The sequence below is a fragment of the Acromyrmex echinatior genome, chromosome 9 (assembly GCF_024713525.1).
Source record: "Acromyrmex echinatior isolate Ae372 chromosome 9, ASM2471352v2, whole genome shotgun sequence".
NCBI lineage: Eukaryota > Metazoa > Arthropoda > Insecta > Hymenoptera > Formicidae > Acromyrmex > Acromyrmex echinatior.
The window spans coordinates 12,625,651-12,697,739 of record NC_141860.1 but is presented as its reverse complement, the minus strand read 5'-3'; the positions used below and the strand labels follow the sequence as shown (position 1 = coordinate 12,697,739).

Genomic DNA, 72,089 nt, shown 5'->3' with positions numbered 1-72,089 from the left:
TGGATAGAAATTAATTATTACTGCTGCAATTATTTGATAAATTAATATGTTAACTATAAATTCTAGTAAATTCAAAGAGATATCTATAAAATTTTCTAGTCCAGTACACACAGGCATCCCTGTACTTACGACAGGGTTATGTTCCGAGATTTTAATCGTACATCAAATATGTATAACACTAAATATTTTTTTTTTTTTTAGTATATGTAATATTTTTATTACTAATCATAAAAATTGCTCACAGTTTTATGAATTGTAAAATAGATAATTGATGCAGAGTGATTAATTGACAATTTTTCAACCCTCTAGAGTTGATGACGGGTCTTGAAACCAATTATAAATATCTTTATCAAAAATGTAAAACAATTCAATTTTCTTTATAGTATATCAGCAAATTTAAATTATTCTTATTTAAATATTTAGAAGAGACCGGAATCAGTTGAATATAGGAGTAAATAAAATAATCGAGGCTACATTAAAAATAAAACACGCGAGACATGCGTAAACGTGTCTCAACACGCAGCAGCGACTGTCACTAAGTCTGCTGTAACATCTTGTTGCGAATACATCTATGATAGAAGTTATGTCACAATTTTAAAAATCGTAACCTAAGTAAATATTTTTATTCTTAAAGTTTTTGTTTTATTATCATATGATTATCTGAGATATTTAATTTCTACTTAGATAATAAGTGTAATTCCTACTTAATAAAATCCAACAGGTTTTTTTTGTTTATGTATTTCTGTTATCGTATATTATTAATGTTTTTTAAAAAATGAACGGGGATAGTAGACTAATCACAGCATGGAACTGTATGACATTTAGTGACGACTCTTATAATACTTATTCAAAATTTTATTCCTTTAAAGAGATTTTTTTCAGTGATAAATATTATAAGTTTAGTTTCCCTCATGTCCAATCTCGAAAACTAGGCTTATTCGACGTGTTTTTGCACGAAATGAACAAATTTTGCAAAAAAAAGTATTGTTTGCCCTGCGAAGCGAATGTTTGTGTTTGAAATATATTTTTATAATAGTTTTATTAATATGTACCCAAAGATGTAGCTTAAAATATATTAATCATTATTTTAATAATCTTAGTCGAATTATCCCGGTCGAATTATCCAGGGCTCCCCTACTTAGTATTTATTTCTTTTTATACAAATTATGTTACTTTGATTACCTAAAATTAATTAGTATTTTTTAATTAATATAAATTAAACGGCTCTTATAGATTTAGCGTCAATAACTGTGTTGCAATTATTAGCGTCAGCTCGCCAAGAGGGTTAATATATAAAGCATCAAACCTATTATATCTGGATATTAAAATCTATCAAAAAGATTTCTATGAAATTCTCGTGTTTACGTTTTGCCTTGTGAGATAGTAACTCACAATTTTGTGAATTGTAAAATTCAATAGATGATTTAATACAAAATGACTGATTTGATGACTGATTTGCATTGATATAGAAAACAGTAAATCTGTTTATTTGAATATTAAGACAAGCAGCTGTATTTGCAGCACCATCTAACAATTCTATATTAAAAATTCCCACAAAAAGTCGCTGGTCTAGTTAATAGCTCCTAATTCTGCGGCGCCGTAATTCTGGACGTGTTCTGTTTAGGACCGGAATTAAATCCCTCGCTTTCTCGCGGCCGTTGAGATTCGTTGATGCGTACGCTCGGAAGAAGCTCAGGTAGAGGGTAGACTTTTGTTGAAGTTTTGCCATTCAAAATGCCGTGGAGATACGTGGAGGAGGTTAAACGGTAGAGTGCATATACTTGGAATAATAGCGATGCCGCCAGATGCGCTGCGCCTGACTCCCTGACTCCATCTTGAATTATCTCGTGCTCGATCCCTATGGAGCTTCCCCCTTCGTGAACGTGTATATATGTATATGCGTGTGTATGTCGCGCGCGAAACAGGGTTGGGGCGCGAGCTGTTCTTACAGTCGGTGAATTACGCCAGGAATCCGTCATAACCAATGTAATATAGCGGAGATTGGATCTCTCGATGGCATATCACGCTCCCCCTCGGAAGAGTCCTTGAGTTGATGTTATCTTTGCAGATTACACCAGGTGTATTTTTATGATGCTTCGCAGGAAACAACATAAAGGCACTCATGAGGGTGCTTTGATTAGCCTTGTAATTAATCGTGCGCGTTATGAATTCTTTTTATCGATCCAAGTTTTTAATTATTGAGAAGGAAAGATTCTTTTGACATTATTTCTAACGGAATAATATCTTTGATAAAATTAGAAGACGGACAATTTTGTTAGAACATTGTTTCAATATATTTTTTTTTAAGTTACTCCGAATTATTAACTGGTATTATTATCTTCCAATGATTACAAGATAAAAATAAATTGGAAATTACTTGAAGTGAAAAAGTTACATTTGTTTATAAATCTTTTATCATAAACGCGAATATTTACGTGTTTTTTTACGCGTTTTCGTAATCTTTTTTTAAACATTGACGTACTCCAAAAACTCCATGAATACGTAATAGCAAAAAATTTCTACACAAACGTATTTTTGGTTCAAGCTATATGTATATGTTTGCACCCTCGACTTGGACGCCATTGAGAGGTAAGCCCAATGCGGCCGAATGTTCGTCCGACCATGCATCGTTTTAGCTTTGATGCAATATGTTAGGATAAAACATAATCTACGTAACTGTCTCGGGAATACGAAGTCTAACAATAGCCATGTTGCTTCTCTATTTCTTGAAGGGAGGAAAGTTTTGCGAGACAAATGAGAGATTCGCTTTGTCAAGAAGGCAAACGTGTTTACTGCTACTAGAATTAGCATTTTTCTGCTGTAACTAAAAAAACAGTAATTAAAAATTTTCTGTCAATATTATTGCACAAAAACTGATGTATAACAGTATCTCGAAAAAAATATTTTTTATGACGATTTTTTTGGTGAATAAATCTGACTTTGATATATCTTGACTTTGATATATTTTCAGAACAATGACTTTAAGTAACTTGCAGAACATTTTAATTGTCACTTACTTTGCCCACTAAAAATATATAAAATAGAGTATGCGAACAAATATTAAATCTGGATAATTTAAAGTTATTGAATAAACTCTACATTATTTTTATGTTTATCATACGTGGAAAATAAATGTATAGGCGGGCAAGAGACAGAATTAATAAATTAAGTTATTAAAACCAGAAAGAGAGAGAGAGAGAGAGAGAGAGAGAGAGAAAACGATTGTGTTATAATGAGAGTTTTTATAAGATTCAAATAAAATCTTTAAATATTACTGCAGTTACAGTCAATAGCTACAGTGAGTTTGAAATATACTTACACGTGCGACACAAATTAAATTTAATAAATTTTTTACAGTTTTTAAAAATGTTTATTAGCATCATTAAATTGTTTATTAATTTAATTTCTATCTAATTATTACTAAGTTTTCTATTATTACTCAGTTTTAGTTCGGTATTATCTCAGTAGTTAGATTTCAATTTTATCAAAAATTGGCGCTTATATAGTTTATAGAGCTGTACATAATATACAGCAATGCAGGATATATATATATATATATATATATATATATAAAATTCATTATCGCGCGACGTGAAATTATTAAACACAATCTAGCTTAGACCAAATAAAATATTGTCCTACTTAATTACATATTTCCATATCAACGAGTCAGAATTTTCTGATTAAATTTATTCGAATTCTAATTGAGATAACTGAAATTCTGATTGATATAATATTTCTGATAAAATATACTAGAATTCTTATTTACCAGAATAATTATAATTCAATCAGAATTCTAATTATCCCAACTAGAATTTTAGTATATTTAACCAGAAAATTCTGATTTGCCCATTTTCCACAAGAATGACTATTTAATCCAATTAGACCATTTTTCTCAATGCATATAATATATGGATATACATAACAAGTCCATATCCAACTTAGTGTGTTGAAAAAATGAAAGAAATCTACAGTTAGATAAAGAAATAAACTAGAAGTTTTCTAATGTTTCGTTCTATCTTTTATATCTCTATACATTTTCATCAGTCGAAAAATAATGACATAATTATGGACTATTTACATTTTGTTTTGACTCTTTTTTTATTACTGTGTAATTTCCTAAGTTTCAGGTAATGAAATATTAGGTGCCGAAATGTGTTAAACTGTACCCAAGCCGAACTCTGTTTTTTCTTATCCTTTCTTGTAGTTCCTTTGCCATGGATGCCGCCATGGCGTTTATAGGAATTTCTAAAAATTTTTATCACAACTGCAAGATGAAAAGAACTGATAGATTTATTTCGTTCTTACGTCGAAAAAAAAAGATATTATTAAATCTTAGTTCATCCTTATATTATAATTATTTTGATCGCTTTATACAATTTATTTTTGTGTAGAATATATGTTTTAATGCTAGCAAGAACTAGAATTAAATAATTTAATTAAAATTTATTTGATTCGTGACACTAGAAGGACATTAGAGTGTTTTATTTATTATCTTCAAGCAACAATTCAATTCTCACATAAAATAATTTGTTATAAATAATCTTTAGAGAAAATACATATAAGAGAGAAGAAAGTTTTTCGGTGGAAGCAAGTCTCTATTTTGTCTAAAGTAACATTCAAATGGGAGTGTACAAATACAAGTATTAGTTCTATAAATTGCACTTTTCTCAGAAAAAGGAAAAATCTTTTAAAAATAAAAATAAAAAAGTAAATATTATCAGATAGACGGATTAAAGAATAGAGGCTTATGAGAGACATTTTTATGTGACGAAGAGTGACACATGAAAATGAACAAAAGATGGATTAATTTTTACTTTAAAAAGTTTAGACTTAAGATATTTTACATTCTTTTGAATAATACATCTACTTTCACAAATCGCTCCTAATATTATGGTCATGTAAACAAATTAAGAATCTATGCTTTTATATGTCTTTTTTTTAGTAATATGGTAGAAAATATAATGGATATACATTTAGATATAATCAAATTTTATTTAATTTTATTTTAAATGTAAAATAACAAATAAGTTAATAAAATACCACTAAAAATATACAAAATTTTTAATTCCGTTTTTTATCAGGATTATTGAATACAAAATTCTATTAATAAGATCTCTTTTCTTCAATCCATTTTAATTAATCATCAGAATTCTAAAAGTCAAATATTATGCTGTATTATTTTACTGTTCGGTACTATTAAATTTTAATTTTATACAACGTTCTAATTCTACATATACTTTTGATGATACATTCTTTTTTATTGATATCTAATAAACCTATACTACATGACGCAGCGTGAAAGATATGAAATTAGACAATTATAGTTTGCGTGATCGAGCAAATCGTCAGTTTGTCTATGGGAGACGTGAAGGAGTGATTAGAACAATGACAGAGCACCTACCTGTTGCTGTCTCCATTTAGATACCATCATGTACATCAGCAACGTTAGGATGGCAATATTATGGGAACTAACAAGCATATGGTCGGGTCAATATCGCATAAACGCGAGCTCGCATCAGTGATGCCCTCGCGTTTTACCTGATCGTTGGGGGAGTAAAGCGCCCTTTGACGATGAAATCAAACGAAAATCCGCCATATGCACGAGCTCGCGCTTATGAGAATACTTGAGTTGCTGATTAAAGGTAATTTGACATGGGAAGTTTGCATGAAAAGCGCTTTGCGCGATGTATCGGCAGTTCACAAAAATTTCTCAACGGGTATACACTTTATAGTAATTTGTTAAATTTATTTTAACTTTCTATTTTTCCATAAAATTACGAAAATAGAAATATTATTCTTACAACAATTATTCTTACAGTTTAGAATCAAATATTTTTTTTCTAGTCAGACATTGGTAGATTTTCACCAAGGTTTGGTATAACAATACGTCGTAATAGTGACCCGTCGACTTTTAATCCCTTCCGGCTCTCCGGTGACCATGAAGTTCTCCATTATGGAAGACAGTGAAATGACGGAAAAAAACGAGAGCGTGAAGACGTTGACGTCCGTTAGTCGGCCGGAAGTTCAGTGTTATGAAAATCAGACGTCGTGTCAGTTGGTCTGGCATACGTAACGGACTTTTCACTGTTTTCTTCTCCTGTTCTCAAAGTGGGCGGTACAGAGTGTAGAGCGACAAGTAGTTACACCGGCTAGTAAATCAGAAATCAGAGACGGCGCACCTTGAGAAAGAAGATGAAGGAGCTTCTTGAGGAATACCTTATAAGACGCGCATCCATCCTGGGCGGAGACATCCGGTCTCTTGTTACGCATTCATCTATGCGCGAGAGACTGCTTGAGATTGTCGTTATATCAGAAGAAAAAGAGAGAGACATAGAAAGACAGAAAAAGAAAGAAAGAAAATGCAAGACATTCGGTGGGAACCATTCCTGAAACCAACTTGCAAAGGAGGATTTTATGATGCAACGTACTTTTGATGGAAGGATCTTTATAGTTTGATTCCTTGTGAAAAGATTAAGTTTCGGTTGAAGTACATTTAATATAACAATCGTAAAAAAATCTTGATATTTTTAACATAATTATATAAAATAATTTATATGACATAATTTTTATTCATAATTATACATTTCAATTTTTATCATAATATTGTTAAAAACATGGATGGATATTTCTTTAGCCATATTATATATTCATTCCTTTATGTATTCATCCCCTTGTTTACATCGATGTCATTTAATTTTTTAGCAAAATAATTTCTAGCAAAAAATTAATACGAAATAATTTTTACTACCTTTAAAATAAAAACTCTTGAATCTTACATATTCATGATTATACACGTAAGTGAAATTAAGTTGGGTAACATTTCTTTATTGGAATGATTTACTTTGAGATTCCTGCATTGCAATGGCCGACCATTTCAACGAGACCACTCCCACGTCGGACGCTTAAGAAAAATGTCTTCTTACGGATCATGTGGGCACCGTGCAGCATGTAAAAAGCATCCCCGTCAATTCTCGTAGTCGTCCACACTGACTGTGAAGCGCAGCTTTCAATGGCTGCTCTGAAAAAGCGCGGCGGCCCCGACCAAGTGACGTAACTCGAACCCGCTGTCAGCACTGACAGTGTGCTGACAGTCGATTCTTTGTCAGCATTGTCGATCTCATCTACTCTTACACTTATTTTTATCTCTTTCTTTTACTCGAGATAAAAATAAATTTTTTAAAAGCTGATCTTTTTATAATTGTTTGGATGATTGTAATCAGTGAAAGTTAAAAATATTCTCTTGTCCCCCATAAAAATTTTCTGTTATTTTAATCATTTTAAATAAACATCGATTAATACATTTTCTACTTTCATTTTAAATGTAAAAAAATGATATAAAGATGTAAGTTTAATAAAAATATATAAACGAGTTATTTTATTGTTCTATTCGATGAAATATACATTGGACATTTTATCAATTGAGATATCTCATTTTTACATTCAAATTAGATTACACAATGACTTTGATATGCATTAAGTGCGCATTACTTCTGTCATTGAAAAATATTATTAATATACAAGATTATATCTATCATCCTACATTATAATTTCTTTTTCAAAATATTGTATTTATTTTATTATTTTTTTTTGTAATTCTTTGTGTAGTTCTTTCTTTTCTGTCTCATTTACTCTTCTCCATGGGGCCACAATCTTCTAACAAACTCTCGTCATCCCTTTCACAAGTTGAACGTCTTTTTTCGCCGATTCTTCTTACCCTATTAACAAGTGCCCCCGTCGTTCTCATTTTCTTCTTCTTTGCTTCTCGAATTTCGACTGACGGCTTTTTCGTCTTCCTCTTTTCATTCGTATCCTCGCCAAGGCGATTCGCCTTTTGACGAAGTGCTTCTTTAGTTTGGAAACGTCATTCAATACTCCCACACAAACAAAGAGCTTCCGGAAGCGCCGTGAGATTTAACTATCTCACTGCAGGTAGTTGATGCTGGTTGTGCCAGCATTTACCCACTTCACGTCAGAAAATACACGAAGAAAACGCATTTCTTCGTTTAAAAGAGACAAAAACAAAGCGTTATTTTATTATACATGTATAATTTGATACTCAATCAGACATTCTGTTAAAAAGATGTTAATATTGCTGAAAAGCAGTAAATAAATTTATTGCAAAAAATATCACCTCGGTCGGGAGGATATAAAAAAATATTTAGTTAATAGGCGCTTGCGATGTCAAAGAGAAAGCGAGTGCTAGGGCAAAATATTTGAAAAAAATATATAGAGGTACTAATGATTGTGAAACCTTCGCCAAGTTATACATCTGACGGACAGTCGTAAAAGTCGGCGCCATAAGAATCATAAGATACTGTGAGAACTTCAGCACGTCGTAAAACATAGCGGAAAAATGATTCATATAACTAATATAACTTAGGTCACGTTACACATTTATTCAAGCTCACGCGCAGACGCGCACGCATTAAAAAAATATAATTTTATAATTAATTATAATTTGAATTATAAAATATTTATATAATTAATTCAGAATGAAAAAATTTTTACGAATTAAATTAAAAATTATTTGGCAAAAGTGAATGGATAGTAAGATCTTTTGCATCTATTCTGTATAGATAAATTACTTAGTTATCGTAAGTGTCATTAACGAGAAGCAGATAATTGTTAACCAGTAGTAGGTTTTATTAATCGGTCGCTATCAATCAATCCTCCAATTTTGTCGACGGAATGACGCGAGATAAACGAAAGATAGGAAGAATCCACGCGGTGAGATGTGATTCATACGAAGTATAGTACGCGGCGTTCTAAGGCAAGGGATGGCGTGACGAAGAGAGAAATTCAGGGGAGAATGTATGAAAAGGAGGGAAAAAACGGAGCGCACGTGTTTCTTGTATAGGAGCGTTCACACGAGGACCATCGTCCTCGTCGGTTAATCTAATCATTCGAATATAAGGTACATCATGTATACAGGGTGTTTCTTGCTACCTAGATTCTTTATAAACTATTTGTAATATAATTTTTGCTATAAACATAATCGCTGATTATTTAATTTAACTAATCCTATTGTTACAGCAACAAAAAATTATTAGTCTTTAAAAAGTTTTAGTATTAATTATAATAAAATAATATATGAAAAGACATATATGACGATTAACCTCTGCCGCGTAAATGTTTTGAAATACCTATTTAGCGTAAATGGGAATCGTTAATGTCCAGCATATTTTCAAGATATTCATAATTAAAAAAATTGTGTGTGAACAAAAATTACCCTCGGTTTCTACGGTAAGAGATAAGATAATTTATAAATATCTTTTCCCTTAGCGCTAAATGTCCTTAACATTAATTATTTCAATATAATTCTTAATTTATTACTTTGCAACAAGAAATCTGGAACAGCCTGTATATTAAGGTGTTCAGCATCGTTCCTTTACCAATTCCTTATCCCATGACGCCGCCCTCGGTTACGACGCCTGATCTCTATTCGCTCCCGCGGCATACGACATTTCGCAGCCGTGTCAATGCGACCCCCGTTGAGAATTCCATTATCGCGGTTACGATTTATGCCCGTCCCGACTCGCGAATGACGTGCGGCGCACTCCTCGTTGAGATGAAAGCGAGCATCATCATCCTGGTTCCCCTTTGTGCCTCGCCGATGGCGCGTGGAATGTATGTCGCAGGGCGTGGGTGGTTTCCATAAGCGACGCTATTTTCGCGCCATGCGACCTTACGCGGTTGGACATCGTCTGATTTATAGTGATCGAAAAAATGACGGGTTGGGAATCGCGCGATGTGTCCCGAATGTGATATTATACATCAATTTTTACACCACATTAATTAAGAATCACAAAATACAATTGAATGCATCGCGGATGCGTCCTAATTGTATTTTATGATTTTTAATTAAAAATTTCTGCGACTACATGTATTTTCCTTGAAAAATATATTTTAAAGCGAGAATACAGGTAAAACTTGGTAAAAATTCATTGTAGAAAAATTATCATTTGTCTTATTTTTTCAATTGTTACGTACACCTTATTAAAAATATCGAGAAATCTGAAGTAAATTTATATGCTATGAAAAATTAATACATAAAAAGAATATTGAAAAAAATCCACCTTTAAATATAAACATATCATATAATAGATAATGTCAACATGTGTGACGATTAAATTATTGAACTTATTATTAAGTAACCTATAAAAAATCAAATTCCGGTAAAATGAATTAATTTTTACATATAATAGTTTATAGTAAAGTCCACAAAAGATGTCATAGATACATAAGAATTAATAATAAATAGTTTTTGAGTTATAATAATGTTAATAATAAAGTTATAGTATGTAGAATTTGTATTCACATATACAAAGCACCTTTGATACACCCTAACTTAAAAACTATCCATTATTGAATCTTGTGTCTATGACATCTTTTGTTCATCACATTATAAGCTATTATATGTGAAAATTAATTCATTTCATCAAGACCCAATTTTCCATATAATTACCCTTTCCAAATTAACTATTTGTATACAAATATGTTGTTTCTTATCCACTTACCTCTTTAAATTTGCTATGTATGATGTGAACTTGATGACGCGAGAGATAGAGGAGATGTAGTAGCGAGAGAGATGTAGTGCCAGGTATTAATGGAGCCGTTAAGGATCGAAGAGGAAGGGGATGTATGCCCGCCAGAGATCAGATCACCACGCCTTCCGCGACATCCACCTACGACACCCGCATGCGCGATGTGCCCTGCGATGTGCCTTGTGGTGGTGTCGTTCGTCGTTCGTGCCACAATGGTATAACACGTGACGTATACTTAACTGTACGCGATACATGTGACCTGTTCGACGGGGGCGTATCCTCGCATACCCCACGTGTGAATTTCTGCCGGCGCACTTCGTGCAACAATGTGCTTGGGATTCTATATCATTACGCTTAATAAATATATATGCGCATAAATATATGTGTTCTGAAAATAGCGCGCGATTCTGAACCGTGGTTAAATTTTGGTAATGTCACTAATTATACAGTGCAAATTTTGATCAGTTTTTTTTATTTCTCAGCAAGTAATAGATATTTATTGTAGGACTTTTTATACTTTGTACTGAAAAAGGATGTTTTCCAAAAAATGCCATCACCCGTCAATTTTTAGAAACTCCGTTTTGAATTTCTTATGTAACGCACGATGATATACATATTATGAATTTAAATATTTGTTACAATATAAATATTAAATTGCTTGTCAATTTAATGTGTGATATTACTATTCAGTAATTTACTTGCATTTCTAAGACCCAACTCACGATTAACTCTTAATCGAGGTTCAACTTGTTTCTCATCTCTTTTCATAAAATCTCAATTCTAGAATTGGAAACCACATTCGTTTATTTATCGATACACATTGGGTTTTCTTTCTTCAAGAGTTTCACAAAATCGGAGCAATATGGAGAACAGAGAGGACGATGCAAAAAGAAATGTCGCGCATCAATATCTTACGCCGTCATTGTCTATCATTTCGCTTACGAGGAACAATGTATGGGTAATTATTAATTTATCGTACTGTCATGTATCGAAAACCGTGAAGAGTCGACCGGCACGGAAAAAATACGAGGGAAGCGCCGTGCCTTTAGCGTCGCTGAGTACGAAGTTGCGGTGGAAATTGTAGAGCGCGTCATGCAACCCGCTTGCACGAAACGCATTCACCCTCGTCTCCATACACGTGGCTCACATGAACGTTCATGAGAACTCGCGATGCCGTGCAATCGTCATATGGAGCTCATTAGTCAACTAGCCGATGACGCGCGATACCATCCACGCTTGAGTGCCTCGTACAGTCGACACACATGAATGCATCAACGAAGTTCGAGCGAATTATCAGCGCGCATCCTCTAATTTTAAATTAACATAGAAATAAAAAAATTATTCGGTTTTCAGATAAGAGACTTAAACGCCGCTTCCAAAAATTATACTTTATACCAGAAAAAATTTAGTACCTTCAGAAAAAATGTTTAATTGAGGAATTTTTTGACAACAACCAAATATTTTGTTTGTACAATAAAGAATTTGAATAGTTGCTTTTGCGAAATACATTTTTCTACTTTGTAAATAATAAAAGTATTTGTTTATACCAACTGAACAATTTAATTTGCATAAAAAATTACACTTTTATTTAATACATTTTAATAAAAAGTTTTTGTTCGGTATATTTTAAATTTTTATTGTGTTACAGCAAAATCTTGATTCATATATGTAACAAAATGCTTCTCCAAGTAATAGAGTATCTGTAAAATTATTTTATAATATATCTTTCCATGTTCAGATTTGAAACATGCAACTTTATCGTGTCTACATAAATCATAAATGAGAGAGAAATTCACGACGTATTCTACTTTGCATAAATCATAAGTAAGAAAGAAACTCATGACATATTTTATTTTGTAATTTGATAAATGTTTAGCGCGGAATCGCTGTATTAGTTTCAACAGCGGTATGTCAGAATATTGTAAAACATATCTTACAATATCTGCTACTTTTGCTGCATTGATTAACAAAAAAATTTTGATCAAGTAACTCTAACTTGCAGAATAAGTGTTATAATTTTTATTACATTAAATTTAAATGCATAAATAAAAATATCTTATCACGTCGAATTTTTGGATGGAACACATTTTTGAGGATTCCAATTTCATACTTCTAAAAAGTCTAATGTGACAGAATATCTTTATTTACGGATTTGGATTCAGTATATCAAATATAAGAAATATTTTGATTAGTTATTTGATTAAAGCTTTTTCTCTCTCTGTCTGTTGACCAGTGTAATGTACTCAAAGAATTAAATTTAGCGGATCTATGATTGAAACGAGAGAATTCGCGATCGCGAGAAAAAAACAATAGTGGCAAACTGTCGCTCTGGAATTAATAGAAGCAAGAGTAGCCGACGCAAATTCCACAATAGCACGCAGCGGGTGTTCGCGATATAAATATTTGTCTCGCGAGAGAGCACGAGAGGGTGCCAGGGCAAGTGCGAGTTGTCGTGCGAGGGATGGAGTATCTCGAGAAATAATAATGTGCACGTGTGTGAGTGCGTATGCGTGAATACGCGAGGTCGGGGAGTTCTTCAGTCGGAGTTGGAGAAAGCCCTCTCCGGTACTCGAAAGACAAAAACACCTTGGCCAACAACGGCCCGCATGTCTTCGCCTTTCTAGAGAGTTTTGTGGGAAAGTTTGTCGGACTTCTCCCTGCCTTTCAATCGATTCTTCGCGGAAATGTTTATTAGAAAATGAAAATTTCTGTAATTTTTATATGTATATAAATAACCGTAATATTACAATAATAATATCATTCAAAAACTGTGTTTCGCAGAATTTTTATTAATTAAAAAAACTTGTTTAATGATTTTCAAATAATTACTTATTTCATTTCAATTTTATATACGACCTTTTATCTCTTGCATTATTATTATATTATTTATTAATTCTATATTTTTAATTTTAATATTCTATTTTATTATTCATTTACTATATTTATCATTTCTTTATTATTATAATTTCCAGACATTGATAAAAAAAGTTTTCAATTTCATCAAATATATTATAACATAGAATAATTAACGTTAAAACTAAGTGAAACAAAAATATTCTTGAGTAATTAGCAATGGATAATGATTGATTCGTTCATAAATGCGAGTAATGTCCGACATAAAGATTTTCATTTTGCCTAGCGGATCCTTTCTGAACGAAAAGCGGTCCACCCCCTTCTTGCTGACGATCGTACGTCTATATTCACAACGACGCATAATGGTGGCTCCTCGGGATGGCAAGGACAAATCACTTAAGATCCGACGCTGCCGAGCGACGTTGGTATGGCGTTGCTCGATAGCTCGCGATGTGACAAATTACTCCTCCATTATAAGTCCACCGATGATGTGCAGTGTCGGTGATAAAATATGGAAGGCGTTCACCCGTCGAGACTTAATTAGCAAAAGAGTGTCCAGGCATCTTAATTAACAAAAGAGTGTCTAGGTGTCTTAACAGAACTTAATGAGATGGAGGCTCGCTTATTTGCGCGATTTTAATTGCCAAACATCAAATAATTATGATAAATCGAACGCATTGAAGCGTTTGCATATGCAAATCGAAAGAAAACTAAATTTCGGAGTCTCCACTTTTAATTACTCGCTCGTACAATACTTTATATAGTTGTTGAGAATTGGCTGAGTTTATTTATTGTGGCCATTTGTGATAGTCTTTGCTGTTTGATAGCGAGCTGTAAGCTTGATATATTATAGTTCAGATTTCTTCACTGAAAAACGGATAGAAATAAATAGATAGCACAAAAAATAACATAGTATTAGAGAGTTTCCAGGGTCGCTGATTCCGAATTCGGATACAAAATTTAAAAATAAAAAATGGCTGAACCAATATAGCGGACGGAAATGCAAAAAATTCTCCGTTTTCGATGTAATGTAGTTTTACATTATTTTCGAGGTAAATGATTCTAAACCGGACACAAAATTTGTAAATTGTGTTAAAAAATGGCTAAACTAATATGACGGATGCAAATGCAAATTGAAATCATCTTTTGGTAAAAATGTAGTTTTAGACGATATTCAGGCTCGCTGATTCCGAAGTTGACTACTGCAAAATTAAAAATGTTTGAACCAATATGGCGGACAAAAAAGCTAAAAGTGCGTCGATTTTCAGATATATTTAATACGATGGATAGTATCTTATCTATCAGTTTTTAAAGTGTAATTACATGGCCATGAAACAATGTAACATCATGTGGATCCTTTGATCATTAAACACAGAATTGTTAAAAGTTTTCATTAGATCTTCAATATAAATTTGAGAAAAACGTCACATAGGCCTAGAATAATAAAGTTTAACGCAGATTTTTCTGTATAACATAATAGAAATCTGTTCGACGCCAATGTTAGTGTCACTATTAGTGACCTGAAAAACCGTCATCGAAATTCACTCATCTTTATATCACGCAGCAGCCGTTAGATCGAATCTCAAGCCAGACCGGAGATCCGTATAGATCCGGATAGAGAGATGCGACGACATTTCCACTTCGTTTTGTGGGCGTGCATCCCAAGGAGTCCACAGGAGCAGGACATAGGATCGGCTGTTGAAGAGGGGCGGAGAAGCGGATAGGCTTTGAATGGACGCAGCATTCAATGTTTTATCGAGGATCTACGTTGGCTGAATACCTCCGTCGACTACCTTTGTACCAGATCGCGTTGCGAGATCCTTCTTCGTTTGTGGAATAAGAGAGTGGGAAGAGTAACGAATCGCAAAGAACGAAGAATATACCAGGTTCTCTCTTTTTATCTCATCGTTGAGTGGATATTTTTTCGTTGTGACGGAGGTAACTGCGCACAGGTGGTACAGCTTCTTGGTACCCTTACGCACCACTAATTTCTTACTCGTTATCCTCCGTAGGTGGTCATTCAGCTTTTTGAGGGGCATTTCCTCCGCATTTGCTTAGCTCATTGATAAAATCTTTTTAATTTTTTGTAAAATTTAAGATTTTACGAAATCCATTTTTATTGACTTATTTTCAAGTTTCTTTATTTTAGAATAAAATCTAAAATGAATTTACTCTTATGTGCAAAATCTTTTGTATTGTAGATATTTGAATTACGGAATATTTGAAATTCCGAATCATTTAAAATTAAATAAATAAATTTTTATTTCTTTCAATAAAAGATTAAAAAAATTTCATTCTATGCGTACATCATATTCCATTCTATTTTTTAAACTTTTCGATTTATTTTGATACATAATATCTTTATGTTTTCAAGTCACACGTAAAACCTATAATCTTCTATCTTTCACACATCCTTTAATATTCTATTGTTAGAATTACAGGCAGCTTCACTGTTTCAACTGCAATGCAATTTAAAATATCTTCTATCGCGAGCAAATATAGGCGAGACTTATAGGCGATAGTTTAAAGCGAAAGTGTATTAGAGTCACGTGTACCCCTGCGGGGTAAATGCGTGTCGTGCGTTTGCGTTTGCATTTTTACGGCGCTCATCCCGTTCCGGGGTTACACCCCCTCGAGCACGCACTCCTAAATAGCGCTGGGTTATCGCGTCACGTCCGATCACGTCCTGACTGTCAATGCGAGGGCAAAGGGGATTAGTGTTTCAATTATTTGCACAATAAGAAGCGTGATCAGGCGGCGTGCGTGAACCAGCGCTATATCGAGTGGCGGAGTCGCGTGACCATGTTTATTCGCCGTCGAAACCCGGCGATTGTTCCTTTGAACGCCATTCCTCTTTCAAATCGAGCACACCGCATCGGTAATCCGACCGTGTAACGGTAAGACATTCTCCTAACTTATCGGCTCCCACCTGTGTCAGGTGACGGTTACCTGGTTCCATCTATATGTTTAAACAGCATCAAGATAGCGATTTATTAGAAAAACATCATGTAAAAATCTTTTAAAATATATTTTTAAATAAAATATTATTTTATAAAAGATTTAAAAGGCTACAGAAAATTTATATATATTTTAAAAATACCTTACGTTGTTATTATCTTTGTACTTTGCAATTTTAAGCAACTTTCTCTCTATAAACATTTCCTTTTTACAAACATCAGAAAATAATAACAAAATAATGAGAAAAGATATATGTATATAAGCTGAATTTATTAAAGATTTTATGTATATACGATCTTAACTCAAGAATTATTCGAAGTGAAATACCAGACTGATCGGATATCGATTATTCTAACAATGGAAATATTCGATAAAATTTTGTTTTACGTATAAATTACACATACACATAAAAAAGTTTTAAACCGGAGATTAAACAATGATATTCTTATATATTTTGACGCCCTAAAACCGAATCCGATGTTCAAATTATAGATGAAGCAATTTGGATATTAGATTTCGAAGCGTCAAAGTACATAAGAATATTATAATTTAATCTTCGGTCAAACATTAAATTTTATTTCGCGTGTCTGTTATCATTATAGGCAAATTACGATTTATTTATCAAGGCAATTGCTACTACATGCATGATACAATTTGTATATATCTCACAAATATGAATCCATTGAATAGTTCGATTTCGAGATGTCTTCTTTTCAACATTTTGTCCGATGAATTTATTATCATTATTAAGTTCGGCCTTGAAAATACTAACAAGAAAATTTCAAACAATGCTATTGTACATTTAATATATAATAATATTATAGAGAAACAAGAAGAATCTTTATCTTTTACATAAATAAATATAATTATTTACGAAAATAGAAACATATGTTTCTCTTAATATATAATTAAATAGTAATAGATAATTAATTGCAAATACAATTTTGAGAGAGAGAAAGCAACCTTTTCACAAAATCCAGAATATTTTTCGAAAATAGAAAACAAGGAAATATATTAATTATAATTCCAGTCGTAGACGCATCATTATTCGGAATAGATTGTTATTAGCGATTGCCGAGTTATCAAGACACGGATGAACGGTGGAGAAAATTGTCTGGCTTTCAAGGACGTTCATTACTCCCTAAATTACACGAGTACCTCACGAGCACCTCCTGTCTGGCGCCACGATAATGAATAACTGGTCAATGTCGCCGCACGCGAATATTTTCATTCTCTTCGATCGCCGTGAGCAAAGTTGAATAAATACAATATAATGAAATTAAGATCGGCTTAGAAATGTTCATATGGCATATAAATGATGCAGAGAATCGCATTTTGCTATCAAACTTACGATTCAATCTTTAACTAAGGCCTTGCATCGATGGATACTAAAAAATCCGGATGTAAAACTGTGAATTTTTATTAAATTAATTTAATTGTTATAATCATATAATAAAATTAAGTTTTTTAAGCAAAAATCAAGATAAATTAATAAAGTTTTCGATCGCAAGAACGCTCGGGTCATAATAATCAGAATATTTTTCATGGCAATGTCTTTATTACAAAGTTGCTGTTAAAAAATGGCGATGGCTTGCACACAGCATTACATATAATATTTTTATAGTAAACATTATTTAGGATGCATGTCTTATACAAGAGTTCTTAGAGATACCGTCTGTAACATACTTAAATATTTTAGAAATGTACATACGAAAGAGTAAAGTAGAATATAATCGAGACCTTTATAGTCTATAAACGTGAGCAATATATGTATCCGCAAGATGTATCCGTATACAGGCTGCCGGGAAATTAATGTTGATGCTTTCATTTATATTTCTTTCCTTTCGTCGATAAACTTGAAACTTTCTTTCTCGCAATTGCTCGTTCATCAAAGAGCCAAAGACGATTTCGGAACACCCCATATATGTTTCTTCCGAATTTCAGGAAACGCTTACTCGCGCTTAAGGATATGTGCTCAATATTGCATGGCAAGAGGAACTATCTCCAAGGACTGAGGTAATGAGAGAACCAGCTAATTGTAATCGTTAAATAATATAATTGATACTACGGAGAAAAGAACGAGTTTTCTCGTTGATTGAGATACTTCCTTTGTCAGCCTTAAAATCTAGGGAACTTATAGAACTAGGATACGCGCGGAGACGCTGCCGTGACAAGTCGGTCTGTCCATCGCAGCTGCGGGGCCCGCTAGCTACTTCAAAGAATCGTCGACCATTCTCGAACAAAGGCCCTGGCAGTTGCAACTTTTTCATCTACCTCTTCATCACAGAAGCATAACCGCGATAAAAACGCACGAAAGGGACTCTCAGTCAATGATTTTGGGGGCTGTTAACGTTAGAACATTCGGATGCGATTGATTTATCCATTAACAAACTCGACACATCCCATAATAGAATATTTTATTTAAATGCTATTTATTTTATTTTTCACATTTTTAATTAATGTCTCGAAGTACAAACCAATTATTTTATCATCTAAAATCACTCCTTAAATTTTATTTCATCCGTTGCTAGGCATCCTGTACATATTAATAAATATTTTTTAAGCCTGTTTTACAATAGGATCGTAAGCTGTAAGTAAAAAATTAATCAATCATCAGTCGATTATTTTTTTTATATTCAACTATGATTAGCCAATTTCTTATGGCTTATGACTCTATTATAGAACGGGCTTTAGACGTTAAAAGCAATAAGAGAAAATTCCGATTGTTCTAGTGTTAACTGCGATATAATAAACAGTAAAAAATTCTGTTAAATTCCCTTTGGCGATTAAATTAATCTCTGATCAATGCAGATCTCTTGATACTATGAGAGAGATAACATTTCTTTACTATATAAAAAAAGATTTACTCTCGTATGTCACACGAAATCGCATCGTATTGATCGATCGATGATCTCTGATGTTTATTATTCTAAAAAGTAGAAGGAAAAATTACCGGCATGTGGAAAGATCACGAATTATTTCTGTATTGCATTGCAAGTCCTTTTATGGAACGTGCGTGTTAAAACACACTTTCAGCCAAAGTATTTGTTGCGGTCAAAATATTTGGGCCTTCACAGTGAGCCTTCACAGCGAATGCGATTCGAGATTTTTTTTACCGGAGATCAAAGATCAGAGATCAGAGATCGAGGGTCTGTCGCGGGTACATCCTCAACGAGTGCACAAAGGTGGGTACGATTCTCGTTATACGAGATATTCAGTTGCAAAGACACGTATCAATATGCGCACGTGGGAATCATTGTCAGTGTCAACTAATCAATCTCCGAGTGCGTAATATCGCATCGGGATCGGACATGTCTTTAATTTTATGTTTCATCAGGCACAGGATTCTCATTTTATCTTGTAGCCATGATCATGAAATGACGTCCAGACAACATAAAGTCTAAAATCGATATTTAAGATGTCTTTAAAATATTTTTAAAACGTTTCTCACAAAGATGTCTTTAAGACGTCTTTTAGATATTCCGATTTTGGACTTTATGTTATCTGGGCGGTTTCTAATTTGTTATCATATTTTCAGGTAAATGTAAATTCCACGTCGAACGTTATATAAAAGCATGCAAAAATTTATTAACTTTTTGTGACACTGTTAATGACTTCCTTTACAGAAACAACAGCTTTGCAACTCTGTTGTATGTGTGTGTGTGTGTGTGTGTGTGTGTGTGTTTTTTGTAAAATTTTTTAAATACAATTAATTTATATATTTAGGTTCAGTGGGGAAACAAAAATAAGAACCAATCATATTAAAGAATTTTACAACAGCTTTTGCAAAGTTGCTTTTTCTATTGAACGTAACTAATATTACATTAAAATTGAAAATCGTCCAAGTCGATGCGTGTCATGCACACAAACACGAGCTTCTTATGCACTGAAATATATTTTTAGTAGCCCGCGAGTAGCTGCATTCTCACTTCAAATGCTTGCGAGTAGCTATTAGTGGGTAAAAAAAACGTTCGACAACCACTTCAATTGGCTACTACGATCGTCAAAGGCCATCGAGCGGCACTGCACACAAAAGTTTGTACTTTCGCCGTCCAAAGAGTAACTTTCATCTGTCAGCGTTTCGCAATGACTGAGCATCGAGATTTGACTTTTTCGTGCGTCGGTCCCGGTCGACCTTTCGGTTCTCGGGTCGATGGCGCGCGCAGGTTGTCTTGGTCGAGTTCTTCCTTAGATCCTAAATCGTCGTCCTTAAAATTATTTGTTGAGGCAGTTGAGTTGGCAAGAGCAAAAGTATCAGTCGTGTTTGTCTCGACGACGTTGCCGAAGTCACCTCAAAGAAATCCGCAATTCGCCGACTCGCCGTCGCTGCGGAATCAAGTCTTTCTGAAGAAGGAAACAATAATAGTTTTCATAACCCATCATTAGCTGACATTGAATGGCCTAGACCAGATCATTGTCTAACAGACAACTGTAGTAAAAATATCGCGTGGGTTGTGGCAGATCGAATTATTTTTGATTTTTCAAACATAGCATGAATTATAGGTGAAGAAATGAGTTCAGCAACGTTGCGTGATCTCCCTTGGTATCTCGCAACGATTTCGTCGATTCGTCTTTCTTCCTTTCACTTTTTTCCGTTATCACGGCGTTCACAATGCGAGGAACTTCATCAGGGCGTCGTAGATGAGTTGGGGATTGATGGTACCATCAGCGGTATATCTGACACCACGCAGCGAACCATCGTCGTGACTGACGACGCCATACTCGCCTACGATAAAGCCGTCCGGCGTTCTCTCCTCAACCCTGTACTTCCTATAATTTCTGCCCTCCACTACGTAACCGACCTTGTGACCATCTTCCGTTGCACCTGGGGTTTCCTCCGTGACAACCAATTGCGGCCCGTGAACATTGCCGTTGCTGCCGACGCTGACCGACTCATCGATTTCGTAATTCTGCTCGTGGGGCTCAACGCTTTCCTGACGATCCACTGGTTGGCCCTCGGAGTCGTACACCTTACTGGGCTCGCCATATATTTTAGCCGGCTGCGAGTAGATTTTGGCCGGCTCGGAGTAGACTTTAGCTGGTTCCGAATAGATTTTGGATGGTTCGGAGTAGATTTTTTCCGGCTCGCCATAGACTTTGGCCGGCTCGCTATAAACTTTCGCAGGTTCGCTATAGACCTTGGCTGGTTCGCTATAGATTTTAGCAGGCTCGCTGTACACTTTAGCTGGTTCTCCATACATACGCTCGGGTTCACCATACACTTTGGCCGGCTCGCTATATACCTTGGGCGGCTCGTTGTAAGTTCGTGAAGGTTTGTACGCTTTCGACGACTGGCTGTACATCTTTAGGCCCGATCGGTTGTAGAGCGACGCGTCATAATGACGTCCCATCTTGCGTCCTTGAAGCCGATCCGTTGACATCTCTGGCAATTCCTCATTCAACTCTCGTCGTTCCGAGTTCTCTACGGGTAGCTCGTAATTCTCTTCCATCGGTAGAGTAATCGCATCAACATCAATAATCCGCCCAGCCTCATTAATTTCTTCGTCCTGATGATTGTTCTCAATTCGTGGTGTCATGGTTACGCGACCGCGCCAACTCGTTCTCGGTGAGTCCTCATCAACGGAGAATTCGCTTCTGTTTGATTCCGAAACGATGTTGCTAAGCTCTTCGGTAATGAATCGACCCGGCGGTGGTGGCGTCATCGTAGTCGTCGTAGTTGTAGTCGTTGTTGTTGTCATCGTGGATGATAGTGACGTCGACGGTCTGCTGGTACTCGTCGAACTTCTAATTGATTCCCTGGTTGATTCTTTAGGAACTTCTCTATTCACGGTAGAGTCCAAACTTGGTGGTCGCGTAACTACCACAGCGTCAGCGCTGTCGTAATGTTCAACACGTACTTTGTACGGCGTGGCCTCAACCGTGGATGTGACGCTGACACCGATCACCTTCTGCCGGCTAATACCTCTGCCGATAGTTCCATTGGTCCCGTTTGACCTTGAGATTGTTCGATCTTGATAGTTCGACGTTGGTACGCTCGTCATCGTCGTTGTTACCGCGTTCGAAGGTGTTAGATGCGTCGAGCTTATATCGCCCGGCGTGCTCAGATCGTCGATCAACGACGCTAAATTTTGCTGCCGGTTTTCCAACGTTTTTTGATTTATAGGGTAGAAACGAACGATTTCCTCGCGACCGCTCGTCTGTGGCCTTGACACTGAAATCGGTCGACCACCGCTTGGGTTCCGAGATATTCGATAGATCGAGGCCTCGTGTTGGTGCGATTCGGCGGTCGCGCTGTCACTCGCTGTCGCAGCCGCGTTTTGACCACCACGCGGTCGGAAACCTCGGCGTCGTTGCGGTGGTGTCGCCATAGCGCCGTTTATGAAGACTGAAAGGAATTCCGAACCGGCAACTATGTCGCTCTTCTTCGCTGGAGCGCCATGAGTTTCTTCCCAGATTAGTGCCGCCTGAAGCAGTACCTGAAAAATCACGCAGTTCAATATTGCAATTTTAATTAGAAGATCGTTTATTTCATAATAAAATTAAAAACATTAATTTCCATTTTTTGTTTCTCAACGTGTTGTATAATGTTAATTCTGTAAGGACTAAAGATTAATAATGAACTGCATATTTAAATAGGATATTTAAATTTCTAAAAAAAGATTTTATTTATACTAAATTACCGAGATATCTTTTAATTAACATAAATTAAATGTGTTTAATAGACTCAGCATCAGTAACTGTATTACACAGCTTGAGATAAGCTTCGGAGAGTTAAAACGAAGACTTTGATAAAAATTTAATTATTATATTCTATATAAATGCATTTTATATGCGCGAAAAATGACAAATGAATCTTCCAGGTCTCAATCTAACTAAACTAATCATAGCGCATTCTAGGTTTTCGCTTATTTATGTATCATTATAACAGTCACTCGTTCCGTAACTTTCAGTTTCAATCATAAATTACATGCCCAGAAGACGCGAGTAATTATCGTCAATTCTGATTTTTAGTCGCTAGCTTATCGATCGCGTTCTTAATCGATTTCCTCTCACTGTTCACTGTAGTTCTATATCTATCTATACAATAAGATATGTGGCTATTGCGAATGTAATAAGATACCTGTGCATGCTCGAGTTCTTTGTAAACACGACCTTGAGTCGCGCAGGTATAATATAAGGAGCCAACGTCACGAATATAATATTTATGTGAACGGTTTATCGGGATTCTCGCTTCGGGAAGATACGCACACGGTAAGCGAGATTATCGTTCAAACATAATAAAATAAAAGTTATACGTCTAATAATGCCGGAACCATTACGCGTCCGGGACTTGCATTTGCAAACAATGGCGAGCCATTGTATCGATGTGACGATCGACGGAAGGAAAGCGGAATCGTCGCGCGACGTTATCTGTAGGTAAGAATCTCGCAACAAAACAGGTATCGATATTTACACGAAGCGCGAAAATTCAGGTAATAATCACCGTGGAAAAAAAAACGCTTTATTAACTGTTTACATTCGTACAGTCCTCGTCAGAGTTCAGGAATTTCGTGACTATTTATGCGAACCTTGAAGCAATTTTAACCATTTTTCTTCGCCATTAATATCCACACTTGAAATACTTGTATACGCAGGAACACAATCTACATTCATACATTGTGATTATAGTGATCATCGTGGAGGCTACGTGACTTCGATCGTGCGAACTTGAGCGATAAGTTTCGCGCAATGACGCACAATCTCGATTGCGAAAATATTAACGTTCGTGACGTTCTAGAAGCTGATCGTTCGTTGGAAAACGGATGAGGAAAATCGATTTTTAACATATCAACAACGAAAATTGAAAAAAATTCGGAGATTCGCGCGGAAGGACATTCCTCGGACGCGGGAAACGAGAGAGCGATTGTAATGAGTCGTTCAACACTATGAGTGTTTCAAGTATTTGGTGATACCATCCCAACAGCAATTAGGCGTGCGTGCTTCTCACGTGCTGGGAATCCACGTCCAGGAGATAGTGGCCACCGCCAGTGCGCGCGGACATAAATGTTTAATTTATTTCTTATTACGCGATTGCCCGACGACATGCACAGGAGAAAGGACGCACAGGGTGCCATGGGCGTCGCAAGAGAGACGTGCGAAAAAGATGCACAGGCATTGCTTTACATTTTCAGTGAGAGAATTTGTTTATAAATAATATTTTCGAAAAAGATTTTATCACTCTTTTCATTAATCTTTTTAAAAATAAATAATAAGTGAATGAAGTGATATGAATTTTGTGGTACGTATTTATTATAAAACAGTAAACTACATAAATATACAAGAGAACATAAAATACATATTTAAAAAATCATATTTTGTTACAATAAATATATTATAATAAAGCAATATGTTATAACACCAAACTGTTTGAAAATAAATAATAAGGAAGTTTAAAGCATTCTTAGAAGACGTCCTGACGACGCCCATGGATCCTCCTATAATCTTGACGTTTACGAATCGAGATAGGGAGTACAGACGTGTTTTGGAAAACTTAAAGACGACGTGCCGGGTATTATTTTAATTCGCGTCGGAGCAAATTAACGGAAATGATTTCACGAACATGCTATAATTTCGATTAGTAATCAATGCACTCAACCGACAAAGTACATGTTTCTCGCGACTCGCATTTTATTGGTGTTATTACGCGATATCGTGGCGCGATAGCCGTGCGAAAAAGTAACAAAAGAGAAAAGAATTACATTTTTCTTCGCGTTGAACACGAGGTTTCTTATACGGGACATGACGGTGTAAAACCTGCGCGAATTTAAAGAGCGAATATAAAAATGTCCGGATCTCCCGAGTTGATTTTATTGCCGGACTTTTGCCATTGCATTACGGCGCATCGTGTTTCGTGTTGCAGCGCGCCATCGAATTTTTGCGACTCCAGGAAGGTCGCTGTCGTCCTTGCCACGAACCAAGTGACAGTTTGCCTGGCAGAATGGTTAAGATTAAGTGGACCGCCGTATAATTGTCCAGGGTTCTTTTCATTTTATTATTTCATTTTTGAGAATCTCTTTAATTCAATTCCCGAATAACGTAATTAAAGGATAAGCCATCAAACATGTAACAATTTCTACGCTATATATATATATATATATATATATACATATAGAAGTTTAATAAATAATTTAGTGTCAGATAGATATAAATATATTAGGTGTTGGAATTAATTCGTAGCGTTTTACAAGTGATGGGAAGTACTTTCATTAATGTATTTTTTAATGCTCATGTGAAATAAATAACATTCTTTCATTAAAAACGCTACGAATTAATTCCAACACCTAATATATTATTTCGATAAAAATATCTTTAAAATTTGTCCATGTTAATTTTTGTAGACACATTTCCCCACAATCCTGATAAAAGTGAACTATTTTTCATATTTTTGCAGGTCGATTTCTTCAGTTACAAAAATAATTCGATTTTTATACGTGGATCCGTAAATAGAATGTACATATAAAGATTAAGCATACCACCGTGTGATTATTTAGAAACCTCACAATTATATCATCTTACTACTTTTTATTTATAAGAATCTTTTTAATTCACAGTTTAATCCATGAAATGTGATGTGATTAAAGAACAAGTTACTAAACGTATAATTAACGATTTCTGCGGTATACATATCAGATTTTATACTTATAAATCTTGTATGTTCAAATATATATAATATAAATAAATTATACTATCGAAACAGATACAATTATTATTTCGACGAGAAAATCTTAGTAATTTGTGCACGTTAATTTTTGCAGACATACTTTTTCACAACATAAAAGGTCTCCAGTAGCGTATGTTGGTCTTATATACTTTTTTAAACGTTTGTGGAACATATATTAGATATATGTATTAGATATATTTTTTCAGAAAAAAACGTATATAAAACGTATATGAACCAATAGGTACTACCCGGGGGTAGCTATTCTTCATATTCGAATTTCCTATCGTTCAACTTCTTCGATTATAAGAATGATTCTATTTTTATACATGGACCCATCATGCAGACAGAATGTGTATGAAGCCACTACTGATCATGTCGCGTTCCTCGCCACAGGAGAAACGAAGCTGTAGAGCAAGGGTGGGGTATAGTGTAGGTGACAGGAGAGAAGGGTGGCAGGAGAAACCTGTAGCGTGGGTGTATACGTAGCTACTTTACGATATATGGTGACACATTATTTTCGCCTGACTCTGACGTCCACACTTTTAAACTTAAAACGTCAAATTTTAATACATAACAAATTGTTAATATAGAATCATATAACAATTAATAACTGCATTTTGAAGAAAAAAAATACGATAAAAATCAAATGATCATTCCGTTAAATCAGATTCAATATTCAGAGTCCAGATTCAATATTCAGAATAAATATGCAGACCATACCTATAATATCTTTTATGAATTATTTTATTAACGGCACTTTTTGACAATTATTTCAATATTGATTTATAGCACATTTGCAGCAACTTTGTTCTCGCTTTTATTACTTATCGTGCCCCCGCGATTGCGAAAAGGAAGGTAAAGAGAAGGAGGAAAGGAGGGTTAAGAGTTACTCTGAATAAAGAGACTGAGATCCGCAAACCGGTACCACCAGTACCATACTCTTGCATCAATGATGGGAAATGCGCCCGTGTCTCAGAAATAGACGCGCAATTTCTGCACGCCATCATACAAACATATATTATGATTGAATAAAGCTGTAAATATTTATCTGAATAATATTTATCTGAAACATTACAAATTGTTTGGTATTTGACTATAATTGATTAAAAGTTCCATTTTTATATTTATTACTGCTGTAATGTTAATAATAATTGCGTTCTACTACTTTGAAGCCTCTTTTCGTTGAGGCAAAAACTATCTCAGCAAAGAAACTTCCAAAATAAGTTACAAAAACGTTCTCTTGAACGCGGTCATTGACACCCAAACAAATTCTCCTAGTCAGATCTTAATTTTTTTCGCAGCAACATATCTATGCATATATTTGTTGCGATAAAAAAAAGTTCCAACCCGTAGGCGACGTACATACTAAACATGGTTGTTTGTTTGCCATACGGTTAATTCTTTACGGGAAATTAATACTAGGCCCCTCGGGATGATCGAGTGGCTAAATAACGATTCGATGTTTACCCGATATTGTATATCAGGATTAATCATACTGTCCTCGGTTCACACATGCTCCTATAAATCGGAGTTGTAGCGTGGGCAATAGATAGGTATTGTAAATACATACGTAAAATTAATATTGGTCAATTTATAAAGCGGCTGGGCAACTGAGATGCTAAAAGGCGCGCGCTGGGTCTAGTTGGTTGGCGGAATAGAGAATGGTAGTTTCCTGTTGAAAGGAGAACATGTACTGTGTCGTGCAGACACCTCGGCGTGAGGTCACCGACGGCGTGACGGTGTCGAATCATATCACGAGTGTACGTATCTGCTTGAGTGCGCACGCACGTACGTACGCATGCACGTTTTTACGAGTACACTCTCGTAATCGATGCATCCCACGCGACAGTGTCGTTTATTATAAATGAAAGAGCGATTACCGCCGCTCGTGTTACCGACGCTTAATACGCGCGATGATTGATGACTTTTTAGCGCAACTAAATTAAACACGTCGCGCGGCACGTTCTCGTATTGCCGTATCAGATATTTTTATTCGTTACATCTTTCTTTCTTTTTTTTTTCTTCCGCCGTATCTGCCGGAGGTACGTTCATTACCGAAGAACGCAAAGTTTATCGAGAGACGCGTCAAGGTCCATAATCAATTACAAATAACGCAAGCACGCGATACTGTTTTTATCATGGATAATAAATTCTTTTTTTTCTCTTGAGATTGGCCCGACTGCGATAAATCGTGCTAATATATTTATACGAGCGGTATATCGACACCAGCGGTATTGGGAGTAATTTATTTCATCACGCTGATGTCTGAGATCGAACGATTCCACCGCTAACAAAGTTATATATAAATTCGTTATATATAAATTCATTATATCGATTTCCCCGTAGATCCATTTATCACACAAATGTATTACAGCAAGCGCAAAAAGTTCGCACAAGGAAAATACAATTAAAAAAAATCTTATTTTTAAAAAGTGAACATTATCCTGCGAAATATGACTCATTGAATTGATGTTGGTACGATGATATCGACACCAATTCGACATCAATTCGACGTTTAATTGACGGTATTTCTTGCTAAATAATTAGCAATTTATAGTCATAAATAATAAAATATCTAAAATATTTTTAACGCATGAATATACATAAATATGTATAAATATACATAAACATGTATAAATATGTTCATTCATAAACACATATAATTATATATAAAATATGTCCATATATGTTCATACATTCTTCTTCCTTTTGTAAAATTACTTTTTAGTTTAATAAAAAAAATAATAATACGAAAACATTAAAAATATAATTATATAAGCAATTTTTTTACACTTCTCCAAATTTGATCTTTTTGAAAACAAATAACGCGAAAAATATTTTTTTAATTATTTTTGACGTTTTCTAATTATTATTATTATTATTATTTTTATTATACTAAAGAAGGACGTATGGATATATTTCATATATAATTGTATAAGTTTATAAATATTCAAAACGTGTTTATGGATGTTTATACATATTTATGTATATTCACGCATGAAACATTTTTTTATTAAATATCGCACATCTTTATCAAGCTAATTACATCATAAACGTTGTAAATATACAACATTTCATTAACCAGTAAGTGGTTAATGAAATTTTAATTCAAATCAAATTAAAAAGCAAAGATGTTCATTTATTACTACTATAATAACATTAGAAAAAAAATTTACGCATTGTAATACAAACTCATTTTATTTTTATTGTATCGTATCGCGAATCGCTTGTAGTTCCTCACAAATACAACATATTAATAGTCTTCAAGCGATTATTATTCTATTTTTAAGGACTAATTAAAATCAAGACGCCCAGAAACATTCTCCGAAGGTGAACTCTACTACTTGAATCAAAGTCAACAAGATGTGATTGTGATCTATATTTCGGCTCTCACGCGAAATCAGTAGCAATCAATGATACACCGATTAATAAGCAGAAATTCACGCAGGAATTCGCGTGGGTGACGAAGATCATAACGATGTCTCGGACAGACTTATCCGATGAATTATAAACAATATGCAGGTGCGGCTGGTCTTAAAAGATGATCATCGCGAAAGAATCACGGATTTGTGAACCAGCGCGAGGTGGGCGCGAATCAAGTTAATGCTGTCGCCCTCGTTTCTTTCGATGTCTCTTCACGAATATTTGCGCTGACTTGCGCGTCCCATTTTTATCTCATAATCAGACAAAAAGTAGTTTTTTTCTCTTTAACGCGTTAAATTTCCTCCAATTTTTTCGTACATCTAGTTTTTTAACAGATAAATATTAAAGCACTCGGAATTAAAATGGATCAAATAACACATAACTCATGATTAAGATTTATTTTAAGAACATCATCTCAGATAGACTTTATAAATGAAGAATCCAATTCACATTCTAAGCATCTTTATTATACTGCCAAATATGGCGTATAATTATTATTTTGATTCGCAAAAAGTATAATAATTCAGTACTCTTTTTAATGGACTCGAAACACAACGAAGGTAAAGTGCATATCATTGGTACACAAATGGATCGTCGGCGTTCTTGACCGATTAATTGTCTTTTGGAATTCTTCTTGTATATCCGGTTCTACGTGACGCGGACGTGACAATGTGAAGCATGTGATCGAAGAATCGTTCGAGCGGTGAATGATACGAGTATATAAGGTTCTGAGGAATCTGCGAAAGAGACCGATCAAGGTTGCGCTTGGGTGTGGTACGTATAAGTTTCTAAAGTACATATGTGTAAGTGTATATGTCTCTAGATCTAGCATTATACGGGATGCACAGCAGAAGAGTTAGCTATCTTCATGAAAAGTCAATCTTTCATTTCATTCGAAAACATTAGTACGAAATTATTATAATTTATTATTTCATTTCAGCTATATGAGATCAACCATTTTTAATTTATTTTTTACTTCAGGTTCGAATAAAACATTATAAATTATAGGCCAAGTTTCACAAATATCAAGCGAGTAATTTATAAAATAAAAAAAATATTATCTCAAATGGTCGTTGGTCTACAAAGAGTTAAATTACTATCAAAACAAATATAAATTTTAATTTCTTTCAAGAGATATATTGTTCTTATTTACATAATTTTTTTAGTACTTTTGGTACGCGAATATTATGTTTTTCCTCTTCAAATATCGTTATCTGTATATTTAGAAAATTTCAAGATTATAATCGTAGTAATTTAGACTTAAATTTTAATATGACAACAGTTACGTTGTAAAGATCTCAATATAACATGGATTATGCGACGTTCTCACGCGCGCGCGCGCTTCTTACCGGTTAAATTACAATGTAAAAAACGCATAACAAATCGCTGTTGTATCGATTTGTAGGAGTCAGAATAAATAACGCGCGGAGCTAAAACTATCCATAACTTATATTTTTAGCGTATTACTTATGCAAATATATAATATATCTTATATATTTGTAACGAGCGTATCAGAACATGTCATTTTTACATTTTTATATAGTTCATTCGATTCAAAGATGTGGTTGAAACAAAATTCGTAACACTTTAAAATTTAAGCATTTAAAATCTCTACTTTCGAAAGTTATTACGTGTTTTGAGTTTTTGTGAATTTGATGTATAAAAAAACTATGAAATAGACAAAACAGAAAAATTTTTTTCTTACTTTGTGGGTTTGCTAAAAAAAATTGCTAAAATTTTCAACTTTCTAAAAAACCTAAAGTTTTCTCTACAAAATCGTTTTTTAAAAATGTTCCTAACGTTTTTGTTATTAAGTTATTGCGGATTAAATAAAAAGAGCTTTTAACATTAATTGTTTATAAATATTTAAAATTATTGTACCGCAATTTAAAAGACATTCTTAAAACTAAAATATTGTTCTATCGAATGGTATATATAATTTTTTTCTTAAATATGTAAATATAATATAAATGAAGGAGCGTTTTTGTTTCAATCCAGTATAATATTTAATATTATATGGTATATATTTGATTAGTCTCATAAGTAGAATATGAGTGCAGAAGATGTAATTATATTACTCCGAAATATGACATAATGTACATTTGCTCGGATATATGAAATATAATTTGAAAAATCGTCTATTGAGTTAATTTAAAAGATACGATATGAGGTTTATGTTTCAACACGTTTATCGGTTTTTCATGAAATGCTATGTGAAGAATGATTTTCTTCATAAATTTATTCCATAAATATATTCTTTTCTAAATCAATGATCTCGCGTTTTCCTCTTTACTTAATGACATCTGCCTCCAACGATCTCGTAAATTCTTATAATTGCAATTAATTTCAGAGATCACGGTAACAAGAGCTAACACTGTCATTAAGTGATTTACTATCACAATTAATTCTTTGCAAATCAATACAAGTAATGAAAAAATCGGATAAAAATCAAAATTTCGATGCCTATCTTGTGATCCAAATACTTTTCGGAATTTACCTTATTTACTGTAGAGAACATATCTGTGCACCGTTAATCTGTTTGACATATTTTTCACATAGAGCGTATACTTCGATGGATATCAGAGATTGGTAGAAGATTTATCGCTCATTCTATCGCCATGACAGTTAAGGGTCAGTTTTCAATGCTTGTCGAGCGAAAGTTTAACTAACCTGCGTACGTCGACAATATACTTACACAATGAACACAGTGGCGTAATTTCGTACTCAGAGTCGCCGTATTATAAATATGCCCTCCCACACGCAGCTTCTAAATAATTTACGTAAGAGACGCGGGCGAGCGCATTCGCGCGTTTTATAAGTGCGACACGGCAAGCGATATCTAAAAGAAACCGCGAGATTTTTAAACAAATCGTTGCATTAAGCAAACTCGGGAAAAGTGTTCCACACAAAATATCCGCGATATGTAACGCATTTGCAGTAGTTTATGTAACACAGAAATTCCACAGAAATTACTTAATATTATTATAAACATTATTATTAAATTATGCCTATTACATTTGGTACAACATATTACAATTATGTCTATTATAATTGTATTTGAATATTACGAAAATAGTGAACATAAAGTTCTAGCAATTTTTAGAGTAAAACAAGCCATTTACTTTTATATGCGAAACACTTAAATGTTCTTTTAATAATGTAATCTTTTTATTAAAAATTTAAAATTGAATCTCCATAACTTATTACTTTAAATACACATTTCCTATTCTATATTTACAATAAAACACTTGCTTTTCAGATCAATTCTGTACATTGGCCGAGAAATGATATGTTTGCGTGTAGATCTTGCTACGCTTGGACTAGATACCATCGTTACTTCGCAATTCTGATTTTGAGAGCAGATCGTTTAGAGCAGATAAAATCTCTCGTTATTAAGAATCAAAGTGAAAACGCATTACGTTTTCAAAAAACGTTTACGCATACTCTTTCTTCAGCATTGAATAATCACAAGGTTACACAGTGTCACGGAAGAGTCCTGTGTAACAAGAAAGTAACAGGCACGCGAATCGAAGGTATTCGGGTCGTTGAGTCGAGTCGTGGCGCCTTGCATCAGATACATCATCCTTAATGACTTCCTTATACGTGGGCGTGTGTTTGGATTTTCGTATGCGACATTCGCGCGAAGAACGGATATTATCGATAGATAACAGTGATGCGGTAACGTGCGAATCAAATCGGAACAGCAAAGGAAGTTATTTTAACTTTTATTTTATTTGTTGCTTCCTCTAATGAAGATTTGACGAAGAATGTATTACGAATTACAAACTGCATACTCGTGTGCATTTATGCAGATATGCTACATAAAAATTTGAAAAATTTGTGTTAAATTAAACATATTTTACATATCTCTGGTCCGTTCATTGTACTGAATTATTTAAGAAACTTTGATTATATGTATATATATATATATATATATATATATATATATAATCTTTAATCTGTCAATTTAATATAACTTACCTCTGTTAAAAAGTAACATTATGTAAAAATTCATCACGAAAAATGTAATACTTCGACATAATTTGGAAACAAATTGCAGAAGCATATTTTTGCAATAAAATTAATATTTACAGTAGACTAAATGAACACGTATATTTATTTTTTGTTTATTTATTTTAGAATTTATGTTTCAAACTACATTATTTTTATGTTATTCACTTATTCATAGATTGTGTATTATTTTAATACTACATAAGAAATGTTTTAAATATTAATTTAATACAATAAATATTTAAATAACGTAATTACATTATGTTACATTAACATTCAGATATGTTAAAAATTCAACATAAAAATTTTAACACTAGTATAAAATATTTTTTTACTTAATGTGGTCATTTTCCGACCGTAATAAAAACACGTTTTTATCTCAATAGTTACTTTATTGGAAGCATTCCGTGAAGTGACACAAGTCGACACAAATATCGTTCTGCCTTTGTTACTTATAGAATAACAAAGAAAAACATTTGTGTCAACTTGTGTCATTAAATTGAAGGCATCCATTATCTGCATATAGGCATTCTTGTACTAAAGGATGCAATATTTTATAAACCTGATTTACGATCTCGACATATTTAACAGTAAATCCTTCATTCTTGTGATTGCCTAATATCATATAAAAATTTTACAAAAACATTTTTACGGCGTAAAGAACGAAAATGCCAACTCGTTCGCAGATCGATTTGCGGTATAGGAATCACTGGAATTACATTCTTTCGTCCGCGATCGGTTATGCGCGAGGCGTTGCCTCCGAAAGTGAAAGTTCGAAAATTACGGCCGATTACGTGGAGAAAAGTTTTGTTTTTTTGTTCGGATGTGGAAAGAAGATTTCGCCGATCTAAAATAAATAAAAATACTTCAGTGATGCTACAATGGATTACTTAAAACCTGAGACAATGAGATTTAACAAAGAATAATAATTCTCTTCGACGATATTTTTTAATATTCTTTTCATTCAAATCAGTAGGTTTTTTGAAATAAATTTAAAAATTGTCAAATATATATTTTAGGAAATATTCCTTTGACTACGAGATACGGAAAAAGAGAAATAATAAATTTGCAAAATAAATAAAATATGATAAATTTCAATTAGCCCTAATTGAGTTTTTATTAATAAACTTTTGAGAACAGCAAATTTAGCACTGTTTTGATATATAAGGTGCGAATCTTAAAAATAATCAATTCTTAAATTAAATAAATTATTTTTCATGTATAATATTGTGTAACACAGATTTACAGAACGTGTTCAGAAGCTTAATATAAAGCGACCGAAACGTGTCTTGTACTAATAATGAGATATTAAATATGGATATTATATGCGAGATATGTAAGAAGAAGACAAGAAGCAAAAAGAAAAAAAAATGCACGCCATATTTTATTTACCCAGGCAGACAAACGTCATCGCGCGGTACACGCGATGATGAATTTATGTGTGCGCTTGTAACTAAAGTTGGTTTAATAATCCGGTACAATTGAATAATAAAGAAATTCGTATTCATCATGACGGCGGTGGAGGCGGAGGCGGCGTTTTCTTTTTCGCATGCATGTGACAGGTTGATTACGCTGCATTATAGACTCATCAGGTAATTACTCGGGATACGGTATCGCGAAACGGAGCCGATAGAAGGGTTAATAAATCGTTTGCCGTTCGATATTCGTTGGTGTAACTCTGGCAGGACGATATATGATCGCAGCGGGAGACGTTATTACCGATGGTGCTTGCTTATAATGGTCGGCGAATGAAGCGATAAACGATTATTGTGCTCGTTGGCCGGTCGGGAATTGGCAAGTAGCCTGCCGTTTGCTGTAGCTCTTGTCGATCCTCAACAACTTCGATGAGGACACTGATGATGGAGCGGCAATTATCGGAATAAGCGGGAACGAGTAGTAAGATCTATGTACAGCTACACTTTTAAAAAATGTAACCAAAAACACACAATGGCATTCATACATAAAAAAAGTAATTTTACTAACAAGGGACTCGTTCATAACTTGTCATCACAATCGATTCTCTTTAAAATATAGTATTAAACATAAAGTCTAAGAGACATGTATTTTTTTTTGTATTCGACTTAATTTGGAATTTAAAGATTTAAATAAGAGCTTTTAGAGCTTTTAAAGTTAATGCTTATAGATATTTGATTCCAATTAATTATATCAACAAAACAGTGAAATATTAGGTGTTGGAATTAATTCGTAGCGTTTTACAAGTGATGGGAAGTACTTTCATTAATGTATTTTTTAATGCTCATGTGAAATAAATAACATTCTTTCATTAAAAACGCTACGAATTAATTCCAACACCTAATATATAGACAAATATTTTAGACAAAATAGACAAAATTATTATAATTTTTTATATATCTTATAAATGTATATATAAATTTTTAAAAAATCTAATATTCACCCCCATTAAAGTTTCGATTGTTTCGTCCAATAAGTATTATCAGGTATTGGGATTTTATCACAAAATTTCAATACGGAATCTCTCTTTTAATTTAATTCATCGATGCTGCTGATATTCGGAATGTCACTCCAATCCAATTTCGGAGTGATTATGGTAATGCGATACGCGCGCCTACCACAATTTCGCCGGGTATTATTGAGAATTAGTTACTCTAAATGTTTTATAAGTGGACAGCGCCCTACTGAGAACGATTTCTTCGTCGCGGCCTTGCGCGATTACGTCAAGAAAGCGGAGCAAGAAGAGGGACGTTTAGCCATCACCGACATGATAGAAACGCGTTTCGCACATGATATTAGGTGCGCAACTAAGTTCTCGCTGTTATTTTCATAGCATTTGTATTAAAATAACAGCGAGAACTTAGTTGCGCACCTAATATATCGATATATATTGGAGCGAGTGCGGCGCGGTCGAAGGTAAATACGATTGCACGAATTGCGCTCGTAATCGTGAAAGGCTTTGCCATACTTGCATTTAAGAAACAACTAAGAAATGAGTCTTAGCTGGTTGGTTCCACAAACAAAAACAAAAATCTGTCAGACAGTTTTTTTTAAAGAAGTTATTTAAGCGTCTGACACTCATATACATATTTTCATGTTTATATTTTATTTACTTTTACGTTTTTGTGCACATAAAATCATTCCGCAAAAAATTCATTATTCATAACCCATACTATTTCAAGGACCTCGCAATTTAAGCCATCTCACGTTTCTGTCTTTCAACAAAAATGTTTCTACTTCTTTTCGTCGAATCCATCACGAAGCGTCAATTTCATAACGACTGCTGACCTCTTCGGCGCCGTTCTTCGGGTAAGTAAAAACTTCGTCCAGACAACGCAGGTAAACAGAGAAACGTTCAAGTTCGACATGTACAGAATTCTAGTATGCTTTATTGATAAAAGAACGATCCGGATCTCGATTTATCTCGTCGGTCTACCAAGTGCAGAATATGGCGAGAAGCGGAATTTAATTGAGACGTGGATACGCGCGCACGGCGTGTGTTCGCGCAAGGCCGCCGAAGGTTCTCCTCGAGAACGTTCCCGAGAACGAGTGGAAAAGACGTCGCGCTCTCGTCAACGGCACCCTGCGGCTCCTCGAGGATCTTTAATCCCTTTTTTCCTTTTCTTTCCAGCCTCACAACATTTTCGGCTCGGACAAAGTGAGGCTCGTTTGCGGTAGACGCGTGTCAGACGATCCTGACATTGGAAGGACAGGCGCGTACGAGAGATAATTTTATCCGGTATATCCTTGCTGAGGTCGCACATCGCAGGACGTTTTAATCATCGTTCTCCGGGTCACGGGGTAATCGCACGTACCCCGAAAGAATTAATTAAAACTTTTTTAATTAAAACTCAATTATTATCGTCGGTCTTACTTTTCCCTTGCTTTGTGCGCCTCGATTATAATAGAGTGTGTCCATTGTGTGCGGCTGGCCTTCACGCGGTACTAAAGATACTTGGAGCGAAACTATAACAGGATGTCCGATTTTATATCTAGCGGAAGCTTTGTCTTTAGAAATATAAGTGATATTAGCGTTGCGCAAGTGTCATAAAGAAAATTATAAGTTAGTCATGTATTAAATGAGTTCCATGACGTCAAACATGATTAACGTATACGGAAAGTATACTCACCTTTAAAATCAAATATTATTAATTAATTTTCCATTCCTATTGTCCAAGTTAAAGAGACATGTGTATGCGCTTTTACGTCGTACTTTAATTAACAAAATGTTACCGTTTAAGACTTATTCATGAAATTTTCCGAATGACAAGGGAACTCTAAATTTCATCATTAATCCAATGAAAATAAAGTGTAAAGTACTGAGACATTCTGTGCGGTAAGAAGATCAAGAAATAATATTGCAGATACAATCTTACTAATCACATCATTTTATTTATCCTATCGTGCTAACACGTAGCTTGATTTATAATATAAAATACGTTTCAATCAAACTCGCTACTCCGTGACTGCATCGGAGAGAAAAGTGTTTGATATTTATGACTACAATTTTACAAGGTAAAATAAATTCTTTGCAATGAATATAACTAATGATGCAGAGAAAAATCTATTGAAAGAATTTCGTTAAAAATGTCAAAATACAATACATTACAATCTCTTAAAATTAGCATTTTAAACTCTTTTTATTTGCCCTGTATTACTGAAAATCTCTTTAATCTTGACTCTCTTACAGCCAACTGTTTTCATTCAACTGATTTTTCATTCCTGATGCCTGATCATTAAAAACGTCACTGTAGCGCAACAATCGCGACATTTCGAATATAGAACACGTATAACTTTTGTCTGAGGTCACGCAAATCACGATCTAAGCGGTCCTATGATGCAAATGTAAATTTGGTGCTAACGTCGCAACCGCTAATTGCATCTTAAAATGCATCTCGAGCTTGCCGACGTACTGCTGACAATCTGAGTAGCGGTACTGTGATTCTTATAATTATGATTACAGTTATACAACGCTTTTAATTTTAACGTAACGTTATATCATCTTCTTGATGTACATAATTACGCGTTGATGAAGGTAGATCATAATTTCAATTCGACACGCGAATATAAATGCACCCTCGTATCGCGTGGAGTCAATTCTGAATTTTGTGGGAGTCATCGCGTTTGTTATTGCGATTTTGCGGAATACTTATACCGTCACGTGGAAGAGCAGAAGATCTCCTCGAGGTTCCACACAGCACAGCTGCATCGCGCGAAGCTATGCGACTCCATGAGAGCAGCCTTGTCGACATTGTTGCAGTACGTCGTGCCGATACTTTCCATGCGCGATGTTAACATTTTTCCATTAGCAGTATTATCTGCTAAATAAAATTAAACAAGCAAAACTTTCATCTATAAACGCAAGACAATACAGATTTTGAGAAATATTTTTTCCGAGATTTCTTATTCAAATTTTAGTGCCGCATCATTTTTTTTGTATATAAGAATATTGTAAGTCTATCGAGATTCCATAATCTCATGATAAAATCTGATTATACTGACCATCGTCTGGTTTTTATATTAAGCTTGTCGCACTAAAATCTTATTACACATTGAATTACACAAGATAGTTGATGGAGAATCAAATAAGTCTCGTTCTATCTAAGTCCATTATAACGAGATCTTCCAAAGAGATACAGTTAAGCTCTCAATGCAGCAAGATTTCAAGGTAATCCTGTCCACGTTAATAACTTGTTTGATACAATAAGATGAATAGTAACAATTGTACAATTTTACAATAATTTATTATACATAATCTGTTAGAAACTTTAAGAAAGCGGCGCAAGAAAGGATCAGTAAACTAAAGTCGTACGAACAGATATGGGTCAAAATCGTAGTTTTTCGATGTAGCGGAGCATCAAGAACAAGTTCTTGCTTATTGCTCGACGGGATAGATATAGAGGATAGGTCTCATCTGGGAGGTAGAACATGGAGAGCCGCCAGCGCGCGCGGCTCGGCCTGGCATTTACTCATAGTTATGTGAAAGGCATATCTTGGTGCCCAAGGTACTCCTACATAGTACGCACACTTGCACAATACACTTCGCCATGCACCGCCGTTATTGCGGCCGATCGATGCTCGTCTCAACGGCTAATGGCCGCGCGGAGGCAAGATGCTACAATTAAGCCAAGCGTCACTTCGTCGTGGATTTTTAGGATATCGATCGACATAAATCCGGCATGTCAATCGTGCGTTTCTTCTGCGCACATCTAATGCGATTCCGTCGATGATACATGTTTGGATCTTTCAAATAAGCAAATGCACCTTTCGTGTAAAAATGCTTTTTTACGTTAACACTCAACATTCATTTTTAGCATAAAAATTAACGAACATCAATTTTGGTCATGCCTGTTTTGACACTAAAGATGAACATCGAGCGTTAGTATGAAAGGAAACCTTTATACATCATTCAGGTTCATTTAACGCGCGAAATGAACCGTAGAACTAGAAAGTAAGCTAGTTTTGATACTCTAACAATAAGTATCCTTACATAACGAGCATATGATTAAATCAGCAAGTCCCACACTGCAAAATAGTGCATAACAAAACTATCTATTAGCTTAATCGCTGTATTTCCGAAGCGAAACAAAGATATAATTTAGCGCCCATTTTAAGAATGTCGCAGTGCGATACGTACGTCGCGTCGCCTTGGGCATGATTCCTTTTCCTCGGTTGACATTTTAATTAACGCAGATCAACCACCCGTGTCGTCAAAAAGACGTTAACGAAGAAAGAAATGGTGATTGGTCGCAGTCAGTCTCTCTCTCTCTCTCTTTCTTTCGCCCTCAATGTTTTCTTGTAAGATTGTCTACATATTTTTGCAGTATAATTCGTTGTTTCGCGAAATAATAAGCGACAACTGATGTAGATATTTTGTTAATTGTTCATTGCAACTCGATTGGGACAGACGAAAGTGGACAGAACATTGAATTACAGATGTATGTCTGAAAATTAAATTGCAAATGCCACCGTCAACGAAAAATTATACATGACTGACAGAGAATCACAATTGAATCTGCAATGTGACACCCTGTTATTATAACCGAAAGAATAACTATGACTCTTATTATATCGATTACTTTTAGGAATTTCCCTTCTTGTTGCGAGACAGAAATTGTTAAAACGACTACAACAACATTGATTAAAATCTCAAATTTGTAATTAATTTCTCATACAAATTGTCTTATTAACAACCTCGTTATTAATAATTCCTCGTACCAACATTTTAATTAAATTAATAAACTTCATTTTTTCCAATACTACAATGCCTTGAAATGTACACAGCATATTACTGAACAGATTTATGTACGTGCGACAGGTGAGTAAAATAAATGTGTGCTTATCTAAAAAATAAAAGCATACAAAGTATCGAGATTGAAGTATCAAATGAGATTTAATTAAAGATACTTTGTACATGAATTTTTCAGAAAATTTTATTTAACTTTTTAAATTCTTTTTTAACTCCAGAAGATAATAATAATAATTTTAAAAAGGGAAATATTTCTCCATTCTATAGTTCATAATCAATCAGCCAATCCTGAAGAGAATGTTTATTTTCACATCATCCAGTCTCGCTCGTTGCCGGCGAGTATCAGACAGTTGTAACGATTACAGGTAGGTTACAATGTTAAGTGGGCTAGAGGAGAAGTAGGTACCTGTACGGTGATTCAATACACGAGGTTGCAGCGGGTCGCGGACCTTATCGGTATACTCGAGTAAGTGCGATTTCCATTCCCTCGAGCAAAGATGCGAAACCCGAAGACGCCTCACTTCGCGGAATTTTGTCCTCATGCATGGAAACCGGCATTGAGTGCGTTTCATAAAAATATCAATTGAAGAATATGACAAAAATAAGAATTGGCACTTAGTAAAGATCCTTAAGAAACTATAAAATATTTACATAATTAGTGCATTACATCTTTTACAAGATTAATAAAATTAAAGCGAATCAAATTATAAATAACTGGAACTAATTATTCTTTGCAATGATATTTTATATTAATTAATTACACAGAAAGCATGGTTTTACTAAAGTATTAAAAAATTTAGCTAGATATTTATAGATTCGAAAATAATTTTGGTGAGCCACAAAAATAATTATGTAGAAATACTCAAGCTGATTACTTGAATGTCAAAACTTCTTGCAGCATTATTTTTCATACTTGAATTTTCTACATAATTATTTAGTGTAACAAAATTATTTTCAAATCTGTAAATATTTAGCAAAATTTTTAAATACATTAACAAAATTGTTCTTTCCATGTACTTTTAACTAAAGGGTGTTTTTTTAAGCCCGATAGAACTTGAAATTGTAAAAAATAAAACAAAAAATTAAATTAAACAGCCGCGGTGGCCATATGCCCGAAATCATTTTCAAATGTTAATGCCATGCATTGATCTTTCGACTAAAAAAAATTTGTTGATTATAATTTAATTTTTGTGTTAGTTTTTACAATTTTAAGTTTTATCGGGCTTAAAAAAACACCCTTTATATGCATTATACATGTATCATTGTGCCTCTTCATTGTAAATTTATTCCGAATTTAATTAATGAGATACAATCACCATAAAGTTTCTTATCGCGTCATTGACAATCATTATGTCACTTATGCGTAACAGGTTATCGATATCTTTTTTTTCTTTTTTCATAACAAATTGTGTGGAATATAAATTTATTAATACGATCTAAGGTATACAATTTAAATACATTCGGATGAAGCAGAGATCGCCGCTCGATAAGAGACTCTTTCGTCGTGCTGAAAATTTTTTTGATTACCAGGTCTAGATTTCGATGTGACTGATGAACAACATTCCGTTATCTGGCGCATAATATATGTTGTTGCTTTCCGCCTTTGCACGGCCGTGACACAGAGCGCGTGCATGAATAAAGATCAGCTTCGTACCATATCGTACCATATTCGCGCGGGACCCAATTTTCGGTATTTGAGAAAAATCTCCGAAGAATTACGAGAAATTAAAACGCGCAAGGGTCATCGTGTACATTTTTTATTAATCTGTTCAATAATAACCGGCCAGGAAATCTCGAAAGACAAAGATAATGGCTGTTCCCTTTGTGTTCTAAATTACGTATTTTTACATGCGCAAAAAATTTGTAGCTTTCGTTTAAAATGTAATCTCGCTTACGTTATAGTACGTGAGTTATTTTCAAAGCCAAATATATACATTGGTGCGGGCGTACCGAGAATCGACGGACATTCGATTGCATTGGAAAGAAACGGCGCGGGAATACATGTACATACGTATGTATATATAACGGCATCCGTGCTCCAAGCATTGTATGCGATCGTAAATCACGAGGTGACTTTAATGGCGACTGTGATTTTTATCCTCTGTCAATGCGCGCTACGTATTTACGCGTAGAGGCAAACACGAAAGAAGTAATTCGCCGCACTCAAAGTGTTGAAAATATACCGATGAACACGCGGTTCTCTGTCCGGAGCACGCGAGAAACAATGAGCAAATGTGTGCTGCTCATTTCAAAATCCAAACAAGTAAATTAAAACCACTGGTATGTTAGTGTTCGAATATACAATACGTAATTATATATCAGGTCTGTCCAATTTGAACTCCGGATTTAAAACGCAAAGTTATCGATGCAAAAAATTCAATGTGAGAGATTTCAGGGATTGCAAAGTATTGATAAGCGTCATTCAGATGCGTATCAATATTACAGTTCAATTTAAAATCTTTCTTATTGAATTTTTTACGTCGATGGCTTTGTGTTTTGGCTGCGAAGCTAAAATTGGATAGGCCTGTTATGTGCAAATGCTAATTTGTTGAATATCTTGTTTAATTTTTGCTTACTGCTGTTTAAATTAAAATGCTGTAGTATTTTTAATTCTTGAGATTTCGCGAGGTCTTAGGAAAATTATACAAATTTATGTAATGGAGTTGTTGAATATTTGTTGCTGAATATATTGATGTTTTTAATACGTTTTTTCCAAATATGTTATTATAATAGCAGCTAGGTTTTTTTATTGAACAAACCGGCACACTCGCAGTCTCTGGTAACTTACTTATTTTCTCATTATGTAAGAGATTAAGTCATATATTTTGATGATATGTCACCGAGTGCACAACACCATCGTAGGATGCAAAAAGCAGCAATTGTCGGAAGGTTAATGCAACTTTACTGCAACTGGCCCTTCGTGTTGCAATTTCAATAACACATTACACAACGTACATTCTATATTTACCAACCGCGTGAAGAATAATTTTATTTTACGACAAATTTTTTAATTATATTGCTTTATACATTCGAGAATAATGTACGATACATACACCTAAATGTCCTCTTTTATATGAATTCGTTATATCCATATTACTCTGAACAAATTCGCGGGCGATTTATGAACAATTAAACCATTTACCGAGGGTATTAAAATTTATTAAGGAAGCGAAAGATATTTATATTGGCTGGTTATAGCCTGCTTCGTGAAAAGTAAAAGTTAAATTTTACATGAAAGCGCGGATCGCCCATCGGAATTTTCGTTCTAACGGCGCTTTTTCAACGATTCAAAGTGTTCAAGGTACGTCGTAAAATCAAGAGAAATACTGTTAAATATGGACCATGGATGTTGTGAATTAATTTAATGGCGTAAATGACACCTTACGACACCTTAAATCATTTTTTTATCTCATAAACGCACATAGAATCCAAGGAATGAACATACGTATTAAAATGTATTTTGTACAAGTATTCGGTTTCGAAACTCGTATAACTAATATATTAGTTCAATTATCAGCGCTATACATGGAAAAGTGTTCCAGTTCTTTCGCACAGATAACATGTGTCCAGAAATTTTTAGTGGACAATATACATAAGAATTTCGTATCTGATTCTCGAATAAATCATTACATAGTTGCAAAATTTATAGTAATGTGCCCGTCCCAAACCGTTCATTCAAATTTCGAATTTTTGTGTGTAATTTAATATAAGATGAATATATTAGAAAATAACAAATATATTATGTGAAAAAATTAACACAAAAAACACTAATAATATTTATAAACTGTGGGGAAACATGTTTTTTTTTTAGTAAAATTAACATTTATATGTTAGATTAACATACTTTATTCATTTATCTTAGAATTTATGTTTAAAAAATATTTTTTTAATATTATTCATTCACTTTCTCATAAATTGTGTTATTTTGACACTAGAAAAAAATATGGAATACAATTTAACACAAAATATTTAAATAATACAATATAATTTAAAAAAAGATACAACACATAAATAACTTTATAAGACAGATTTAGCCTTGTTTTAAATTGCTATAGAATAGATATTATATAATGTATTTTGTTTTTGTCTAATAATTATTTTTTTAAAAATTTTTAAAATATACAATCCCATCAAAATATGCAATATAAAAGCGTTTTATTAACTTTACTACAACAACTGAACCCTTCGTGTCATAATTTGTGTAATAACACATTACTCAACGTATATTCTGAATTTATCAACCGTACGGAGGATAATTCCCTTTTACGACCAATTTTTCAATTATATTGCTGCTTATATACTCGAAAATGCCGTATGAACGCCTAAACATCCTCCTTTGTACAGTTCCGCTCATATGTTCTTTTTTTAGAAATTAAGTAGAAATACTGTCATAAATGTCATAATACGCTGCTTAATATGCTTCTTCCATTTATTTAATATTTTCTTCTCAAATATCTTCTTTCGAAAAATATTGAATAAATCTGCAATATAATATCCTTAGGGATTAGAAATAAATTATACAATCTATAAAATACAATATATTGTTAACAACAATAATTTTTAATTAGAGTATAAAAACATCTTACATAATCGTTTACGCAAAAAAATGTAACTATTCCCGGATTAAATTAACACTCGGATATGTTAAAAATTTAACACAAAATTTTAACAAGGATTTTAATGAATCGATTTTAATACAAGTACAAAGTATTTTTTACTGTGCAAGTTTTTTTCGTGAAGAGAAAAATTATTTAATAATTTCAGATTTAAACATGAATATCTTATTCACTTTCTCACATATTATCAAAATGAGATAATTAGAAAAAATAAAATAAAATTGTTATCATTATTATTTATTACCATTTGAGATAATTTGAAAAGATTAAATAAAATAATAATACAAAATTATGAAAAAACGGCACAACAATATATTGACATGGTAAATCTTCTATGTTTCTGAGTTCGTAAGATTTTAACAAAAATTTTGTTGTAGTCTCATGAACGCATTACTATAAATTATAGGTACGTATAACATATATCAGCTGACGAGTACAAATGCACTTCGACGAGATATCGAACGGTAGTCATGTAATTTATTCGCGCTCTGTCCAAGGTCATCTAGGAGCTTTTAAAATATGATCATTCATCCAATTAGGGAGCAAACAACAAAGCACACTCTTCTTCGTATTGTTCGCGTTCGCGTGCTCTCATTGAAAAGTGCTCGCGTCGCGCTCTCGTCTCGCCGGAAGAGTTAGGTCCATAAATCGCGTCGCTCATTGTTACTCTGCCCCGGATGCGCCTATATGGTAATAATATATCTCGTGGGGAACATCACGTGTCCGAACGCGACGACATCCGGATCAAGGGTCACCGGCGTGTTTAACCGAACGAATGGAGAACCTAATCATTCGATGACGCGACGTCTCGACGACTTGTTTCGCGACGAATTGAACTGAATAACAGAATTGGATTGTTGAAACCTTCTGATAGCTCTCGTGCAGCTGCACGAACGAATCTCCCCTGTTTTTAATAACTTTATGCGCCAATCATGTGTTAAGTAAGTATTTTCTTACGACATATCTAATTTTATTAATTTAAACTACAATAGAATCTATTCAAGCTGAATAAGCATCGTAATAAAGTTCATGTTTAATAAAAAGATTTTTATTTCTTATATAAAAACCGTAACAATGTTTAAAGATAGATTCCAAAAACTATCGAGGCTATTATATTTTTTTAATTATAAGTATTTAAAGTTAGCAAATCATACCGCCGATAGTTCGTGCTTTCAGATATGATATTGTACAACGAAAAATCTAATCGCATCTAAACACGCAAACTTTAGGCGATATGATTCGTTAACTTTAAATGCTTATAATTCAAAAACTACTTGCAGCATCGACATTTTGGTATTAGAATTTTCGTCTCAAAATAATCTCAGGTGTCTATCCTTAAACGTTTTTGCGGTCTTCACCTGACACCTTGTATATTGATTCTTTCTATAGATACTGAATATAGAAAAAAGTAATAGATACACGGATTAATTTCGAACCTGTAACAGTACATTAGTATCTCCAATGTCATCTTCTTATCGAATGGGATTAAATAGAAAAAAGAAGAAAGATATATGATACACAAAATCCGGGTCTAAACGTCATATTATAAATCTACTTGGCACGTGTTCCCTGCCGATCCTTATTTACAGTTATAAGTTGAAAATAAAAACGAGTAGTATTGGCCTTCGCTGTTATTCCGAGACACGATGAACAACATTAACTAGATACTCACGAGTTCTTTGAGTCCGCCGCGATCAATGCCACATTGTCGTCGCCGATGAAGATATTCATGACCGTGATCGCAGGCTTTGCAACATTATAGGTACTCTGATCATCAATGTAGTCAGAATAACACATAATTCGAAGTGGCGCGAGCGTTCAGTTATGATGTTGTATTTGTGTGTCCCATTTTATTGATGTTGCCGAACGTAAAAATCCTCTTCCTGCGTGAGGTCATTTACGGGACAGAGACCCCGATTTGTGAAGGTCGTTCAATGCCGTCCGTACCAAGTGGTCCTATATAATTCCTTTCGGATTCTTGCATTTTCCTAAAGTACTCTAAATGATACATCAGACACATTCTTATCTCCATCCGTTATAAAATTATAGTAATTTCTACTTTTAACTGTCATTTCTACTTACAAGTCATTTTTCAACAATAATCTATATAAATCCAGCTTCATCCTTTCGATAATTTTGTCGCTCGTATAAACGTACGTCCAATTCGTTTGATATTTCAGCGATTTAGCAAGCAATAAAGAACATAAGCTTAAAAGCGAAGCTATTCCGCCGAAAGCAAGAGGGTGTAGATAGGTAAGTATTTACGAGTGTACTTTATCGAAGAAGCCTCTCGGTTATTATTGTCGCGTTACGATAGCGAGCAATTGAAAGTGCTCGCACAGTGCTCTTCGGATTAAATTAATACGGAATTATGTCGCGTATCGCTATACTATTTCAAAGTGGATTAACATCGTCGCGCACTTACGCGAGAATTTCGAGGCGCGAAGCGCGAGTCAACCGGAGATCCGGCATCGTAATCTTTCGGTCCAAGAGAGGTTACACCGCGGAATTCCTTGGAAACGGATTTGAGCACGAAGAGATGCTAAAAACGAAGAAAATACGACGTGACGCATGTACGCGCTCTATCCGGCGCGGTCATTGCTGCCATTCGCCCGACGAAATTACACGGGAAATATGTCACATTGCATGCTCATAAAGACCGCTTAATTGCCCGTAAGATCCCTACACGCGCGCTCAGCCAAAGGTTATCCATCCGGTTTAAGTGAAGCTCCGCCAGGTTCACCTTGAGGATGAAGTCAATTTTTTTATTCCACTCCCTTCGGAAAAAAAGGAACAAAAATCATTTCGAAAAAAGACATTTCGTTATTACGCATCTCTCATCATTGTTTGATAGGTTTCATGAATAACAGTTCCGTAAACGTTATAAGGAACGTAAGAAACATGGAGACATAGAGGACTGTCGAAATTTTCATTATATTCGAAAATGTTAGTGTTATCAAGAAAAATGAAGGAATAAAAAAGAAATAATATCGTTCTCTTCTCAAAAGTGACAATTAAAAACGTAATTTTAAAGTTAATAAATAAGTTAAAGCAAAGATTATCCTATCAATTATCAAAAATGAAAAACTTTAAAAATCGTCATAACTCAAAAAGGAGTTGTTTAAACATTGTAAAACTAAAATAATTTAAAAATAATTAAAAAATAAAAACTTTGGTAAATGTGTTAAGTTTAGCCCTTCGCAATCATTGACACAACAAGCGTCTCGAGTTTGACGAGTTAGCGCAAATCGTATAGTTTTCACGAGAAATACTGTCAACGACCGATCAGAATCGTGAAAGGGAAAGTCTTGTATGTTAAAGGAAAAAAAATGCACGAAAAGAAGATGACCACGGGGCATACATGTGGTTGTTTGCCAAATCTACCTTCGCTTGTATCGTCTTTGCCGAGGTCTTCCAACCCATCACGACGAGCGGCGTCAACAGCCCAAATATATGACGCAAGGAATAACAGCGGCGAGATAAAGGTACTATAAAGCTCCTCTTGAAAATTTCCATTAGATCAGCCCAGTGCGCGACTCGATTCCCGCGGAAGGATCGGGAAAAAAAGAGAGAAATCGGGATGGAATTTAACACGACGTATTCTGAAGGACCGTCATTAGCAATCCTTAAGTTGACGTTGTTGTCGACTGGAGAGATTCACGCATGTATCAATATCACATCATCATTTAAATTTAAGTGCTAATAATGATATAAATTTTGATAATGATGTAGACCAGAATTTTTCAACTGATGTGCCATAAAGATCTTCTTCAAGTGTGCCACAAAAATTTTAGCAGGTAAAAAGAAGCAAAAAATTAAAAAGTAAGTAAAAGAGCGAGTAATGCACGAAGTAAAAACAAAACGATTAAGATTTCTGCCGCCCCTATTCAACTCTCAAATTGGGATGCCTGTATTCGCGACGAGCAACAAAAAAAAAAAAGATTTTCTGCAGTAAACTTTGCCGCAAATCTACTTATTCATTTCATTCTATGTATATATCGATGATTGATGCCGGCATGATCCCTCTCTCAGATTTCTCTTTGGTAGAACGAAATTAAGAATGAAATCAACACAAAAATCGCAAAACCTCGATACGAATTAAGTAATCATCGATCGACGGATAATTTTCTTAATCATTCATATCTGGCAAAAAAATGACTATATTTTTAGAATGGTTTTTTTTTTTTCAAAAAAACTTGCTACCCCTAAACATAACCTAGGGGTTGATCTCTAATATTAATCAGTATCTGAGTAAAAAATATTATTTTAAATAGTGAAAATTACCTAAATTGTATTGTGTTTATTTTTATTTTAACCAAAGCAGTATCGTCAATAAAATCACTTTTAAAGCATTTAAAAAGGCAAATAAAAAAATTGAAACTTCAAAACTATTTATTTTTGAATATAATGTTGATAGCATCTGATAAAACATTGATTGTGAGTGCTGAAGTATGTGTATACCTAATAATATATCTTAACAAAAGCGTTTTATATATTTACGAATTGAAAAACGCAGGCTCAAAAAGCATACTTTCCAAATATAAATATATTCACTAATTTGGGTCAATAATGTATTTGATATCATATCGTAATTATTGTACTACTTAATCGGACTTTTTCTTTATAAAAACTCATATCTAACTAGTTCAACAAAACTAGTTCATAGATCGAAGTAGACTAGAACCGATAATTGAAGAGAGAGAGCGGAATTCGCTTTTTGCGCGCAGAAATAATTGAACCCGTCGATTCGCAGGCGCAATTGGAATTGGAAATTCGGTGGCAAGTAAAACGAATAATGTTCGGCGCCGGATCTTTCGGTCCTGAAAAGATTCGATCAAGGAACATCGAACCTGTTCACCGGGATTCAACGGAGAATACGGCCGACGCAATCTTCGATCTGCTTCCCAGCGAACGCGAGGATTTACGAGCTAAGGTCGTACACGAGAGCACGAGATGTGGGTGCGCGGCACCATTTTTCTCGACCTTGCCTCGAGGGGTATAAATAACGCGGCGACTGCCAATGAGTTCGCGACGCTACCATTACATGCAATCTCGACCAATGAGGAATGTATACGAATAAACGCCGATGTTCTAGTCCGCCAATGTTAAAAATGATCGAATTAATCACCAAGTTTCTCTCGATTGTTCCGTGTGACTGTTCTCCAAGTTTACCTCAATTGAACTTCTAAGCTTAGAAATGTACTATAAGTATTATTCTATATACGTATGTTTAAACGTCCGCAAGTTTGTCGAAGCACATACCAGAAAACCGGTACAGATAATCTGTTCGTCGACACACACCCCCTCATGAAATTGCACCCTGCAGCTATATATAGAATACGACGAGATAAGCACAATTCTATTAATAGCGCCAGTCCTCGCCCTTCCTACCTGATTTCTTTGCCGACAAATGTTTTACAGCTTTGGGGAGAAGGGATGGAGGGAGCAAATTTGTGCCGGGCCCTTTACCTGTTTCGCAGGGAGATGAGAATTTTTACGCGCTGTCGTATTTTCTGCAGAATGTTATCCCGGAAAAATTTATGATCGACGATCTGCCTGTGAAACGTTGCATGCAAATGACGTTGGCGATAAGCGCTCCGCGATTAAAGCCTCTTAATGTGAGATTCTTAGTACGTAAGGTAAGTTAAATTGTTAGACCAGAGCTATACGTTAGAATCATCCAGAATTAATGATGCTCTTCCAGTAAGGAAATGTCGTTTAGGTTAATGCAATCCCTTGTGAATTACATTACCGATGGAGCACTTAGCAATGAGCTATGAAGCTAGTCCGGGAATAATTCGGTATCTTCATGAAAGGGACTATGTATTATCAGATTCAACTACTCATATTTATAAACAGAATTGAAAATAAATTACGCTTTCGTGTTTGAAATAATCTTATTATGAAAAAAAAAACGCGTGCGAAGGAGCATTTAACTTCATAAACTGTAATTTTAATAATCGAATATTAATTGATCATAATATAACGGGGGGCTCGATCGAATCGCACAACACTGACTATCCATTTCAACATTTCGCAACAATTAATAGATCGCTAGATGTCACGCAGATGTTAGTCAAACGTTGATACATGCATTCGCACAAACAATGCCTCGCAATTGATATAAAATCATTGTATAGGTGAGACGCTGATCATTTTTTTCTAATAATTAAGTACTAATACAAAAGATTTATTTTATCTAAATTGTTAAACCTTTCCTCATCACAAAATCAATGTGTTTTGAAATTATTTACGATTTACGTAAATTGCATTTATTAAAATCTTTATCAATAAATTCTTTATAGTGATTTAAAGATGCTCATTAACATTAATAATATTAAATTGCTTATCAATTAAATTTGTAGTGTTATACATAGTACATACGTACTCCATAGTTTAGGATTGTATTTCTATACCGATAAATAATTAATGCAATTTAATCGACGTGCAATTTATTTAAATTGGAAATTATGAAAATTACAACAAAAATATTATTAGGCATCAAGACCCGCTTTGGCACCCGAATATGACTTTCTTCGTTTATTTGAGTCAAATTGTATTCGTTGCAATTTTTATTTTCTGTTTTGTACGGCGTATATAAAAAAGTATCACGTAAACATGTGTTTTTCTTAGATTCCTAAATCTCTTTTTAATCTTGCAAAGTTTAGGGCTAATTCGAAAACTACCGATGTGATTCATCTGTAGTAGACAAATCGTCCGTCAGTATAACGCGGATGTTTCCCTTTTGGCGATTTTGATTTCGCAAGTTCTTCCTGATTGAGATAGTGGTTCAGTCGAAATCCGGTTGGTCGGAACCCGCTGTTATCGAACTGGTTTAAAAATATCTGGTATCACTCGAATCAGCTCGAAACGAGCATATTGTCTTTTGAATTATCTTAACAATAAAAGTTTCGCACATGCAGGACGGACTTCTTTGAGTGATGACATTAACGGAATACGAGATCGTGTTTCGGATTTCGTCCGGAGTATTAAAAGTAATTGTCTCTTATGGCTTCTTGAAAAATTTCAGATAAATTCTTTATTTTTAATGCTAAACGATAAGCAAATATTAATTTAAGTATTGTCCTCAAGGCTTTTAAAATAATATAATATAAAAAAAAGGAATTAAATTGGCGAAAAAAGAGAAAGAGAATTTGTGTTACTTAATATTATATTATTGTGAAATAATCTACAGTATTACAGTTATATTTACAGTTATTGAAACGAACATACAATCTTGTGAGTGAGAAGGAGAAATTGAGGAAACGTGAAGGGGAGATTATAACGACGTTGATATTGCGTTGTTGTTTGAATTAATCGTGATGACGAGTTAATTGTGTGACAGGAACTACGTGATGCATCAAGCCGGATTGCCTACAGGGAGAAGCATTCCCTTTGCTTCATAAAAAAAAGTTAACGGAAATTTTCTATTAACTGCGCAGGAAATTGGATAAGAGCGCGTAGAATGTGATTCGTTCTCTACGAGCTAGTCCCTACAGACTAGCGATACGGTTAAACGTTCGACATTTGTATACAAGAATTGTATTCCTGAACTGTAAAATTAAGAATGTTACAGTTAAGGGATAGTATCGCAAGAGATTGTTCATTGCAACAATGAATTAGATATGGAAAAAGTAATAATTAATATTAATATGAATATTAATAAAATATGATTAAAAAGCAAGAAAAAAAATTGTTTAGCATTCTGCGTCTTGATCGAAGACTCAAGAATGTAAAAAGACTCGTTAAAGGTACATTAACGATGCATTTCGATGAATGACTATCACAGAGCGACGGGATAATATATCATGAGGTCCTTGAGAATCTGACATGTCATTCGTTATTATTGTCCTGTCGGCCAATGATAATTCACACCCGGCTGATGTACTTACGTTACTTACTGTCCACGATATCAAAATCACTGTCCATGATATCATAAACCCGATTCTTATCTCCGACTCTGAAACGCGTATATAATAATACTCATTAATAAAAATTATTATATTAATAATTTTGTAGCTACTGGCTTTTAAGACGAAAAAAAAGGAAAAAAAAATAATAAACAGATCGGACAATCCGTTTCTGATTACCAATCTCGATTTTCGTAACGTCATCGAACGATAGGAAAGATATATATTACTGTAATTGGTACAGAGGAATGTTGCTGAATGCATATTAATCGCCTAAATCATATCTCATTAATATTTTATATTTTTATTTAATATAAGCAACATTTAGTAATAAAAATATAAAATAAATAAAAAATACAGATAAAAATTTAACAGGTTATTAAATCTCGTTTTGTGCGCACTAACAATTTAAAAATCACGTTAACAACTAATATTGATTTTTGACCAATTAATGTAATCAACTGATAATGTAATCATACAATTTTATCCTGAATTTGTAAGTTTTCATAAAAGAAGCAAAATATATTTATTGCAAAATATATTTCACATTTATTGTACATACATATTTGCAATTGTTATACAGATTAAATATTAAATCAATATTTTTATGAAATCTAAATTGCCAGAAAAGAAAGGACTCGAGTCAATACTAGATGTTAAGTGCTAATAATTATTTTTTTATTATTATACTATTATGTATTAATTATTAAATATTTGGTCCTTTTTTTCGATAAATTATTAATAAAATATAAGTAATAATAATTTATAATCTTATTTATAATCTTTTATCAATCTTATATTTTTAATTATTTTAACTCATAAATTTAATACTTTCAAAAACAATGAAATTTAAGAGACTCACAGATACGATATAGATGATTGATTGAATAAGTAATACTTTTTATAGCATATTACAAAAAAAGCTTATAATAATAAATTAATTTGTTATTGAAAAATTAAACATATAATAACAGATATCTGAACATCAAGCTACAATTTCCATCTATTTTTTTTGCGTATATTATATATCACCATAAATGAGAAATATAATAAAAAATAATTTAAAGCTTATTCTATAATGTGCCTCTTTCTTGTATCTTATTTTTTGCCTCTTGTTTCTTTCCTCTTTATAACCATTTTATCGACAATTGTATTTTTTGCTATATGTTTCCTGTTTCTTCTGAAATTCGTTAACTTTTATCTCGGACAACATAAAACAAAAAACCGGATAAGAAGCAAAAAAAAACAAGATGTAAAACATAGCAAAAAGCAAGAAACAGGAAACAAAAAGCACATTGTAGAATAGCCATAAGTGTTATGCATTTGGCAAGTTTCTCCTATTAAACATTTTTTATAGTCTCACATTTTTGTCTCATTAATTGAATATTCTTCCCCGTTCTAATAAAGTGACCATTTTTTTGTTTTCTTTGTGTCAATGGAATTTACGATTTGGCAAGGAAGATTCACCTTTAATTCAATGTGCCATCGAAGAGTTTTATAAAACTGCTACAGTTTTTTCTACTTTTTTTTTGTCAAGCTGGGACAATAACATCAAACAGTTCCAAACCAACGCTCTCTATCTGTTACAGTATACCGTTATCGAAGCACCATCGTAGTTTAAACGCGCCTCTTCGTCACAATGCAATGTGAATTCCGCGCTTTATATCCGTTAACGGTATTTCGAGACGCAGAGCTATCTTTCGGTTTCATTCGTGTATTTTCCTCTACTCGTACGGTACCGCGCGATTAGTCGAATCGTTCCCGCGAAACGGGTTCCGTAAGCATTTCTTCGCGAATGCACCTTCTCTGTTAATCGTGATTTAGTTTCATCAGCGAAGCGTGTATCACAGCCTCGCAGTCACCTATGACATTATCATTGTGACTGCAATAATCACATTCTAAGGTGATATTGTCATGTATGAATGGAGGGTGGAATACTCACAACATATCATTTATGTAATTTTGGATAGTTTAGTAATTTTTACATTAATAAACCTTTCACGAGATAATTATTTGCCAATATTTATGAAAGAGTCAACATTTTTGTAAAAAAATCTCTTGCGTAAATGTAAAACAAAATAAATTTTTTTAAGCGGAATAAAATAATATTTTAAAAGACGTTTAGCCGTTCAATACACTTATATGTATTATTTCAGAATTATTATATATTATATGTCAAATTATGTTACAATACATATGAGACAAAATGTTATTATTATTATTAATTTATTATTATTAATTAAAGATTAAAATAAATATTTCTATATATGTAATTCTGAATATGTAAGTATGTGTGTGTGTGTGTGTGTGTGTGTGTGTGTGTGTGTATGTGTGTGCGTGTGTGTGCGTGTGTGTGTGTGTGTATATTATATTTAGAATTATATACATAGTAATGTTTATTTTAATATTATATATATATATATATATTCTGTTAAATATAAATATCAAACATAAATTTTTAAACGATCCAATAATATGAATATACATTTATTAATTACTTAAATGATTTGAAAATAATTTTATTTAAACACACACATTCAAGCTATCTTCTTCATGCTTCAATAACCAAGACCGAGGCTGCATTCCGACTCGCGACAATCTTGGCATAAAAGGATTTCATTTTTGCATGCCGAGAGATTTACAGACCGATCGTCCTGAGATTACTGACTTACTGAAGCTGAACGTTTCAAATTGATCAGAATTTACGTACATTGAGTGAATCATTCGTCTTTATCTCTGGACACTAATTCATTGACGATCGACTCAATTGCACAATGCAAAATAAAGTGATACAAGTATGAAAGAAAGGAGATGTTAAAGCCACTCGATGCTTGAAGAGTATTCAGAATAAACGTTGTTGCATCTCAAATTATTTTTTCGTAAACGGCTGCAAAAATCCTTTTTCGTATTAAGAATATTGACTCAGCTCAATATAAAAAAGTTTGATTTACTAAAATATTTTTGTTTATCAGTGACATGTGGCAAATGATGATGCGGTTTAACGTGTCGTTCGCCGCTTCTGACTAACATTCAATCGACACAACGGCGCCGCGATATCTCAAGAATGGTGATTTCAATGCATGGATGGTAGTGCAGTCTGCGACGAGGTACGGGAGACTCTGAGACTCTGAGATTCTTGAGACACGATTTAGATTTAATCCACATTATTTGTGCTTAATTCAAGAAATGATCGTAGATAGAAAAATCATGCCTTTTATTTTTTTGAATAATCTGCTTTTTTCATTATGAAAATATTGGATGGACTGGTACAACTTCTCGCTAAGAAAACAGATTTTGTGTTAAACTATTTAAATTATGTTAACTTTTTTAATTTTTTTTTATCCCCCGCTTCACTTTGATAAGCCACAATGCTTTAGTTACTTTTTTATATCACGGTGAAAAAGAGATAATACATTTGATTTTGAAATACATCTCGCTACAAAATGAATTTTTCATGAACTCTGTTTCTTGCGCAAGTTTTAACATTCTACACGCTTCGCCGTGTGTACACTTTTAAATGCTATGCAAGGCGTGAAAACGCTGCGCAATATAGCGGAAATGCTCAGGTCGTTTTACCAAGAATAGAATTTTTACCGCGATATCTCATTATCCTAGATTCCACGATGAACCGTTCAGTGGCTGACGCGCAGATTTTACATCGATTTTTCTCTTGATCGTTAGCGATTGCGAGCTGTAAAACGGTGGCGCGCGTTTTCTGTAAACTTTCAGAAATCCTGACAGAATCTCCCACGATATGCCCGGTTGTGGGTATCGTTGCAGTACTTCCAGTCTCAGGCGGCGCCCGAGAGAGAGGCGAGAGCGATAAATTTTCTGTAATATCATTGGACCGGTTTTGTGGATAGCTCCTCGTAACAATGAGCACGCGTCTCGACTTGAAACTTGGTTGTGTTCATGCAAAAAGCCTCTTTCTCTTTCGAGTCCTGGATAACATCTTTTATGGAGCGCAGATCATCTTGCGATCATAATTGCCTCGTATCTTCAATCGAAGCATTTTCCACCCAAAACTGTTACATTCACATATAATTATATTTCACATATATGTGAGCATAATATAATAAAATTTTTATATACGAATCTAAATACGTAAAAAAACGTCTATTATAAATATTATCTATCACATAAAATTAAGAGATATTTAATTCAAACTTGGAACATTCTAAATAAAAACCAAAATATTTTAAATACATTTGATAGGTGGCTTGACTGTAGATCAGGTCTTATTTTTTACATCCTGATGAAAATAGGCCACTTATAACTCTGAGTAACTTATGCGTTACCTATTTTATTTTATACTACAACAATGGAAATTTGAAATTTAATAGTGTCAAATTTCCATTGTTTTAATATAAAATAACGATATATTGAGTAAGAGCAGTGGCGACTTAATTAGATTAAATTTGACACTATAGATTTAATATTGCAGTGTACTTTGGGATATAATATATTAGATCAGGTCGCATAAAGGTCTTTTGATGTAAACGTGATGTAGTCAATCTTACAAACTTTAGCGTCAGCTCCGGGAAGTTGAGAAAAATGTTAATTTTTTTTAACAAATATAAAAAGTAGTGTTTAAAAGCTTCCAAAAGCTATTCATATCTTAAGCATTGAAATTCAATCAGTTCATAAAAGGAATTATTTACAAAAAGGAAAATATATATAAGAAATATAACGAGCGAGTATATAATTATAGAGAATGAAATCCTCTTGCGATTCATACCTTTTGAGTACAATTATAATAGAAAAGTTTTAAATATCCTAAGAATCTGAACAAAATCAGTAATCAATATTTTCTAAATCTGAATCAGTGGATAATCATTAATTAACCAGTGGCATACTTAGCATTGATAATCAGTGAAGTTCAACTACAAAAAGAAAGAAGCTGTTTGAGCATAATACAATTAAAATACTGACATTTGCACGTTAATTTCAATCTTCCAATATTCATTGAATGAGCACTAAAACAAGGCTAGATCACATAATAAAGATTAGCTAAATTAGGGATTTCATATTTAATTCACTGAAATTCACTACCAGTGGCATATGGCACTGATATCAGTGATTATTCACTGATTCAGATTTAGAGAGTAAAGAAATCATCGATTGAGCAGCAAAGCACAATGGATTCGTAAAAAAAATTGTCAATCGGGTGAATCGGGATTGATGATTTATAATAACCTACCACGTAAACAAGACAAGCGTTGAACATAAATTCTGCAAACAGTACGCCGATCGTTTGAAAGCCTAGCGTTATCCCGCCTGACCGTGATCTTGGGTCGCAATAACCGCGAACGAGTATCGCGCACGTGGAAAACGGTCTTTCGTCCGTTATGCGAAATCGTAAATTTCTCTGCGTTCTCTGTTGGAGAGGTATGTTTATGTGCCTACCCCCCGCCGGAAAGCTACTTGTATGGTACGCGGGCGTCTCTCGTATTGGAAACAATTTTTCAAGCGACACTGGGTTCAGATGGCGTAAATCGGTATTTAAACATCGAGTTTTCACATCCCCGTCTCTTTTCGTGACTCGATGTAAACGTAGGACACACGATGAATTTATCATGTAACGGCGATTTCGTAACTTAATTATTATATATGCGAATAAATATCGCGCTGTGTAGGTATTAAGAGCGAATCGATCGAGTAATTATATATCACTTCCTTCAAAATTGACATATTTAAAAAATCGTGACATTTTAGTGAATAAATTTTAATGAATAAAGATTAGATGAATATTACCACATCAGTCGTTAAAAATAAACTAACATATGTAACTTCATAAAAAAAGTTATCAAATCGTCATAACTCAAAAAGAGTAATCTTTACACAAAAAAATCGTTACACAGTTCAAACAGCCTTTGTCATTCGTTTCAATTTTTAAACTTTTTCCTTTTTTTTTGGGTTTGTTGTTGATTTTTGCTGACCGGTGTACGTATATTAAATTAAACGAAAGACGCTACTGCATTGATTTTCGTCACTTCCGATGCTGGTTAAATCCGCGTGTCTTACAAGGCTTAATTCTTAAACTCTCATTATCCAATTACTTTGGGCCTTTCTAACAAATCGCGGGTGTGTTAATTAAAAGAGACTACATGTGAGACTACGTTACGAATTAAAGAAATGGACTCGGACATCCCGTGGTGTCGTCAGTACAGTTTCATTCGTATTGTTAGTGTTTCTATGGGGCATCTTAATTAGTGGAATGCGTGGAAGATAAGATTCAAAATTGTTTCAACATTGTTAATCCATATATCCGCTGTAATATCAGCAATTACTGAAGGAGTTTGCGGAAAAAAATGCTGAATTACGGAATCCATCAGCGGGAGAATGTCGGATTTAATGTAATCGCTTGTTTAGGACACCAAGTAATTTTTGCAAATGTTACAAGGTATTTTTCTTATTAACTATCATAAAGATTCCGGACTAATGATCATTACGCAAATCGGCTTCGAAAAATGTATTTATGTTGAAACGAGATCCAAGCTAAAGGATTTTGTACGCCGAGGATCGCACTGTGTGTTTCTTACACAATGTTGTACCATCGCATCGTGGCGTATATTTGTGCACTTTATACTAGGATTTATGTATATAATCGTGTATATAATCGTGACAGACGAGACAACTGACTGTTCATAAGAACTTTTTTTTAATTGAATGCTATTTGCTTTGACCGAATAATTCTCTTACAAGTTTCTCCTACAACGTGGTTTTCATATATTTACAGATAAATTACTGCACCTTGAATTTTTAATTTTAATACATTCACCTACATAACACATCATGCCTGGAATGAAAGTCGGATGTGAAAAATATGTAGAGAATCAAAATATTCGTCACAAATGAAAGCTATATATATAAAGCCAGCTTCTAGATTTTATATTAAAATTATATTTTATATAAAAAAATTTATCCTGATTCTAAAACAATTTTTATTTTTTCGAATATAGTTTTATAATCTTTTTTTAACCGTTACAAATTAATTTTAAACTCCGCTTCAAAGTATTTTAAAAGTATACCTTAATTGTCTATACATTCTTGAAACTAACCATTAAATTCTCCGTTCATAAATAAATTTCTTAACCCGTAACACATATTTTTGTTAAAAAAACAATGGTTTCTTGAAATTCACGAAAGTTTTTGTGTTATTATTTTCACTCAAAGGGTAAATCACTGAGGACACTACGATGTACAAATTTGGAGCATTAATTAGTAGGTTTTATTAGGCTATTAGCGTATAAAATTTGGGCATTACTTGGGCAGACAATAGTAGGCATTGATGTACACAATTTTGATTTACTTCATTTTTTAAGGAAACTTTTTATATTCAAAACTGTGAAAAGTAAGATTGTGAAACATAAAATTATTCCAAATTCTTTCTATTTAAAAATTAGAAAAATCTTCGGGTTATCGAAATCCAAATATTTCAATTACAGGTTAATTAAATCGATTTTCTAACAATTTCTACATATTATATTATGACATATTTTCAATTTCAAACATGATGTATGTCACGTCCGTCTTCAAATCACGATACAAATTTAGTCAATTATTTATTTTATGTTTAAATGTTACGAGCACACACACACATCTGAATTGTACTTTAGGCATTTATAAATTCCATTTTATCGTACAGGATTTTTCAACGACAGGCAGTTACTGAGAAAAATGACAGTTACACACGGCGTGCGTTCCAGGTACATCGTGAAGTTGTGCGTTCAAATGCTTCCATACCTCGTAAAAAATATTGGCGCGAACGAACCAGTTGCCAAGAACCGGATCACTTTGCAATCGGCGCGGTGCGGCGGTCCGTAAGTAAAGGTCCGTAATTGTCATACGTGAATTTTAATTAATTGAATCGTTGAGTGTTGCCTCGAAGTATACCTACTGGTTGATAATTAACACTTATGCGAAATATTTCTCGCTTTAGTTCAACCGTGCGCAAACACGTAATTTGTGATAGGACCTTTAACTTTCCAAGCAAATTTTCAATCTTAATTAAATATGCAAAGAAGCTAAATTTTGCATATTATTGCAAAATTCATCCGTCTAAAAATTTGATATTGATTTAAAAAATATATTTTAATTTATTTCAAAGAAAATCTATATGAACATGTTAATTTAATGTTCGCGCTTAGGAGCAATCGATTTCGTAAACAGAAAATTTCATTTAAGTTATATCACTTTGATGCAGCTTAATATATTATTAATGCCAGTGGGAGGCTTTACTAATGCAACTACCTCTTTGAAATTAATTTCAAGAGACATCGGTAGTATCGCTAATTATTTACGAGCTGCTAATGATTATGTGTATGGCGCACAGAAAATTAACATGGTACTTGCATGAATCATGACATGTGTACATATTTGTTCTACAGACGATCTTCATTTTATGAATTCTTTCAATGTCAGTGAAGAAACATGGTCTTTCTTGACCAATTCAATCTATGTCTATTTTATTAATATGCCTTGAATCTCGAAAACTGTAAAATAGCTGGAGATTTATATAAATCTAATACGTATAAAAAATATGTATATATGCGTTTGTATAAATAATTATTTGTAATATCAATTTCCGATATCTCTTTTCTTATTCATAAATTATCTAATATGACTTACAAATTAGTTAATTATAAGCGACAACCAATTTATTCATTCGTGAGATTTATTTATTTATACAATTTAATTCAAATTTGGCACATTCCGATTGCTTATGTAAATTCTCTCTCTATCTCTCTCTTTCTCTTTTTCTCTTTCTTGCCTAAAATGTACAACTCACGAAATTTTTGCGTTGGTCTCATCTTACATCGCATTACGTAAGAAAAAGTGCATGAACCGCTCGCAGGAACCGCGATAAGTTAACATTCCGCGCTTGCATAACGAAAGTAGCATTCGCCCGCGACGCCGACGTTTATTGTGTATCTACACATATCCTCGATGTAAGTATAGCGGGCACGGGCTAGATAACGACGTTATCCTTGACTCCAGCCACGTACACAAGTCGACATGTTGCACGCGCCGTCTGTGAATGCCACTCTGCATACGAAGGTACACGCGTTGAGTTTTTCGCGAAAGCCGGGTTTGCCAATCGATATTACCGATCTTATTGCTTGCCATAAAATAACAGGCGTGTAATTATTTCATTATGTACCGTGTGCATTATGTTTATCATTATAAATCTCGGTATTTTTTTTACAGGGGCTCGATGAGATCACGCTAGAACATTTCGTATCCATTAATTTCCACGAAACGTTTTCGTGTCCGACCGCAGAGCCTCGTAAAATCGAGATACTTTAAATAGCAATAGACGTTCATACAACAGACGATGGCAAGAAATTCTCATCTACCACCGGATCCATCGACTACGCCCTCGTAGTCGCGCGTTATCGACCTCTCGGGGTCCGATCGCTCGTAAAATAGCAATACGCGGAGGCTTACCAGCAGGAGAAGCACCGTGCTCGTGGCGGCCGCGTCGACCGATATGCCGCACGCCATTTCTCGCGCTCTCGAACGAGGGGGTTGCCCGTTCTCCTCTACCAGACCATCCTGGACGCGTCGTCAGCTCACAGCTTCTCAGGTTCGCGCCACCCGCGGAGGGACGACTCTTCGGAAATCGAAGCCCGATGATCACTTCTCCACGTCATACAAAAGAGGAAGGGAGAGAAAAAAAAAAGGAAAAGAGAATTACCAATCACGCCCGCCCTTAGATCGATCGAGCTGCCCTTCTCCGCGACTCGCGACTCCCAACGAGAGGTACACGCTCGTTCGGAAATTTGCCGATAGCCCGTGATAATCGACGATTTAATGACAAAAGCCAAAGCTATTTCTCTCGGAGGTCGGATTACGGTTGGTCACATTCGCTCTTAATCGCTGCTCCCCGCACGCAGCTGGCCTTTCGCCGCTCTCGGATGCCGATTACCGTCGATCGCTCACCCGATCGCCGATCTCGTAACGAGGACGCGAAGGACGCTTTCCGTCGAGGATCAACGCGAATCGGTTCGCGATGGCCCGTGGCTAGTTCGACGCGTCGTCGTGTAAAAGGTGACGATTATACGCGGTCCTAACCGTAGCACAGGGCTCGGGCAACTGACAGCGGGTCAGAGCCGCGGCACACGGCGCCACGCCGCTCTCACAGCTGATCTGAGAGAGCCGATCGCCTCTATCAGCGTCCCCCTCTTCCTTCCTTCGCGAGGGGGCATGCTCTACCCTCTCTCTAACGTGCAATTCTCAATCTCTACGCTACGCCGCGTCGTGCTGTGCCGTCAGACCCGTCGCTCCCTCCTAGACCCGGTTCCATTAATGTAAGATTAACTTTAATCTCGGTTTAATTTACTCTTTAGTCTAAGAATTAGAAAAAGATAATTAGTAAAGTTAACCGAGAGAGATTAAATTAAGTTGGTCTTACATCGGTAGAATCGGACCCTAGAGATTCTCACAATCAGAATCTGGCTACGAGATCTGGCTACGAACTTAATCCGTCAGGTTGTTTTTGTTAACTTTGGTATTTGAGTTAAAATAAGCGAGATAACGTAAGTTATATACTTGTTTCTTAATCTTGTTTGGATAAAATTGTTCGTGATCAAACACTGTTATAGAGTCTTTACTCTTTTCGATTTCATCTCGATTTCATCCTGATTGACTCTGATCTCGGATTATGTTAATATTTCGAATACCTGGAAACAACGAATTGAGCAGGAGAATGTACATATATTATTGAGAGATTCGAGGGGTTTCCAACAATATATCTTAATAGGATATATATATCTTTATTAGAGATTAAGAATGAGTTTTTCCTAGAGGAATTTTTTGAGTCGCTTCTTTGGCGGGATTCTTAAATCTGCTATTTTTTTAAAATACAAAATAACAGTGACAAGACTGCGGACCACATTAAAAAATATCTTTCTGGGACGTTGAATTCAATCGCTTAATAAGACAAATATCTCAATGACTAAATTAATAAGAAGATATGAGTTCTATATTATTATTGATTGCACTGTTCGGCGCGCGATAAAAAGTGATCTTTTTCAAGAAATATCCTTTTCTAACTTAATAGTTTTTTAAGCCGCTGAACGATTTCGTTAAATTTAAATAAATAAAATAAAACTATATTTGATAAACTGTCAATGACCTAATTCATAGCTTTTCGGTAACAGATATTAAATTTAATCATGAATATCTTATTAACCATAGCCAATATAAAAAAATCTTTTTGAGAACTAAAAGTTCTACTATTATCTCTTTTTTTAAATATGCGATTTTCTTTTAATGTTATTGACAAATATCTTAATAATTATACATATATTGTTGATTATTCAATGACTAAGGTACACTGAATTATTGAGATAATTACTTATGCAAACTTTTTTTAGCAGAATTAATTGCCATCATGCATATTTCCATCATTTTATAATCATCCTTTCTATACTAACGCTAATAATTAATTTTTTTCTATACGACACAAAACTTCAAAATTGTCGCTGTCATTACAGAATTATAAAAAAGTATGATTATTGGTCGAAAAGACATTTATACTCTTTCACAATTGAACGTCTGTCTGTCGTCAGCTCAGTTGGAGAAAACGTGATGATAATTAATGGTCACGGAACAATTCATAAATATTAATGCAAGCCTTCGTACGTTACGCTTACGTCCCGGATTTGCGGATATTCGCTGTTGGTTTTACGAGCTTGCAAAAAGAATGGCGTATTAAAGCACGTTAATTAGTCGTATAGTACATGCTCATTACCGTAAACTGAAGGTCACGAGTAAACTGTCGGTCACAGACAGGCGACGTTCTCGCTATAAAACCTCTACATTCTGGAAGTTCACGTGCCCTTAACGACCATTTCAGCTTTTTATCATTCATACATGATTCTTTAAATCCTAATTGAATTGTATCTTAAAACCTCAATTAACAAGAATATTTTAATATCGAAATTAATAATTTTTGGAAAAAGATGATACAAAATCTCAAAATTACATCAATAAAGAAATATGGAAGGTCATTTTGCAACATATGATAAATTTTATAAATATCTCGAAATATCTCGGAAGAAATGTAATGAATAAGCGAGTGAGTGAATCAAACGTTCTGTGTTGCTCACAGGATGGAATAACCAATAATTTAATGACAAATTGTAAGAACAATTTTACACGGTCATTTTTGGCACTATAACTTTATTAACTGTAATTTTTTGTTTTTTATGTATTTTAAATATATAACGACAGATTATTTGTTAAAATTGATTCGAGGAAACCGTGGGAGGCAGGAAAGGAGAGGGGGGGAGGAGGAAGAAAGAGAGAAATTCTGGAAACAGTCGACAGTCATCGAAAGATATAGATGGCTCTCTCTTGCGAAATTATCCTACGAGATAATAATCTTATGATTATCAGCTATACCCTTTCAAGAGTACATGTATTTTTTTTTTGACGTCGTAAAACTTTTGATCATTAATTAAAATTTCATATTTATAAAACTATATTAAAAAGAATTGTCAATAAAAATTATTTGTTCTAGAAATTTTATTTTATTAAATATCTACATTTAAAAATAAAAGAAATATATCCCTTTTTCTCCTCTCATCCTTTTTTAAAAAATGTACACTCTTTTCTTATAAATCAGATATGATGACCCTGTACGAGATGGAAAATCAAAAGGTCGAGGATGAGGAACTGGTAGCGGGTTTAACGTAGTAAAATTCCCGAAACAGTCATCCATTCCGGTATTTCTCCGAGCATTACGATAGAGGATGATGACGACGATGACTGGCGGGGAATATAAAGCGCATTTAACGAAATCCTTGTGCAACGGGCGCGGATGAATAACCGACCTTGCGAACGAGCGGGACGACCTTCGTGATGGCGCGCTCTCACGAAGACAAGGATATATCCCGCCTTCTTCAGGTTTTTCACGCCGGATACGGATCACGAAATGTCTTCAACGCGACTCAAGTTACATCGGGCTTTTGGACCGCGTTTAACTCGATCACGTACGGTGTGAGTGAACGTGGGACGTACGTATCGTGCAGAACGTCGTTCGACGATTAACCACGGGCAACTTTATTGGCGCCGTCTCGACGCCTCGCGATTTTATTTTCACTTAGCTACCGTTTGTTTCCTGTGAAAAAGGAACGAAGGAGAAACTTTTCCCGAGTGTAAAATTTTAGTGACTATAAAATGTCATTAAAATTTTATACCCTTGAAACTTCGTTTAAGATTTAAAGTCACTTATGCCCATTTCCACCAACGTAGAGATTAACTTTAATCTCGGTTCAACTTACTCTTCGTCCTTTTCTAGTTCTAAAAATTGGAAAAAGATGAAGAGTAAGGTCGAACCGAGAAAATTAATCTACATTGGTGGAAACAAGCATTAGAGATTGAAGTCACAATACTTTTCTTTGAAGAAAAGTATTGATATATACTGGAGATCGATGCTCTTTTCATGATGCTGGCATATCTCGCAAAGATCGTTGCGCCGACAGAGAGATTGAGGCTGCTTCGGAGATTGTATGCAGCGCTATATGGTATATACGCTAAATTTTCCCTTTATCTGCATTATTCGCGTGCCTGTGTTCGCCCGGGACCGATGCATTTACTCGCGCGGGGCCTTCGCAGGAATCCAAGCGACGGGTCTTACGTGTATATCGGAGGTCAGCCGCGACCTAGGAATATCCGCGCGCGCATTGTTCCCGTGCGAGCGCCGGCATTGTTTCATGATTTCGCCGGTGAAAGGTCAAGACGAGTACAGAAGGACCGAGGATCCGCATCTCGCGCCCAGTGAAGCAAGAGAAGTTTCTAAGTGCCCGGCAAAAATCACGATGGCCGAGTGCTTCAGATACCATCGCGCGCAACGCGATAATATTTTTAACCTACACGATGAATTATTACAGACGTAAACATTCGTACAGTCTGTGTCGTTGTAAAATAAAAATAACCGTCGATTAATTTATCAGAGGACAAAGGAAAAAAAAGCGATTTATGATCGAACAAAAAAGGTGAAACTTAATAATCTTATCGTACAAATAAATATAATACGACAAGGATAAATGTAAAAATAAAAGAAAAAAAAACAATGTAAATGCAGGATGAATAAATGACCTTAAGAAATAATTTTATTTAATTGATGTGTGGGAGGAACGAAGAAGAGAGGGTGGATGAAGAATAACAAACATCTCTTCCTGTTTAAACATGCGGCGCGGTATCGTCGAAAAGTTTGAACAAGGGCCGTGTCAGTCTCGCCTACGGTCCAGTTCCACGTTGTAAAAAGTCGTATTTATTCTCGGCGCATTCCTCGCGTCCGTGCGGACAATGTAATTGCATTCCGCAGCGACTACAATGTACCTGTAAGTCACTCGGCTCTCTCACGGAGATCGGGAAAAATATTGATCTCCGCGAAAGAGGATTCATTTAGCGACAAAGTCGGGGTTTTAATTCTCATGGGATTCGTAAACATTGCGTTCGATTGTGTACGCTATCCTGACACGTAACGCCAGTTTTATCTATGTTATTAAGTGCGCAACTAAGTTCTCGCTGTTATTTTGATGGCATTTCCATCAAAATAATAGCGAGAACTTAGTTGCGCACCTAATATATACATTTCTCGGATTTCTTTTGTTGTATATAGTCTCATAAAAATCGCTTTTCGTTGCCGACACACGCAATAAATGTCCTACTCTAGCCAAACACTTAGGAAAATGTAAATTTGATGGTTTAGTTTATTACCTCTTATCTGTAACTGCTACTGAATTCGTAATTTATGACTAGAAAAAAGTGTGATTTATAAACTGAGATCTCATCTCTTATTTTACATCAAAAGTGAATGTAATTCCGATATAAAAATAAAATGCGGAGAAACATGCGTGATACTAAATAAGGCATAAATAAATTTGTAAAAGCAAATTTGTCAGATTTGATGTGTATTTTGTGCGACTTTTAAAAATCCTGTCGTTCTTTCTACGTGTTATGTATACCTATGTAAAAAATACATACGCTTTCGAGGTAATCTATATTGCACATTCGTATTCGCGAGGGATGCATCGAGCAAACAAATCTTCGATGATAATGCGCGCGCGAAGTCGTAAATCTTGTAGCCGGACAATTTAAATCGCGACTTTATTTTCGTCCAAACGCGACACGGATTATTAAATGAAATCCGCTTTTAATAAGATTTCTTGTTTATGTATGCACGGGATAATAAGCTGGTTATTAACGATTGTGTTAATTTATTAGCTATCAAGTTAATGAATATTGAATAATTCTCTTTCGCACAGATTCTGTTACTTCCAATCAATCATACCGTGAATTATTCGAATTGAGGAATAATTTAGATATCACTGAGTTTTCGTGTCATCAGAAATCTACTTTTTTATAGGCTGGATTTCATTTCTAACATATGTTATATATATTAGGAGCGAAAATATGCGTGTCAAGGTAACAGCACACATTAAATTAGTGGAGATGTCAAAAGAGAAATGTTAGGTCTTCAATAGAATTGAGTCTCTGGAAGATCTCACGAGATAGATTAATAATTTCGACAAATTTCGTTCTCTGAATCGTAATCTACCGTGATTTCCGGACCTTGAAATCCATTCGATTCTGAACGGCCGCAGCCGAGCATTCAACGTGTCATCGAATCGTCGCAGATCTCGCGAGAGATGATCGGATGGTGTAAAACAAATGTTAATAGATTTTCAGTAAGATATAAGAACTGATTACATACTGGTTAAATGTACAGTCAAGATGTATCAGGATAAAGCAATTGATTAAGTCATGTATTTATTTTCTGAAAATATGCGCCGCAAGATGGACAAACACAAGCCGCTTGATATTATAGTAACATATAATTATGTATTCACAAGGAATAAATATTTTATCAAATGGTTTTAGAAAATTTTCCTGAGATGTTTCCTGAGAAACTACATCTCCTTGAGAAATTGATCTCGAATAAATGTTTCTTGATTTAAACGAAGATTGCATTGAGAGGTCTATCAAAATTACCTTCACAGCCTTCGGCTGTGTATCATAAAAGAACGCTTTCATATTTATTAGTAGACATATAGATTCATGTGTGAATTCCGATACATGCAAGTATGACTATAATATGAATGATAGAAATTATGACACAGGTATTTCCAACGAAATATTATACATGTATATCTAATACGAGTGGCCTTGAATAACACAAACATTCGGAGAAACTTTCGCCTTATGTATCGATGAATCAACGGGAACTAGTTTAATTACGATTGACTTCACCACAAATGATCCACGAAACTGCATGAATCGGTCTGCAATAGTAGCAACTTTTGTGAAACAGCATACCGGACTTTCGAATAATGATTGCGTTATCCCAATCTGGCATAACTGCGTGACACAATTTACTCATTAAAATGAAATAATCTCACAAAATAAAATTCTGATCAAATATACGATTAGTAAAATAATTTTCATTGCTTGAAACAATAAAATTCTTTTCTGTAAATGGGATATAAGAGAAGTATAAGAAATAGTACGTAAAAAATATATGAAACAGAAGATTAGAATCAAAGAAACATGGCGAACTGAGATAATAAAGAAAACATATTAAAGTGATAGAGTAGAATAAAAATAAATAATAATAAAGAAAACATATTAAAGTCATAGAGTAGAATAAAAATTAAATTTTAAAAAGCTATCCCAAAAAATTGTTACATTAACCACTTCTAATTAATTATTTTCTAGAAACGCTTTGAGAAAAATCGAATTCTCGACTCTTTTCGTCAAAGGCGAATGCGCGTATAAAAAAATAATGTTTCTGTTTTTTTTTTTTTTTTTTTACAGTCACCACCTTGTTTCGAGGAGTTGAAACGGGTATTCCTACGAGCGCTATTAGTAACGCGTCGTACTTCGCCAGTCTGTATGAGAAATGGTGACGCATACGGGATGCAGTTGCACGTACGAGGTCGGAGCAACTCTGCCACGGGCTATCTGTAACCATTAAGCGAGCGGGATGCCGGCTTGTTATAAATGGCGGTGCATTCTTGAAATTAATCGGCGCAGGGATGCAAGACTGGATCCTCGCGCCGGCCGGCTGGCGTGGTATCGGTCCTGCTGGTCAGTCCAGCGACACTTCGTTATGTTTTCGTGAATCTCTACGTAAGACGGTAGCGGGTCCAAGACAGGAGATTGACATTAAGATTGGCGCCCGACGCTCAACCGAATAGCTGTATCATCATAGAACGCGAGCGACGTTATATGTTAACTTGCTCGTTCGTATTCAAGGTCACGAAGACGCATAGATACATCGTAACAAAAGTCTTGCATGTAAATTGAGAATATCTTGAAATATCGTAAATCTAGCAGACTATACAAATGTGTATATATATATATATATGTACCTGATAAATCAAAATGTATGAATTTCATCAGTAACTCCAGTTAATCGGTAATTGACTGTACGATGTGATAAAAAGATTTTTCTGATTTTTAAAACTGAGAATTAAATTATTAATTATTGAAATAAAAAATTTATTTGTTTATTCTTAGCTTTTCATTACCTGGTAACTTTATTCATTATAATCTCAATTTACTAAAATAATTATAATTTATTTGAATAAATTCGTGGGCAACATATTATATTATACATATTAACAACTTGATGTCTTAATCCTTTCTAACTTTCTTATTTTATAATTTTAAATTTTATCTTTCCGCATTAAAATAAATGATAGCTTTAAAATTTTAAATAACTGCTCATTAGAAAAGTGCAAAATACTCCAAGTTCGTATATAAAAAAGTACTTCTGCTACTTGTCGTTGATGAATTCGGAAGATATATTCGTAAGTATATCGGTGGTGGCTTTCAAATCGAGATCTGTATTAAGATCAAGAGCGGGTTTGTAATGGACATGGTTAACGTCATTCGCATCAAGAAGGCATTTCATCGGGAACGTACTTGCACGAGCAGTTAATAAAATCGACGAGTAAGTACGTCGAGAAGGTAGCAGGATGCCATGGCGGCCTTGTCGTTTCGGTAAACATCGATGATAAATGAGATTGAGTTCGTTAAATCGCAGCGAGCGGATTGGGATGGGCATGCAAGGCCGTTTTAAATGGAGATGCCTCTTTCAAATCGATCTGCAATGCCTGCAGAAATCGCAGTCTGACTTCCGTGATATATCACATTATATATTTTTGTGTAACGGCATCATAGGGTATAAGACAGTAGCAATCTAATAAGAATTTGACTAGCTCGATATTAAAATTATAACCGGACAATAATAACATAACTCATATCATTCAGATGAAATAATATATCTAGGCTGTGATACATTAATACAAAGTGTCCCTAAAGTTCGTGTTTATCTCAATAGAGTCGATTGTGTGACAATTGAACGATATTAATAATATTAAATATATATAACAAGCATTTCATAAGATCCAAATAATATATATTAAGAAATTTACATACAGTAAATGCAAAAAATATTCCTACTGAAAAAATAGTTTTTAAAAAATTTTTTAAAGGTAAACATTAATTAACAGCAAATAAGCAATTTATTAACAAAGAATAAAATAGATTATATATTTCCCAAAATTATTAAAAAAAGTATGTAATAATTAAAATATATTTTTAATTATTATAATCTATAGAAATATATCTTAATAAAAAATAAGCAAAAGTTAAAAATTATTTGGACACAGAAAAAGTACAATTGAAAAATTTAATTTTTAAGATTAATAAGAATGTAGTTATTTTCTTGAAACTTTTTTGTTTACAATAAGACAGAACGTAACTGTTAATAAATACAGCTTTCTAATTTTATTTATTTTGTAAAAAAAAAGATTTTCTTTTCAATAAAAACTTTCCTTGTATATGTATATGAATATTTATTGCATT

General features: G+C 34.2%; 1 protein-coding gene across 2 annotated transcripts; it reads right to left on the bottom strand.

The window, feature by feature from the left end:
- Window positions 1-17,896: 17,896 nt before the first annotated feature.
- Window positions 17,897-63,441, bottom strand: LOC105149843 (uncharacterized). Of its 2 annotated transcripts, XM_087409346.1 has the most exons (3): window positions 47,374-48,350; window positions 46,964-47,289; window positions 17,897-22,795 (listed from the first exon to the last, which is right to left on the bottom strand). In XM_087409346.1, the coding sequence occupies exon 3, from the start codon at window positions 22,685-22,687 to the stop codon at window positions 20,966-20,968; it is 1,722 nt and encodes a 573-aa protein (XP_087265472.1). In that variant the 5' UTR covers window positions 22,688-22,795; window positions 46,964-47,289; window positions 47,374-48,350; the 3' UTR covers window positions 17,897-20,965. The 2 variants fall into 2 exon arrangements, with proteins under 2 accessions (XP_087265472.1, XP_011060844.1); XM_011062542.2 differs by lacking the exons at window positions 46,964-47,289; window positions 47,374-48,350 and adding an exon at window positions 62,652-63,441.
- Window positions 63,442-72,089: the final 8,648 nt, after the last annotated feature.

Coding starts and splice junctions, on each gene's coding strand:
- LOC105149843 (XM_011062542.2), bottom strand. CDS start 62,708: ATGGCGTGCGGCATATCGGTCGACGCGGCCGCCACGAGCACGGTGCTT. Junction 22,796..62,651: donor GCACGGTGCTTCTCCTGCTG/GTAAGCCTCCGC, acceptor GTGATTTTTCAG/GTACTGCTTCAGGCGGCACT.